General features: G+C 40.3%; 3 protein-coding genes across 3 annotated transcripts; all 3 read right to left on the bottom strand.

Annotated features, from left to right (window-relative positions):
- Positions 1-9,721: 9,721 nt before the first annotated feature.
- LOC113137332 (protein FAM177A1) lies at positions 9,722-11,181 on the bottom strand. Its single transcript, XM_026318910.1, has 5 exons — positions 10,871-11,181; positions 10,489-10,632; positions 10,348-10,402; positions 10,153-10,247; positions 9,722-9,954 (listed from the first exon to the last, which is right to left on the bottom strand). Exons 1-5 carry the CDS (start codon positions 10,889-10,891, stop codon positions 9,760-9,762), a joined length of 510 nt encoding a protein of 169 aa, XP_026174695.1. The 5' UTR covers positions 10,892-11,181; the 3' UTR covers positions 9,722-9,759.
- Positions 11,182-11,351: 170 nt separating this feature from the next.
- Positions 11,352-19,253, bottom strand: brox (BRO1 domain and CAAX motif containing). Its single transcript, XM_026319162.1, has 13 exons — positions 19,183-19,253; positions 18,577-18,678; positions 18,324-18,430; positions 17,806-17,902; positions 16,934-17,029; positions 16,738-16,810; positions 16,128-16,233; positions 15,619-15,708; positions 15,355-15,440; positions 15,055-15,136; positions 14,592-14,742; positions 13,269-13,428; positions 11,352-13,135 (listed from the first exon to the last, which is right to left on the bottom strand). Exons 2-13 carry the CDS (start codon positions 18,675-18,677, stop codon positions 13,052-13,054), a joined length of 1,233 nt encoding a protein of 410 aa, XP_026174947.1. The 5' UTR covers position 18,678; positions 19,183-19,253; the 3' UTR covers positions 11,352-13,051.
- A 762-nt stretch (positions 19,254-20,015) lies between these two features.
- On the bottom strand, positions 20,016-23,739 carry LOC113137493 (alpha-1,6-mannosyl-glycoprotein 2-beta-N-acetylglucosaminyltransferase). The gene is made up of 2 exons (XM_026319196.2): positions 23,552-23,739; positions 20,016-23,442 (listed from the first exon to the last, which is right to left on the bottom strand). The coding sequence occupies exon 2, from the start codon at positions 23,193-23,195 to the stop codon at positions 21,936-21,938; it is 1,260 nt and encodes a 419-aa protein (XP_026174981.1). The 5' UTR covers positions 23,196-23,442; positions 23,552-23,739; the 3' UTR covers positions 20,016-21,935.
- Positions 23,740-62,027: the final 38,288 nt, after the last annotated feature.

Here is a 62,027-nt window from a genome sequence, read left to right on the forward strand (position 1 = left end):
TTTAAACATCAGGTGCGCTATTTGGGCAGAATTGTGTCAGCAGAGGGCAGTAGAGTCGATCCCGCTGATTTTGAAGCAGTTAGAGCACTCAAAGACGTCAGACCACAAAATGTTGGCCAGCTTCGGAAAATGCTAGGTCTTCTTTCCTACTACAGGCAATATATAAAAGACTTTTCTAGAAAGGCTAGTTGTCTGTATGAACTTTTAAAAGCAGACAGAGAAGGCTCAGACACCAAGCCAAAGACAAAACTAAGAAAAATGAATCAAGCAGTGCCCTCAACGAAACCAATAGTGTGGACTGACCAGCACCAAAGTGCGCTGGAAGAGCTGATTGACTGCTTACTTCATCCACCAGTGTTAGGCTTTCCAGATTTCACACAGCCATTCATTGTGCACACCGACGCTTCTCATAAAGGACTGGGCGCAGTGTTGTACCAAAGACAAAATGGTAAGCTGAGAGTTATTGCTTATGGCTCCCGTTCATTAACAGCAGCTGAGAAAAACTACCACTTCCATGCAGGCAAGCTGGAGTTTCTAGCTTTAAAGTGGGCGGTCACAGACAAATTTAGAGACTATTTGTACTATGCCCCGACATTTACTGTGTATAGTGACAACAACCCGCTCACATACATTTTGTCAACTGCTAAACTAAATGCAACTACTTCACGATGGGTTGCAGAATTAGCTGACTTCCACTTTACTATTAAATACAAACCAGGAAAAGAAAATGGTGATGCGGATGCCTTATCGAGAATGCCACTTGATGTAGAGACATTAATCAAAGATTATTCTAAGGAGCTGGCACCAGACACCATTGCAGCCACCATACACGCCATTGAAGTCCAAAGGGAGTCTCCTGCAACGTGGACATTATCAAGTGCAGCAGCCATGTCAGTCACTGTAGAAGGTGAATCAGTTAACGCATCCATCAGGCCCATACCAAAAGAACAGTTAAGTGAAGCGCAAAAGACTGACCCAATAATAGGTCCTGTACTACAGTGGAAACAAGTGGGTTCAAGGCCACGGTTCAGAGAACTGAAAGCATTCAGCCCAAAAACGAAATGTCTATTTAGAGAATGGGAAAAGCTGGTGCTAGATAGCGATTGCATCCTGTATCGAGCCACTGCTGCCCGCAAACAGCTAGTCCTGCCAGAGCAATACAAAAAGATGGTGCTTGAAGAGCTGCACAACAATATGGGTCACCAAGGTGTCGACCGCACAGTGTCCCTAGTACGTGACCGTTTCTTTTGTCCATATATGCAGTCAGATATAGAACATTACGTGACTAAAGATTACGTGTCAAGATGGCGACCGACAAGATGGCGATCGACAAGATGGCGATCGACACAACCAGCCAGGCTCCTACAACGCCACCAACACCAAGAGCAACAACAACAACGCCAACACTACCTGACAATACCAACTCGGACAATGCCAATCTACTACTCCGTCTAGCAAACAATGAAATCACCAAATTAAAGCAGGAAATACACCGCCTCTCTCACGATCTCCAACAGAAAGACTCCATACTGACTAGCTTCAGGGACGTTGCCCTCGAGCAGTCGAGGAAGATCTCCACACTTACCTTCACTCTCCAGGACACTGCCCCATGGGACCCGTCAACCTGTCCTCGACCCTCCTCCTCTTCTACACCATGTCTTCGGTCCTCCTGGACCGAGGTTGCGGTTCGTGGGCGGAAAAGATATCACCACGGGTCTCCGCGTCCCTCTCTAGACCTCTCCAATCCATTTGCACCTCTGTCTTCTGCCACCCCGGACCTACATACGGCCTCATCCGCTAACCACGTACCGGATCGTTCCGCTCCGGTTTCCCAACAACCCCCGTCACCCGCCAATGTCGTTCAGCGCCGTCACCTGCTCTCGCTCCCCTCTGACGACACCCGCCGCCCCCGCCTTAGTCCAAGTGCTCCTCGCGGAGCCCGTTGCCACGGCGGAAAACAGTCTCCATCCCGCTCAGCTACTACATCAGTGCGCCGTAGGATCCTTCGCGAGGCCGTGCTCAGGCACACTCACGGGCTCCCTAGCTACGGACCAACTGAACTGCCGCCTCCATCTTCCACCTCAGCACCCGATGTCACCGCCCCGCCTCCCCGCCAGTCAGCAAGACGACACGACTCAAACGGCCAACTACTGGCGTCTTCTCCACGCCCCCTTTTCCCCCCAACCACGTTAATCATCGGACACTCAATTATAAGGAATGTACGCTTTTTCAACGCCACTACTCACTGTCTCCCTGGAGCTATGGCCTCTGACATCTTGGCCATGCTTCCTGGATTACTGCCAACACTTCCGTCTTCCATCTCTAGAGTGATTGTTCATATTGGAACTTGTGACACGTCACTCCACCGGTCTGAACTGACTAAAAAGGATTTTATCTCTCTCCTCCACCTCCTAAGCAACTGTGGTAAGACTATTTTCATGTCTGGTCCCATCCCCACGTTTGGAAGAGGCTCTGGCCGCTTCAGTAGAATCCTCAGTCTCAACACTTGGATCAAGTCTGTCTCCCTGTCCTACAATCTCCAATTCATCGACAACTTCAACCTCTTCTGGAACCGACCTGCCTTCTTTGCAGGAGATGGTCGGCATCCTAACCGCCTGGGCTCCCATATACTTTCCACCAACATTCAACATGCAGTTCACTGTACCCCACACACTAACACTGGACAATCTGTCCATTCTGTCCCACATGCCTGACTATCTGACTCCATACTACCAATCCCCTCCATCTGGTCATCCTCCCGACCTCAGCCTAGAAAATCAGGTATACGCCAGATCAACCACTCTGTACTAGCTAACATCCCCAGAAACATGGACTCGACACCTTTCCACAACACTCATTTTGGGCTTCTTAACGTTCGCTCCCACTCTCAAAAAGCATCCCTCATCTTTGACATTATTCTTAAACACAATCTCGACATCCTGTGCTTAACTGAAACCTGGCAGCAGCCCAACGACTTCACTGAACTTAATCAATCTATTCCTCCTGGCTTCACATATCTCACCCATCCACGCCTCTCGGGACGCGGTGGCGGCCTCGCCATACTGTACAACCTTAAATACAAAATATCCATCCACCCCACTATCACCTTCCAGTCCTTTGAAGCTCTCATAGCACGTATTCATGGTCACACACCAACCTTCTTGGCCACTATCTACCGCCCACCAAAACCTAACCCGACCTTCTTGGACGAACTGTCTGACCTCTTAGCTGACCTCATCTCTCTGTCAGCCAACATAATTCTTCTTGGTGATTTTAACATCCACTTCGACAATCCCAACAACACCGCTACAAAAGACCTAATTTCCTGTCTGGACAGCTTTGGGCTCCAACAATACATCACCTCCCCAACACATTCTCTAGGCCACACCCTCGACTTAGTCTGCTGCTCTGGCGTCACAGTTCAGTCATGTTCTACCCTCGACACCTTCTTCTCCGACCACAAACTAGTCTGCTTTAACTCCAAACTACCTCTCTTCAAAACCCACCTCTCCCGCACCATCACCTTCCGTAACTTAAAGAACATCGACCTCCCCTCCTTCACTGCTGCTCTCAACAACCTTTCATGTACTAATTACACACCGTCCCTCTCCAACATGTTATCCAATTTCAACTGTGAGCTACGAAATCTACTCAACACCTTCGCCCCACTCAAAACTAGATCTGTATCCTTTACGCACTCTGCTCCATGGTACACACCCGAACTCCGCCTCCTCAAAACCCAAGCCCGTCGCCTTGAACGTCTCTTCAAAAAAACCGGTTCATCCACCCACAAGGACTTATACCTAAACCACATACTGAAGTACAAGCAAACCATTACTCAAACAAAATCTGACTTCTATGCCTCACTTATTGTATCCGCCTCTGGCTCCACGCGTTCCCTCTTCTCCACTGTCAAAAATTTATTGGGCCCCCCCGATACTCCTCTCTTCCCTTCACTCTCCACCACCTTGTGCAATAACTTCCTGGATTTCTTCTCATCAAAAATCGAAAATATACACCAGCAATTTCCCCCCATCTGTGACACTGCGAACTGCCTCCACTGTACCCTTCCCTCTCTACCAGTATCCTCCCTGCTTTCGAGTTTTATCATTCCACCCACCACGGTTATCTCTTCCCTGATCCTCAAATCCAAACCCTCAACCTGCAAACTTGACCCCCTACCAACCAACCTCGTCAAGCTCTGTCTCCCCTCTCTCCTTCCTCATCTTACCCACATTATTCACACTTCCCTCAGTTCTGGCATCGTACCCCCATCACTCAAGACAGCCATCATCTCACCAATTCTAAAAAAACCTGGTCTCGATCCTGCCGACCTTAACAACTTCCGCCCTATCTCCAATCTCCCGTTCCTCTCCAAAATCCTGGAAAAAGTTGTTCACCACCAGGTCCATACCCACCTTTCCGCCAATAGCCTATACGAACACTTTCAATCTGGTTTCCGCCAACTTCACAGCACTGAAACTGCCCTGGTCAAAATCACCAACGACCTCCTAGTAGCCGCAGACTCTGGCCTTGTCTCCATCCTCATCCTCCTTGACCTAACTGCAGCTTTTGACACCATCTCACACAATATTCTCCTCCATCGCCTTGCTTCCATCGGCATAGCCGGCTCGGTCCTCTCATGGTTCACCTCCTACCTATCTGACCGCACCCAGTCCGTCCATCTCCAGAACTTCCACTCCCAGCCCTCTACTGTCAGTTGTGGCGTGCCTCAGGGCTCTGTCCTGGGGCCCCTCCTCTTTATTATTTATCTCCTTCCTCTCGGAAATATCCTTAGGCAACATAACATCAATTTCCACTGTTATGCAGACGACACCCAGCTCTACCTCTCTGCTGCTCCATCTTCTACCCTCCCCCCTCCCTCCCTCCTTACCTGCTTACATAATATCAAATCCTGGTTCACCCATAACTTTTTGAAACTCAACCCTGACAAAACTGAAATTCTCCTCGTGGGCACCAGATCCACCCTTTCTAAAACCAGCACCTTCTCCATTCAAATTGACAACAATACTGTCCCCCCCTCCCCCCAAGTTAAAAGCCTGGGTGTCATCCTAGACGGTACTCTCTCCTTCACTCAGCATATCAATACCACTACCCGGTCGGCCTACTCCCATCTCCGTAACATAAACCGCATCCGTTCCTCACTCACCACCGATAGCACGGCAATACTCATTAACGCCTTTGTCACCTCTCGTTTGGATTACTGTAACTCACTCCTCACTGGTCTACCTCTCAAATCACTTCGCAAACTTCAACTTGTCCAGAACTCTGCTGCCCGAATCATCACCAGAACTCCATCCTCACATCATATCACCCCTGTCCTTAAACAACTTCACTGGCTCCCTGTGTCCTTCCGTATAAACTATAAAATCCTCCTTCTCACCTACAAAGCCCTCCACTCTATTGCCCCACCATACATCACTGAACTACTTCATATCTATTCTCCGCCTCGTCCTCTCCGCTCCTCCAGTTCCACTCTCCTCTGCACCCCTACAGCGCGCCTGGCCACCATGGGCGCTAGATCCTTCAGCCACACTGCGCCCCGCCTTTGGAACATTCTCCCTCATCGCATCCGGTCGTCTCCGGACTTATCAACTTTTAAATCATCACTCAAAACATATCTGTTCCGTATAGCGTTTTCCACCTAACTCTCTTAACTTCTCAAAGCAGCCCGTGATGTCCTACCACCCTCTGCCTATTTCATATTGTCTCATACTGTTTCATATTTGTTGTTCTGTCATCTGGGTTTCTGTATTTCAATTTACTTTTACTGTACTTCGCCCACTTCCTAGATAATCCACGCTTTTGCCTTTACATTCTCTCCCGCCGTTTATGTATTCTTGTTACTGTTGTTTTAATGCACTCTATGTATATCATGCTGTATGCTTCCTTTTCTATCTGTAAGGTGACCTTGAGACTTTGAAAGGCGCCATGAAATAAAATGTATTATTTATTATTATTAAAGCATGCTGTTGTATTAAGCAGAAGAAGCCCTGTCATGAATCAAGAGCCCCTCTGACAAATATTGTGACCACTTGCCCTTCGAACAAGAACCCGAAATCAACAAGCCGGTGAAAAACAGAAGGAGAGAGAGACACCAACCTGCTCGTGAACTTCAAGAAATGGATAATGAGGACAGTAGTGATGATGATTGCTTTCATCATGCACTGCCTCACCCGTCTGCACCTCAGGCATCAGATCTGCCAGCGGAAACAAGGAACAAAGAGCCTCCAGCATTGAGACACCAGCCTCCAGCATCAGCTACTGCTGCTTCAGCACCTGAGCCCCCCGTTGGGGATCAATTGGATGTACCTGACGTGCCTGCTGAGAAGATGCCTGATGAGGAGATGGGTTCATCTGCGAGTAGCCTATCTGACACCTCACCGCCTGCCTCACCATCATTAGCCGCACCTGAGGAACCACCACCACAGCGACCACAACGAGAGAGACATCCACCGAGACGCATGACATACGACCAGCTGGGCATCCCTTCCTGTTACAGTGTCCACCCTGTACCTCAAATGTTCCCTGTGTATCCTGGAGTGGTCCCATGGTTGCCAGCTTTACAGCCATACTACACTCACTCTCCCTATATGTATGAACTCCAGCAAATGTAAGTTGACACTTCCCCATTGATGACTTAGGGACTGTACTTACAGCCTATCATCATGGGCCATGAAAGACTTTTCCTATGGATTCTAACCACAGATGATTAAAACTGTTAATGTGACGACTTACACCAGAAGACTGGTTATAGACTCTTTATCAGTCAACAGACATGCACTGTGGTAATGGTTTGCTTTCACACTTTGAATGTCAAAAGACGGCTACTGAGTGAAATGCAACTGTAGAGATGTATTAGATTAGATGTCGGGACGACATTCTTTCCAGTGGGGGGGAGTGTGGTAGGCTAAAATAGCATTATACGACTCCTTAATACTCCTTAACATGATTTAGTCAGTATGATTTCATGTAAAAGGGAAATGGGTTAAACAAATGGGAAAAATTTAATAAATATTAATTCATATTAGTTCATGCAAGCCTTTAAAACATTTGATATGCAGTTAAAAGTTGGTTAAAACATGTTGAATACTTTAAGAACTGTAAAACCTTTTGTTATCTTTGATATTGTATTAATATTTGTTTGTTTCATTCAAGGGAAAGATAATCTTGTGTGTTGGTAATCTTTCGCTAAGCCTGAGTCTGTATTCGGCTCTGGGATCGATTGGTCAGGGCTCGGCCCCCCTTCGAAAAAGAGCGCGTTGTTCCCGGATGAAAAGAATTTAAAAAAAGAGACTGCAAGAGAAAAATACGACATGGCTCTCGTGGTTCTTTCCCCCCTGTTTACAGGGGTGTAACACCAGCATCCCCGAGGCCACACAAATTTTGGTTTTGTTTGAATTTCAGAACTCAAGTCAAGTCAATGATATTTTTAGTCAGTGATCTGTTTTGAAACCACTTACCTCTCAGCCTGATATGAGACAGCAACTAACTCACTGAGACTCTACTCAACTTGCATGTCCTGAAGGACCCAGGACCACCCGGGGCTCCCAGAGAGCCAGAAACTTCCAGGGACTCCCTTCACACCAAATTCAATAATCTCTCTCTCTGTTTTAAGTCACTTATAAAATTCCTCTTACCTTACAGGAGTCCGTCTCTGGTCTCTCTTTTCAAAATTCAATCGCGTCACTCCGCTCCCCTCACAGCAGATCCTAGCCTCTCAATGCTCCAAACCATTCCCTTATGGTACCTGGGCGGAGGGCTTTCAGTCAGGAGTCATAGACTCCCCCGTGTATGGTTTTTAGGTCCAAACCTGGAAGTAAGAGGAGATGGGGGGCTCTGGAGAGTTTTGGGAGACAAGACCCAGGGTTTGGGAGGGAACTGGGGAGAGAGGTAGGCCTCCAGAGGGGATGCTGGGGCACTCCAGGGTCCTGGGAGACAAGACTGGGGTTGTGGGAGGGAGCAGGGGGAGAGAGGGAGGCCTCCTGGGGGAAGCTGGAGCAGGGGGAGAGAGGGAGGCTTCAAGGCGGAAGCTGGGGGCTCTGGAGAGTCCTGGGAGACAAGACTGAGTGTGTGGTGAGGGCGCCCCCCCCCAGTATCCCTCTGGAGGCCTCCCTATCTCCCCCTCTCCAGCTTCCCCCTGGAGGCCTCCCTCTCTACCTGCTCCCCTGTCCCCTCAAGGGGGGAGGCTGGGGGCTCTGGAGGGTCCTGGGAGACAAGACTGGGGGTGTGGGACGGAGCAGAGGAGAGAAGGAAGTTTCCTGGGGTTGTGGGAGGGAGCAGGGGAGAGAGGGAAACCTCCAGGGTGAAGATGGGAGCTCTGGAGGAACCTGGAGACAAGACTAGGGGTGTGGGAGGGAGCAGGGGGACAGAGGGAGACCTCCTGGGGAAGAGAGAGCAGGGGAGACAGGGAGGCCTCCAGGCGGAAGCTGGGGGCTCTGGAAAGTTCTGGGAGACAAGACCCAGGATGTGGAAGGGAACAGGGGTGAGAAGGAGGTCTCCTGGGGGAAGAGTGAGCAGGGGAGAAATGGAGGCCTCCAGGGGGAAGATGGGGGCTCCGGAGGGTCCTGGGAAACAAACCTGGGGTTTTGGGAGGGAGCTGGGGAGAGAGGGAAACCTCCAGAGGGGAGTCCCCAGCTTCCCCCTGGAGGCCTCCTATCTCCCCCTGCTCCAACTTCCCCCTGTACTCCTCCCTCTCCCTCCTGCTCCCTCCCACACCCCCAGTCTTGTCTCCCAGTACCCTGGAGTGCCTCAGCATCCCCTCTGGAGGCCTACCTCTCTCCCCTGCTCCCTCCCACAATCCCAGGTTTGTTTCCCAGGACCCTCCAGAGCCCCCAGCTTCCCCCAGAGGCCTACCTCTCTCCCCTGCTCCAACTTCCCCCTGTAGGCCTCCCTCTTTCCCGTGCTTCCTCCCATAGCCCCAGTCTTGTCTCCCAGAACCCTCCAGAGCCCCCAGCTTCCCTCTCGTGGCCTCACTCTCTCCCCTGCTCCCTCCCACACCCCCAGTCTAGTCTCCCAGGACCGTCCAGAGCTCCAAGCTTCCCCCAGATTTAGACTTAAAGGAAAGTCTCTAAGATGCTGCAACAGTGCTGTTACTTCCTCTGATTGATTTTTACAGCAGACGGGCAAATTCTTAGTTAAAGTTACTTTTATTCACATGACACTTTTTTTTTCTTTTAAAGATTATTTTGAGCATTTCTGCCTTTTTTGATAGGATGGTGAAGAGAGACAAGAAATCGGAAGATATGCAGGTTTGTTAATGACAGGCTGGTTCGGGAGTTGAGCCAGCATCCACTGTGTTCACAGACAGGCACGCTACCTACTGCTTGCCGGCCAAAGCTAATCCATTGTGCTTTGCACGCGTGGGTTCGAATCCCATCCTCGTTGATAGTATTTACTTCTTTCGATATTTAAGTACCCAGTTTTTTGCCGTCATGTTTGCTTATTGAAGCATATTTCGTCTAGTATTTATTGACAGACCACCTGTTTACATAAGCTAAGAAAATGGTATAAACAAGACTACAGCACTAAGCTTTACACTTTTAGCCACACTGAAATCTTGAGGTTGGTCAGTGTAATATGTTTTGTTAGATATTTCTATTGAAACATGACATTACTATATAAACAACACTACCACACAGGAATCTCTTTCACCATTCTGCATAAGGCTTGGGCATTAGATCATAACTCTCATTCCTGCTTTTCTTTTAAATGTATTTATTATTTATTATTTTAAATTTATTTCAGGTAATCAACATCTCCTTGATAGCCTCTGTTATGGAATCCTTTTTTTATGTGTACTTTTCCTTGTTTTTCATCAGCGCTCTCCTGCGGATCAGAAACACATCCTGTGACTCCTGTAGCTCCATAGTTATGTCCATTCTTTGTAGGAGAGGAGTGACTAGTCTCTGTCATGGCTGGGCTGCTGGTTTTCTGTGAGTAAGATAGTGGAAATACAGAAAGCAGAATACAAGAAACTGATGATTGAATTGTTCAGCAGTGTCTCTGTTTCTATCCCTGACAAATCATGTGTTTATTGAATAAGTAGTCTCTAGGAATTACATTACATTACACATTGTAGTTTGTTTATTTGACAGTATGCTTTTTTGTTGCTGTTGATAACTATGTTACCTTGTGATCACGATAATATTGATCTATGGCATACTGGTGTTTGGCTGCATTCAGTCCAACTGCACCAGCTAGTCTCTCTCCAAGAAAATCACAAGCTAATTTTAGGGAAGAAACAAGGAAACACAATGAGATTTCCTTACATGAGTAAAATTGGTTTGTTTAATGTGTATTAAACGTATTTGTCACGTTTCATACTCAGCAGTGAAATCCTTCCAACTACAATGGCCAAATTCTTGAATGACAACCTAGTCTGAGAAAGGAGAGGCAAAAAGACAGATATGACATGACTGCAATTTAACATCTAACATGCATTTTCTCCTTTTACCACTTTCTCACCCTCTCTGTAGGTTCTCTAAATGGGGGTCTGCTTGATAACTGCTCCTCTTCCTCCTCGCTATCTTCTTCCTCCAGAGTTTCACCGCTGGAGAAGTGGATGACCTTCTTATGTTTGGACCGGGCAGGACACCCAGACTCTGTTCCCTGGAAAATTTGTGACATTTATTAACTGGTATGTTTTATTTATTGCTTATTGTCTATGTCCAGCACATTTTATTTTATAGCCTTTTTTAATGACACCTACATGCTAATCCAAAGTGAAGAATTACTGCTAGCTAGTCACAACCAGCCGTTCAAAGTCAGCTGGAATCTTTCCCAGAATTACTGAACACATCCTGAGCTAACATCCATGTTTGTCTTGCTTCATTATTGCAACACTTACTTCCTGGTAGTTGGTGTTCATTCTTCAGATATAAGTCTTTCTTTAGCACCCCAGTGTAAAAATGTAGACGGTTTGTTTTATGTCACAGCCGTACCGTACGTCCATCCATGCTGAATCTGCTATGCGGAGAAAAAACAACTAAAGGATACAGGATCAGTCTTGAAACCTGAGACACTAAACACAGAAGTGCAACTCTTATCACAGGCAAGTTGTTAAAAGAGCTGCCACTAGAGTGCAATCGGTTTCAATCTTAAGCTAAAGGGGCTGGACTTGTCGTGGTATGCAGAATGTCAGGGCTTATTGTCACATTTAACATATGAACCTTAATCTCTCCAATATCCCCCCTTTTATTTGTGCTTTACGCTGCCTCCAGGTTAAAAAAAATCTTACACACTGTTAAATATCTTATATATACATGCTGTATAACTACTTGTTGCAAAACGTCTAAATATAACATTAAAAACCACATGCAAATTCTAGAGATGGAAGAAAAAGGAGTTTTATGATTGACTTCATACCATTTAAAATACATTTTACATGAAGGACACCATCAGAGGAAGAATAATGAGCTACAGGAGTGTACATCATAAACATTCTCAATTAAATTAACTGCTCCACATGTGAAAACATGTCCATTAAAACTAAACCAGATCACAAGGAAACAATAAAGTGCAAAGATGTTTAAATGTGCTGACAAGAACGTTTATCTTCTTTGTGGCTATCAGTCTGGCTCAAGTAAGCTAATATACATATAGGGACATGAATGAGTACATGTGAGCCTAATGTTACTTTATACATTTCTAAAAAGTGATATTGTTCGCCTCACACTAGTGGGTGGTAGAGTTTTGACCATATGAAGAACTACTGCGAAGCAGCTGGAACAGCTCTTCAGCAGTGTATAAAATTTTTTAGACATAGATGTTATGTGCTCATCTACCCTCAGTTTGATGACGGTTGGGCTCCAATCTTTGTAAGAAAGATGATAACGCTCAGTAGATGCAGAGTGCATTTTATCAGCTATTGACAACAGCACTTTTTCAACAACTAAAAGGTTACAGGAATAAGCACAATACAGCATGTGTTAGTAGTTACTCTGATGTATCCACTGAAACACAGTGACAATCAAAATCACTAAAAACATATGAATTATATAGAACTGTACACTGTTAAATTGTCAACTAAAATATCATTATATAACAGAAATAAGTTAAGATCTGGAATAATACCCCCAAACAGATACCATCATGTTGAACTATGATTCCGCCTCAGAGTAACCATGTTTTGTTTAAATGAACGGTTAGAGTAGAAAACGACTTTGTCATGTCATGTGCAAAAGAACTGTAGCACATACATCATGTGATCTAAAACGATTATAAACTGCTGGAGCTACAGCAAAGCAAAAATGCAACAACTATAACACATGCAGTCTTACTTATTTTGTCTGTCTACTGTTGATGGATAGCTCTATTAATTATCATAAACCTGTTGGTAAGGATATGATGAACGCTTGAACTGCATCCCAGTCAACTGAAAAAAAAAAAATTTGTTTACACGTTGATTGTGCAAATGCAATTTCCTACTTTTACTTTTACACATAGTTTTTGTAGTGGTAAATATTCAGGATTAGAAGCTGCTCCTCTATCTTTTGTTTAGGTCTATATTGGGAGGCATGTTTAGTGTTTGACAAACCAGTTTGGTCAATTGTTTCAGCCGTCTTTCATCACACCAGAGCTATCTAGTGCCACAAGGGGTAAAACCTATATGCCTGTGCAAGGGAACACAGCAAACAGGTTTACAATGCAGCAAAAGGCACCATTAATACATCTACATTACCCTTAAGGCCTTTTTATTCTCTCAACTGATATAGGTTAAGCTGAAAGAGCTTAATCTTTTAAAAGCATTTTATATTTATTTAATCTGTGGCAAGTGTTAAATGTGGACTGTTTTGAGGATTTGGCCGAATACTTTGATGTTCAACGGGCTCTGGATTATATGCAATTAACGGCTGCCATACCCAAATACAATACACGTTTCTTCATAAATGTAAAACACCACGGATTAATAATACAAAAAATACTTTTTTTTTTTTTCTATGGAGGTTTACATGGAAAGAAATATAGATTCCATCATTATAATTGATGGTTCTGAAGCGTGAGGCTGAAAATGGAGTCTGTGGAAAGTTTAGGAGATGACACAGCCTGTGTCCTTCTGAGGCTTCAAATCCGGCTCCTTCACTGGTTTCACCTCCTCCTCCTTGGGTTTGGCCTTAAGTTAACACAGTAGTGACACAGATATGAAACAGCAAACCTCAGAATCACATGTGAAATATTCATCATACTGTACATCAGTTTTCTTTTGAGCTTTGTTTTTGTCTTTCTGTATACTTGTCATCTGTTACCTTGTCATTTTTAGCTCCCTTGGTCAGGTCAAAGGTGGCGTAGACTTCAGCAGTGCACTGCTCACTGAGCGGCGGCAGCTCAAAGGGGACTGGTTCAGCCAGGCCATAGCTCGCTTTCAACTCTAGCTGGGGTGCCTCAGCTGGGACCTTATGGAAATATCTGAGGAAATATGTTCAGATCATTAAAAGGATATTTAAGACTTGATTATGTCAATTTCCGCCACTTATTGTTGTATCTTTTTGTTACAACTGGGAATGAGACTGCATTTATAGGCAGCTAATAAGGTTTGATTATGTACAAGTCTTACATTTAAGTCAAACTTTTTAGTTGCTTATTATATGTATTTGTTTTACAGTTCTAACACTGCCAGACTACACTTACAAAATGAATAATGCAAAATGTTCATGTAAAAGACAGATCATATAAAATATCCCAAACACCTGTGAGTAAAACTGAGTGGAATGAAGAATCTGATTTTATTACAACGGACATATTGTTTAGGATAACAATCTACAGCAAAACCTGCTGTGCTATTTCTGAGAGGTAAGCTATGCTGTTACTGTTACTACAACCAGTTGTTGTCAACACTGACTTTGTCAATAGTTATAGCAGGTTAGTTATCTACTAAAAGTCAGATGTGTAACTGAGACCTTGATCATCTGATCCTAATCAGACCAACATGACTTTCTGAGATATTGATATACCACAGGTGTCAAACTCCAGTCCTCGAGGGCCACTGTCCCGCCTGTTTTCCACTAATCCCTGCCCTACCCCCTGCTGATTACCTGGATCAGGTGTGTTCAGCTAGTTAGAAGCTTCAAGGGCAGCGACAGTCAGAAAACAAGTAGAGCAGTGGCCCTCGAGAACTGGAGTTAGACACCTGCGTACTACACTAAACTATATCATTGTCCCATAGTAAAAAGTTCCTATTCACAAAGAAAATTACTGAATGCACTTCTATCTGTTGAAACAGAAAAGTCACAAGTTAAAAACTGCTATCAGCTGTCCTCAGCCATTGTTGCCATTAATGCTACTAAATGAATGTGATGGAAGTTTCCTTCACATTTGGCGACAAAAGCCTTAGACTAAAATTAACTCCTAAATGGCCCAGTCCAAAGGACATACAGGGCGTGTCAGTCATACAACTATTCATACTCCTGTGTAGTGCTTAACATTTAATTTCACATTGACTAACACAGACCAGTCACCTGAGACATGAACAGTAGGTTTATTCATCAAACATAATATCATCCATAGCAACAGGGGCAGCCCAACACAAGTCTATGTGTATGCAATGTGTGTGTCTGCTGTGCCTAACTCACATAAAGCCATTTTCCCTCTGGCACTTCTCCAGTGTGTTTTTAATGAGGCTGCCCAGTTTGAGAAAGAACAGCTGCTCAGATGGTTTGGCTGTGGTGCCTGGGCCTTTGGTTTGACGGTATTCTTTACACAGTCCTTCAGCACGGGAGTAACCTGCACAGAGAAGTCCTGATGTTAATACAAAAGAAATCCTGTGTGCTAGAAGCAGGAGAAGCAAGCACAAACCATGACCCAAAAACATTGCAGTAACACAAAAGGAAACAAATATACAGGAAACACCTGCATCAGGACCATAATACTTCAACTCCAACTGAAACTTTAACCTTATCACTTAAACTGTTTGAACTGAACAATACATCTATTACAGAAAAAAACATGCTTTCATTGACACAATAACTGGTTTATTATCAGCATTATGTTTTTACCTGTATATGTACACACAAAGTTTTAACATACTGTACGTACACTTTTCTGCTTCCTGGAGAGATCTTATAGCCTCACCACACTTGTCACTTGCCAGCAGTGTCTGCCCATGATAGCAGTACGCCTGCAAGCACAATGAGTATTATTGTAAGAGTGTAGGCAAAAAAATGCTGGTAAATAAAGTTGGCATTTTCCTTTTCTGTCTTTGTACAGGAGGAAATGACTACATTAGAAACTCCTCTATATTATATAAATTAACAATATAACAAACACACTGATTTGTTTGTTCTTACAAGGTCTTCACAAGGTCTGTGAATGTCATTAGGATATAAATGAACTTACATAAGCCATGTAAAAGTGCTGTTTCAGCTGAAGATACTTCCTCCACTTGCTGCTGCACTCTGGCTCTAAGGTGTTCAGTGTGTGATCTAAAGATAGAAATACAGAGCTTTAAAAGCTCAATATAAAATGACTTTGTCTGCACTGTCTTGGTAACTGACCTAATATGCAGTTACAAAATGTAACAATTAGTAAAGATGACAAAAAAAAAAACCAAAAAAAAATGGGTACTGTAATATTTTAACTATTAAATGCAAAACCACTAACCGGCTTTTTGATAGAAGTTTGCTGTTTCAAATGCCAGAGCTGCGATGAGTGTAGCATTGTGCTTCAGTTCAATCGCTCTGGCAATTGTCACTGTAAACATTAAATGAGATGGTAAAGAACTAAAACACAAAATAATGAATAACATTAATAACATGATTATCATTATGTATTAGCACAAGTTTTTTCATCATCATGGTAGAGTGGAGATAAACTTTGATTAGATTTGACAGTATCACTACTATCATGTCACAGTGTCATGCTGAATTGCTCTTCACAGCAAAGCAACTCATACAAGTTAAATTATGAAGATAAAACATTTCTAAATGTCCACTAGGTCTGCAGAATTTCTGAGAAAAACTTCCACAGAAAGCCATTAATAAGAAACAAAAAAGTAAAATATAATAGAAATGTGCCACATAGAATATGGATGCCATATCTATGTTGGTTTGGCTAGATTTGAGTAGAAGTACATATGTGACTGCTCAAGTCACAAAATGTAACTGCAGTACCTTCCTGTGCTTCTGCTTGGCACTGGATGATGTATGCATCAATCACTCTGGGGTCCAGGTCTCGGCCCTTTTCAGCTGGGGTGATGAGGCGAGGAATGTGGACCTCCTGAAGGAAACACGACAAAGAATGTTGTTTTTTAAAATTGTGTTTAACTCTATATATAAATCTATAGCCTCCTTTGCTTTTGCTTGTGTTTGAGAAACAACATTAATCTGCCTGAGGTTTGTGTGCTGCTGAGGAAGTAAGGGAACAGGATGTGCTGTTGTTTCACACTGTTGGTGCCCCTTCTTATAGTGTTTTACATTTTACCGAAATAGGTTGTTGCAATTTGTCATGGGACTAATGTGGTCACAACAGCTGCTGTATATGAAACATAATCTGCACTAACTAAACTGAACTACCAATTAAAATTCGTTCAAAGGCCTAGTGATTCACACAAAAGAATTTTAATTGGTAGTTTAAGCAGCACTAAAATTAGTGACATAGTAGTGAATCTTTGAAATAATACATATGAGTAAAAAATATGTAAGATGGGGTGAACTGGCATCACAGCACCAAAGTATCCAAGTCTCCAGCTCTGTAAAAACTTCATCTGCAGAAAAACTTCACCTTGAGGTTTTTGAATATTCCAGCGGCAACCTTCAGGCTCCGGTGAACATCTTTGGCTTCTGGCTCTGTTATACTATTAAACAGGGAAACATAACAGTAATATTGTAATAACGTCATGTACAATTGTAATCAATGAATTCATATGTGACAGATGTAAAATAAATTAATTCAAAAATATTGACAAAAAATAGCATACTTCTCCTTCCCTGCTAGTCTTGAGGCAAACTTGGTGTACCAGAGGGCTACATTGAAGGCCATAGAAGCCAGTTCAAAGACTGCATCCTGCTGGGCACTATGGTGAGAGCAAGGAAAGAAAATGTGTCATATAGATTGATACACGCTTATTCACGTTATTATGTGCAACTGCACACTCTAACGTAATCTAATACAACGGTTCTGCCATACCTTCTACTCTTATAATGCCTATAGTCTTCTTTTTTTTGACAATATAATAGAGGTGTCAATTAAGTTACACATAGCACTTGACCACCATCTGCTTTAACATTATAAACTTTGGAAAGGTGAATTTTATTGGAGAACTGTTGTATCGGACTGCATTAGAGCCACAGAATGTGCCATCATGTCAATGCGAAGGTTAAACATTTGTTTACTGTGCCTGTAGCCTCTGAATTAATCTAGAGCAAAAACAACATTTACCATATATTTGCCATGTTAAAAATGCAATATGTTTAGTAAAAAGCACTACAACAAGACCTGGACTCAGTATAGTTATTGTTTCTATAACGGACATTTATACAAGAGACCCAGTTAAATGCTGATGAGATCAGATGTGCGTGTGTGACACAAAACTATGAAATAAAAATTATAACATTTCATTCATGTATTTCAGTATATTCTTATAATTATAAAAAGTGATCAATTTTTTCCATAATTGCTCATTATAGAATTCAGGCAGCAACTGTAAAGAGGAGTAATATGTAGTTTAGAACAACAGAACTTATTGTGCCGCTAAGTCAAATATAATAACTTAATTTACAATAATTAACTGTGTGTGATGGGTTCTTCCACCTACTGCGGAAATTAAATTCCTCATTCTTATCTTTCTACCTTGGTGTGTTTCCTTGTAAAGTATCAGTCCATTTGAAGTTCTGGATGAACCTCATCTTGTTCTCCTGTGTAGTTCCATCCAAGGATAAGATAAAGCCTATTGTAGCATAAACCAGTATTTAAAAAATAAAAGCAGCAGGTTAGGTGCAAAGCAAAATAAAAAAAAAAATCAATATAGTGTTATAAAGCAAACAAAAATTAATATAATTCTGCTTGGTTAAAATACACAAATTATATTTATCTTATGAATGTTAGTATGCATTTACTTTTCAGACTGGTTTTCCCAATTTGTTTCCTTTCAATTATCTATGACAATATAAAATATAGTATATTCTCTGTTAAAGTCTTGTTATGCAAATGTATTCAAATTCAGTTTGGCAAATAATTTAAATAACAGTTCTGCTGTATTAAACCATGCTTGACTAAACAATTTATATTGACTGACATGGACAGTGTTTGATTTAAACCTTAGCAAGGCAGAGGGAAGGAGCCATTCACTTGGAGGAGTATAAACAGACCTTGTAGGAGGGAGAAATATGCATCTGTGGCATTTTTCATGATCTCAGGGTTGCAGGTGACATCAGTGAACATCTCCAGCAGTCTTGCCCTGGTTGCCCTTAGGTCACTGTACGTATCAGAGCAACAGCAAGAGTCCAATAACAATTGTATTAGGTTTCAATAGGACATTCTTATTGGCATAATATTTCTGTAAATGATCATTGTCACAGTCCATTCAGATAACACAGTGGACTAAGTAGAGACAGGACATACTTGCATATCTTATTGGCAGCTGGGCTCCCTGCTACTCCATAAAAACTAAAGGACACAGGCGCCGTTGCCTTCAATGGGTTTCTGTGAAACCAATGTGCCATCCTGTGAAAGAAGACACGCCTTAAGAGATGAAAAACGGTATGACAGGCAGCTGATGAATAACATTTGTGGTGTTAAAGCCTTTTGAATAGACTGGAATCGATGGATAGCACATTTTAGTGAGGCTTTTATTAAGCAGGCAGCTTTAGGTTAGCTAACTAATGTGTCATTTCGGCTAACGTCATTTTACCTATATGGTCGCTACAACTCGTTAGCAGCCTTGTTAGCGAACTCTTTGCCGATTGCTAAAGTCGTTAGAAATTTAATACAAATCGTATGACGTTATTTTTAGCTACCATTAATGGTATTTTATAATAAATTTGTTTGTCAGCTCTTCCAGACAAAAGTCCATTAGCGTTACGCAGCTAAGCTAAGCAACAGCTAACGGCTAAAGGACTCGCTAACATCCACAGACGTAAACATGACTCAGTGACGTGACAAGACAGCGGACATATACAGCTAAATAGGTTGACTGAAGGAGTTTCAGCATATGGTTTTACTGTTTACCTGTCAATACGCCGCTGGAGGTTTCAGGTTTGGCAGTCCTTAAGACAAGTCTTGATACCAACAACTTCCGGAAATAAACGCGAAGCTGACGCTGACCAATGGAAGCGTCCAATTTGGTCACATGCCTCAGCTCGCTGTCCTTGTTTCCAGATGTTCAGTGGCCCTAAACGGGCTTCAACATGTGATGTGTCTCTAACAGCTGTCTGGGATGAGTTCTTGATAAGGTTGTATTAAAGAGGTCTCAATTTTTCCTGTCACTGTAATATGAGACAATGTCCTAATAGAGTTTATTAGTTCAGTTCATTGTTTTGACTTTATTAGAAGCTGTTGACTTATATATGAATTTCTTTGCGAGAACTATTAAAATAATGGACGAGTCGAAAGATGGTGGTATTAGTGTTCCCATTCAACAGCAAACTGAATTCCAGGTAAAAACTTACTGTATTTACATCAGTTACTGCAAAGACATACACATACATATATACAGACACACACACACACACACAGACACATTATAAATCTATTCATCTAACCAGCTCTCTTTGGGTGAAAGGCAGGGGTCCACCCTGGACAGGTCATCAGTCCATCACAGGGCCACATAGAGACAAACAACCTCACACACTCACACTCACTCCTATGGGCAATTTAGAGTCACCAATCAACCTGACATACATGTTTTTGGACTGTGGGAGGAAACCAGAGTACCTGGAGAAAACCCACACAAGCACAGGGAGAACATGCACACTCCCTACTGGCTTATTCATTCTCAGCATGTATTAAATCATCAACCCACATAGAAACACACAAATCAGAGAGCCATCTTTGAGTTTTAAGTCACATTCATATTTATTACCTAGGAATCTCCATAAGGCACACTTGGGTGCACCAATAAGGACAAGGCACTTAATCTGGGTCCACTGACACCAGGTACAAGCAAGAGGACACGATGCAATAACTGAATTATAATTAGGGCTGTGACATCACACACTCTAATGTTAATACACACATTTACATTACATTGCTATGCATGGCGTTTCCGTTAGACTGGCGTTATACACGTAACGTTTGTCTTTTGTTGTGAAACCAAATTTTTACCAGTGCCGGTTACAGTCGCACATGCTCAGTGAAACAATAACAGCACTTAATAACATAACAACACTTCATATTCTGTCACAAATTATTTTACGGCACCATTAAATGCTTCTGCCATGATCAATTTGATATTACGTTCTAGTGATCACCACCTGTCTTTGTCCCCACCACTTTTCAAAGCAAAGTTAGGCCACTGGGTGCGAATATAGCCATATAACCCCCACTACCACCGCAACATCGGCGGTTGTAGCGGTAGTAAAAAACTGCCGCCGTCAGAGCCCTATATATAATAATTCAATTATTGCCTCTAGTTGTATAATAGAGATTTCTTAACATCCACACTTCATACTGCAGTTAAAATACAGCACTTGCTAGTTCATTAACAATGTTACCAGTGCACCTTTAAAATATCTCTAAAACAGCTTTAGACACAAATGGGGAAAGGCACATTTGGCCAGCTTGGAGACAATAACAGCATCATTATGCCTGAATTAGTTTTTTCATTGTTTGACATTGTAAAATTAAAACTTTAGCTATAGTGGTATATTTTATAACTACTGGATGAATGCCAGAAAAGGACATTTTTCCTCTTCATGAAACCCAAATGCAGTTGTCTATTTCATTTAAACAAAATCTAATTTAACAAAGAAGGTGAATAAACAGAAATATAGAATGATCTGTGATGTTTACAGAGGTTTTGAAAAAAAAAGATTCCAAAAGGTCACTTTTTTTTTCCCCTATCAAAAAGCAAATATACACTGACAACCAAAAGAAAAAAAAAGAAAAGAAAATCAATATAAAGCTCTCGATGCAATCAAGGATCAATACAGTGTGGAGCAGGAGACAGAAAGTTAAGCAATATTCAACCTCTCGTCAAAGAAAGACTCTTGTTTATGAGAAAGAATTTACATTCAGTAACAGATCCCATTACATTTACAAAATCGCGTTTACATTAAGGTCAAGTTTAAAGATAATGATTGCTCAGTAAACTAGAGCATTGCAATTATACTGTAGATTGTCATACAAATTTTGATTAAATCTCATAATGCACATTACATGTGCCAATTTATTTTTGCACTTAAAATCATACCATAAAATACACATGAAACAACATTGCAACTGAATGTTTCATAAAAATCATTAAAAGTTATTAATTCATCATGCACACATTGAATGTCTTGAATAAGCAACATTCTGTGCAGTGTTCTCATTCAAGCACATATCTGCAAATAAAATTTCAAGTGACTGTGTATATGCACACTGATATAGCTTACTCTCATTTCCAATCATTGCAATAAATCTAACCCACTATTTCCTCTTGTAAGAAACCTAGATATAAGCAAACCTGGTGATACAAAATTTAACAGCATCACTGAGCTGACTATGCATTACACACAACAAACATTAAGAAAGTCTTTGGCAACTGTACTGCTTTGGCCATTGAAAAAATCCAAGACTTAAAAGTAAGTTGAACTAATGTGTAGATGCAATGTGCTTGATTTGATTTGGTCCTATTTCTTGGAAGACTATTTTCTATTTCCGGAAGAGAAAATTAACAAACTGAAAGTAAAAAGGCAATGCATCACAGCCTCGGAAACCCTGAAAAGTTGTGTATGATGGCACATCTGCAGACAACCAACAAACACCAGAAACGTTACAGTTCAAAGACGTTTGGCGTAGTTATGGCATAGAATATGGTCACGAACATCTCCCCATCCTCCATTTTTCACATGTGGCTGGTGCTGCACAGGCTCTGCAGAATTTAAGACAAGAGACTGAGGAAAGAGGGCATCTTTGGCCTTTTGAAGACCCTCCTCAACCCTCTGTGAGGCCCATTCTAACCTGCAATTCTCCTTTTGGTGAAGACCACAGTCTCCTGTGTGGAGAATCCTTGTGCCCTCTGCCGTGAGCACTTTGAGGGGCTTTGATATGCAAGTTCCCGACAGGTGCTGCAGAGTCCAGTCCCAGTTGTAGTCGTCATAGATGCAGAATTCGTTGTTGCATCCCATCAGCTTGTAGTACACCTCCCTTGAGATGGCCATTCCTATGTTGTGTTTAGTAGACATCCACCCAGTGGTCAACACCGTATTGGTCAGTTTGGTAAAATCACTTAGGCCATTGTGGTTACCCAAAGCCAGCATGTCACAGTCTGGGCAGCTGTTTTTCCTGAACTCTATCATTAATTTATACAAATGGAAAAAGTCAGGTAAGATATAATTGTCCTCCTCTAGAAAGATTACAAAACCACTGTAGCCTTGTATTGCGTGCACTCGCTCCCACACAAAGTGCAGTTTCCACCACCAGTGGTGTTTGGTTTGCGTGATGAAGGCTTCTCTGTAGTGCCCATAGGAATCAGGGTGCTCTGCATTGAGGCATCTTGTTTTGAGAGCGTTGTCCTTGGATATGTCTCGAGGGCAGTCATGTGGATCCTGCCCAGGAAACTCATTGGGATACAGCTGAGTGCTAAAAGGGAAATAAATCTGCAGTACCTTGCAGAAAGTTATCCCTTGCACAATAGCAATTATTTCCTCTGAAAAATAGTCATGACTAAAGATAAGCAGGAAACTGTGGACCTCAGCAGCTTTCTCCAGGGAACTGATGAGCAGCCGGAGGTATTCTGGTCTGTTGTGGACCTGCACAACCAGCACCAGTTGAGGCTCTCCTGGAAACTTATCCGCATTGTGAACAAACTGCTTGTAATTAGCAGTGTAAACTGACTGAGTCAATTCTGCCAGCGATCCAAAGTTAAACTTCACCGGTTCACCAGAACGCATGACACCACCTCCATGAACGACGTCATCAGGTCCCCTTATTTCACTTTCACTAATCATTAATATGCGTGTTGAAAACAAGAGAGTCAAAACTACGAAAAAAACACCCAGAAGTGCAAGCAGATTCCTTTTTAGCAGCCGAAACCTCATTTTTCTACAGCACAGACAGACTCTGGAGCAGAACAGCAGCAGCTTTCCTTCACCGTATGGCGCGCGTGCTCATTGTAAACCTGCCTGAATTTGGCTCCTCGTGCGCCGAAACCCCCCTTAGTAACGGTCCGACGTCGCGTGCCCCATTAAAGCAGAGGACATGGCTGTTTTCTCCTGGCTGTGCTGTCTCCACTGGAAAAACCAGGTCATCTGTCAAACAGTCGCTTCAGCGGCTTCTTTGTAGCACCTGTACGGGGGGAAACCAGAACAAAGCGAAGACACCGAATGTTACGTACAGAAAAAGCTACGTGTTAATTTGGCGTTAAAATGAAACCCGGTTGCCTCGGTTAGCTTACTTTGCCTTTTATCCAAACTAGGTGTAATGTGTCAACACGCTCACACCAGGAAGAAGCTGACGGTGCTATGATACATGTGGCCTAAAACTTATTGACTGCTGACGTGTACAATCCAGCCAACGAGGGAAGAGACGGAGTTCCTGCTCAACGAATCGTTGTCCTACATAAGGCTGTGTAACGTGAGAAGGAAATGTAAATCAGCCACCATTTGAATAGTGAACAGTCGGGAAATGGCATGTTAAAAGGTCCCGCTTCTGCTAAAACAACAACATCTGAACAAACTTCCCTCTTGTTTGTTTGACACATGTCACTAACGTTATGTTAGTACTTATATAGCTATACATATACTGCACTTTAGGTAGTTGACTTGGGTATTTTTGCTTCTGTCTTGCTGTATTATTCTCAGTATACTAGGTCTGCTATAGTACTTCACAGTATTTTAGAGGGTAAAATTGCAAATTATTTGACAGCTTTACTTATTTTACAGGTTTAGATGAGTACAAAAATAAGATTAATTAATTCTGTTAACTACACACTACCCTAATAAAGCTGAAGCAATTGGTCAGTAATCATGTAATTATGAACTTTTGAACTTTGTAGTATTAGTTGACCAAACATGTAATTTAAAATGGGTGATGATGATGTTTTCAGATTTTTTACAAACCAAATGATTGGTCAGTTAATGAAGAATATAATAAGTAAAGTAACCTAACATACACAGTTATTAGTCTTACACAAAACAGTTAAAAAACTCAACTACATTTTGAAACAATAAAATGCTGCTTAAATGTTACAAAATAATGAACAATTAAATGACAATTATGGCTATACAACTGAGTTACAGGAACCATTTTCTACAGTTCTTGTAATTATTTAGGTTATACTTGCATATTTTTACTTACGTAACATTGTCAAAGGAGCACTTTTACTTACAATCAACCTAGTCTATTACTACACGGTGGTATAGGAACTTTAACTTCCACCACTGACCCTGAGCTGCTCAGAGGGGAAAGTCTCCCCTGAGATTTAAGGTACCTGTTCAGGTTTGACCTGTTTGAATTAGAATCAGTTTTATTGTTAGAAGTCTCACCCAAACACATAACAAAAGGGTGTGGGGGTAATACCTGAACAAGGCTGGAAAACCTGATACCCTTTAAAGGACTGGAAGGAGAGATGCTGGGGCAGAAAGTTTAAATAGGACACTGTAGTGCTACAGAATCTGTAATATTTGTGAAGCTGTTTGTAATATAATTTAGTGATCTTGTGATGGTGAAACTATTAACGGGACGATTTAAAATTTCTGGAAAATCAGTTAACAAACTGTTTAGGAACAAAATATACCTAGACAGGATATTTTATTTATAACCAAGTGAACTAAATACCTGGCAAATTGAAGTACTTATTGCATTGATGTACAAGTGATCTAAAAGGACTATAGATATGGCAACATGGATCACATTCCAGTCTTTTGTGACCTCTGACACTAAAATGGTGATTTATATTTCATTTAAATCTTATAAATTTTGACATTAGAGTTAAGATAGTGAAGTTATTCCACTGTCTACTGTAAACCGGTGCATCTATGTTTTCTTTGTGTGTTATTTTGTTTCCTGCTTTACTGATTATTTAGAATCATTTCAGATGAACAGACACGGGCATACACTAGAGACATCCCATTCACCTGTTCTGCCTAACTAAGACTTCTGAGAACATCACTGTTAAAAGACAAAGTAATTTGAGTGGAAAGGTGAGAAACCCATCAGCTCTACTGTATATAATGGATAAGTTATGTTTTATTTGACTGGTGACCTGTCCAGGGTGTACCCCTGCCTTTCACCCAAAGAGAGCAGGGATAGGCTCCAGCAGATCCCTGTGACCCTGGTTAGGAATAAGCAGGTATAGATAATGGATGGATGGATGTTTTAGTTGTTTACATATTCTTTCCTTCTTTATTAATTCTCACATTTACCTTCTCCATTCTCAGTGGTGAAGGACCTTCTTAATGAAGGACCACTTATGTGGGTGTGTTGTTGCTGAGGCAGCTGAGCCACCTCTCCAGATAACACAAAAAGAATGAATGTGTGCGACCCAGTATGGTAAACTGTCACACTACCTGAACAATTTAGATTATGTGGACTGAGTCTCAACTGAGAGAGCATTTTTGTTACCAGGAAACACTGTAGGCAAAAACACTCATATGTATTACCAGGATCCTCTCAGAGAAATTTGACTGAATTTACATGTATCAGATCCTGAAGATATAGTGTAATCAGAATTCTAGTATAGGTGTGATAATTGAAAATGTATGACAGAAAACAGGATTTTAGAGCATTTAGAATGTTTTTGTATACCTTTATCAATTTGTAAACCTAATCTAAATTAACGGTTAGCCAAAATTCTAAGTGTTTATCTTTCACACAAACATAGTGACAGAAAGTTCTCTAGCCCCAAACATATAACATTACTATGAAGGATGACATACTACATATTTCTTCATCTGTAAATTACTTTGCAAACAAAATTCCTTCATTAATAAAAAGTTCGCATTACGATTGACACATGAAATGTTTCAAGTGTAATAGCAGCATTTTATGGGCCTTTATATAGTTTGTCATCATCATCCAAATGTAAACCAAGTTTGTGTCAAAGGGAACACAGGAACAGGATCTTTACACAGGAAGCAAAGCAAATGTCAACAAACGAAACAAATTCCTTTCTGTTATGTATATTGTAAAAGTACAAGGCAACCCATGAATAATAGCAATACAAATTGCAGGAGGCAGCAGGATTGACTTCCTGCTTGTAATATCCAGCAGCTGACAGGCAGAAGCTTCCTGGAGTTAAACAGTCTCAATGAAGGAAAATTAGAATATTACCAAAAAGCATGCTATGCATATGTAAAAGTTGTATAAGATGGATAACATCACTTTCACAATATGGCAGGACAAGCGGTCACCTTATGACATAAGGAACATGTAATGTTATTATGTATTATGTTTCAGGTACCATATTATGTATCAGGTGCATGTACTACATAAGGCTTATGTAGCACATGCACCTGATGCATAATCATGTACAGCTCTACAAAATGTACACAGTTCATTATCAGATTGTGGACTGAAAATTTGTAAATGCCCATGTAAAGTGCCTTGAGATGATTGTATTGTGATTTGGCACTATGTAAATAAACTGAATTGAAATAATCAAAGCTATATCAGTGTTAGTATTTGCCACATAAAATGATAAATCCCACTACAATATAGCATATTCCCATATGTTTGAGATAGAAATGTATCTACAGTATCTATAATAGGCAAAAGAAGTTGTACATATTTTTAGGGACCTAAACAAAGGTCACTCATATCTCTCTTAATGAGATGTGCATATACAAAGTTTAATAACAAAGTTGCCCAAAGATATGCAACATAAAAGCTAAGCTATAAATTCAATTTTTTTTTTGTACAGCACCAAATCACAATAAAATCATCTCAAGGCACTTCATAAAAAACAAAAACAAAACCCAACAAATCTCTTATGAGCAGCTCTTGTGACAGTGGAAAGGAAAAACTCCCTTTAATGGAAGAAACCTCGGAAATACACAGTAAACTGTGCCAATAGTCAGATTCCCATGAAAGCCTATCACAAGGTGCAACAGTGGGTTATCAGGCTGTGCCATCATAAATCTATAGTACTGGACCCTGTGACAGACAACACAATTCTCTAGCTCTGAGCTATAGCTCCATTAAGCTACTTTTAAATCCTACATTCAACTAAGCAAAGAGCAACTTGACCTTATATCTACATTGTAGATATATCACAGACTTTTCCATATCTCACCCCGACCTAATGAAATTTTAACGCATCTTTGAATCGCATCCCCACCAAGTTAAGGAGCAGCTATTCATGACCCAGTCTTATAATGGTTCTGTATCAGTCTTATGCATTGAATCTGCTTAGGCTACAGTGCTACATTCTACAGAGTTGAATAACAGACTGCTCAACTGTATAACTGGTTCTACTTGTCCTACCAGAGGTCATTCGTTAGCAGTGCTTCTAAGTATGAGAACCACTTCATGACTGGTCCTACCAAATAGAAGGACATTATATAGTTCATGGTATCGAATACAAACAGAACATAAAATACAGTTAGAACAATGGCACATGTTAGGGATGAAATACAATATAGATTACATGGGTGATCTAACATCTGTTTGTATTAGAAGAAAAATAATATAAACATAGATTTGTCATTAAAATATCACTTCAGTCAGTATGGTTGAAATTGAAAAAGTTATGATACTCATTTCCAAGGCAATATTAGAGAAATGATATACAACAGTCTATGAACCGCTGCAGGTCCACTTTGTGATATTTACTTAAAACCTACTGCAGTCTTAACATATCAGTCCAGAAAACTGAAGGTGTTCTTTAAATCTATGAATTCAACTTCTACAACTCTAAATCAGGATGTGTTTGTTTTCACTACATGTGTATTTCTCAGGCTTTAGTTATAGCCAGTCCCATTGCAGCTGGAGTTTCTCAACCCCCCTGTGTAGCATCAACCGAACTCTGAGCCTCATCCAGGAAAACTTCCCACACTTCTTTGCCTTCCATTAACTCACAAAGTCTTAATATAACATCTACATTCAAACTTTCAATCTTTATTTTTTTCACTAGAGGCACTGTTTGACACCTGCTGTTTGTGGAATATGACAATTTCTCCAATTGGGCTTCCTGCACAGATTCCTTTTAAATGAAATACTGTTTAAGAAAGCTTTACACAAATCCCATCGTGAAAATTATTAAAGTATAAAAACATTATCTTGGGTTTTGTCCTCTGTAGTTTTATGTTTCTCTTTTTCTGTGTTGTGATGTGATTACTACGTCTACTTTATTCGTAGGGGGAGTTCACACCACTGAAGTTCACTGTCTAACATTTATGAAAAAGATAAAAGATACAAATTGCAGCAGTCCTCATCATTTCTGTTAGCCCAAGCTCTCATTTGTTCCTTTCAGTAATTATCTTTGCACTTTTGTGACACTGTTTTAAAGCCAGATCATGAGATGTCTGTTCTTGTATGCATAACAAAGCATAACTGTAAGGTGCAGTATGGATGCAAAAGTGAGAAATATATTTACAGTAGCTAAGCTGCTTGTACTTTACTTGACAGTCTACATTTTCTGAGACTTCATTAAAATTAAAAAGGATATATTGCAGATTTCACTCCACTTCACTGTATGGTTATAGTCATTTCCAGTTTAAAATTGCCACAATCAATATCATAAGGAAACTGATAAGGGGAAATGTGGAGGTCAATATCTGGAAGAGAGGGAAATCAATCAGGAAAAAAAACACATTTCTGCTGTATAGCAAGGTGAAGCAAAATCCCCCACATGGTTGCAAAGGAGCTCTTGGAAGTACATGGAACATGAACATATGTTGATCCTGTAAAGCTGATATGTCAGGATAAACCATGTAAAGCACCTGCACATAAACACCAATAACTGGTAAAGTGAAGATGAGTCAGACACCCCAGATGAATGAGTGATCCTCTCAGTGTGGTTGTTTGTTGTAGCCACTGGGTGGTAGCAGTCAACCACATAAGACTTGACCACTGTTTCTCCATAGTTTTAACTGTGGTCACAAGTGATAGGACATCTTGTAGTGCACTGTCTTTAGAAATTTTTGCATACACGCAGCACAGTGGCTCATCAAAACTTTGCATTAGCAACTATCTCCCATTTCCAAAATGATATAGCGGTAAGTCCTGTCTGTACATGGATTTACTGTGAATCGGCTGTTCAAGTTTGTTGACACATTTGGACTTCAATGGCCGACCTGTTGCTTAAAAAAGAGTTAAGGTCCCTTTGTGCCTATAATACATGCTACACATGCCAGCTTTTAACAGTCTGAAAGTTGGATCCAGGCCTCATCTAACAAGGTCCAAACAAATCATTTGAGAGCTTTTCAAGAGCACTGTATAGTTTCTCCCCTTATCACAACACAGAGGCCCACTGCTATACATATATATTCATCCTCTTTATTTCCTGTGCAGAGGGGACCTTCCATCTGCTAAAAACATACACAGTGCCTTCATCCTCTGAACAAAATGGAAGCTGCATGACCATGAGCCATTTGTCATGCCTTAGACTTACACATTACTTAAGGAGACATTTGTATACATACAGATACAGAACAATGCAATTTATCAGAGATAAACTCTGATACTCTAAATAAACTATTTTAAACAAATAGTTGGGTCACACACTGTTAAATATATGTTGTCTTCCAGCCCAACCAAGATAGCTCTAACGACATTACTGTGGTATTTTCTGAGACTTTTGGACAATAAAAGATGTTTTACAGACCGAGTAGTATTTCTTGGATAAAAACACTCATTTTCCCATAAGGAGGTAGCTGAAAAGGTTCTCTCCAAACACTGTAGCCAGTGATGGAGGAGTTGTTTCAAACCACTAGCTAGATGCATAGTGCAGCTGTATATGTTCACCAGTACAAACGGCATTTCTCTGCAAGGAGGTCTCTACATCTGCATGAAAAAAAATGGGACCATAAAGGTCTCCTCTTGCTAAGAGAGTATCTGCTATCACAGTCTTCTTAAAGCCATGCACATTCCTAACTGTAAACAGCCCTATATGTCTTACTGTTCATTATCCACACTGATGAAGACATATCTCTGTACGTGAGGCAACAAACATTCAGTTAGTGGGCATTCCCAACAGCTATATATGTCCAAAAGAACAGGAAAGCAGTCTTATCAGGATGTACATTTCCTTCTTCTGCAGAAGAAATTTTAATACCCAAATCCCTCAGAAATAGACTCCAGACTGAAGACTGAAGAAACAACAGGATATGTGTGTGGAAAGCATTTTGGATTATGTAATCCTGTTGCTCTCTGTGTGCTTGTCAAATCAAAGCATATTGTATCATTCACCACATGTGGATTGTTTTCTCTTTTTCCTCTGGGACCATATCTGAACTCTTAACATAATTGCTGCTTATAATGTGATAACTGTGAATTATATAATGGGAAAATAACAACATCCTTTTTTGCTATAAGATTATGATGTACTGTATATACATGTTACATATTATGTAATAATGTATTCCATTTTGACTTATGGCGACTTTTGTAATAGCTAAACATATAATAAACTAACATAAGATGCATTTCATTTTTATTACAATGTAAACACTAACAAGGTTTTATAAATTAAAAAAAAAACATCATAATGTCCAGGTGGCCTGTCTGGATTCAAGCCCAGACCAACCTCCTAATGAACACAACTGATTGCTATTGATTTGCAGTAAAGCTGAAACTTTTGGTTATTCAATTCAAGTTCATTGTTTTAAGCTTGTCAAATATAGGAATCTGCAACTTACAACATTGCAAATGGTCCATCATCTTTGAGCTTTAGTTGAACAAAAAAAAAATTAAGGACTAGATTGACATGGAGGAATGGAGCTGTAATTTTAGGCTAGTCCTAGTTTTTTGGTAGGGAGAGATTTTACTCAATTATTTATTTATGTGTTTACATGTTTATTTGTTTATTTATAGCTAACCCCCCTTTGCCACACTACCAGTGGTCTGTCCTGCCCCCTCCCCAACATCAACCAGCACTCTGCTCTCCTGCCACGGTCTGGCATCAGCTCCAGGTTCCTCAAATCCTGTGCAGACCAGCTATATGGAATAGTTGTGCATTTTTGTAATTTGAGCCTGGGCATGTTGAAGGTACCACAACTGTAGAAAACATCCTGCGTGGTACCAGTACCACACCAGTACCAGCACTGGACAAAACAGAGTACAGCTGTATTTAATACTATACTTTATATGATGTGACAAAGCATTTTAATTTTGCGGGCTATTATTAGCACTGTAAGTTATGATGTTCTAATAGAGATGCAGGGCTTGTAGAAATTGTTTTCATGCATCCTATTTGTTGCATGTTACATTATATGCAAAAGACAGATTGATCCACATCTCAAGTTCTGCTCCAGCAGCAGCCACATGTTTTGCTGTTTTGTTAATTTTCCATTTGAATACAACAAAGCTGTTTTCTTAAATCTCCCTGTTCAATGGAAACACAACACAAAAACAGATTACAAAAACATCTTTGCCAAGATGCATTTGTACGACTGAGCACATCATCTTCTACCTTCAGCATTTAGGCATTCACAAATGCACAAAATATAAAATATAACTATGAATTCCAGGCCAGCAGGAAATCATTACTCATCCAGGAAAAGATTGTGAATTAACATGTGTCATGTGGTGTGTTTTGTGCATTTGCTATAATTCAGAGAATTACAAAACCCAGTATGAAGCAAAACATACTTGTGGTACTGATCAGGAAGTCTTTAATGAACATAAAAACTGACAGGAAGGCATGTGATTTGTATTGTTGCTGGAAGTCAAAGGAAAAAAAATTTATTTTATCATTAGACACTATCCCATACACTCTGAAAACCATATTTGTATTTGTTGGGTTGTTAAGAGTGTCGATCGAGGCCAGTGTCATTGTTTCAAGTAGAACTGACATATTTTCAGCATCCAACCAAGTGATTTAAAACTTTAAACTTCACTGTATCGTTCAAATGTAGTATCCAGACAGAAAAGCCTGCATGGCTGCCACGGTTTTTTCTTGTTTTTCTCTTTCACCACAAATGTTTTATTAAACATTCTACTTCAAAACTAAACCAAGTCCAATTTAACCCTGTTGTAAAAAATGTTGTGACCAAATTCCTAAACACTGAAAACAAGGCTCAGTTAAGATTTCCAGTAATCACTACTACAGGGCAGAGATGGAGATGCTGTTTTGCAGTTGATCATAAATCACCATTTGTTTCCACAAGCAGCGTAAACAGGGATAAAAAGTGCGAAATGGATGTTCCAGGACACACTCAGAGGCCACAGTGGAGAATTACCTCATAACAGCACACAGAGGAGTTTCCCTGCTTTACCCAGCAGGTACAGTAAATGTATTCACTGTAGCATTAAATAACACATTTCTGAAAACAATGAGGATGGCTTACTTCTAAGACCTGCCAGTAAAAACATTATGCAGACTGTGCAATGCCTTTGTGTTTGGACCAAAAACTGTAGACCCTGCAGTTGTTGTCAGGAGTTGTTGGAGACCAAACCACAATGTTAATGAGAGTGAATATTGTCCTAACATTCACAAGCTGGCCAGAACCAGGACTCCAAATGACTGCTAATGTTTTTCTGTGTCTGCTGCTTGTGCACATCTAATTGTTTGCATACACATTCACTGCATCAGTTTGAGAAGATGACAGCATGTCACTGCAGCCTTCACAGTGTTTTGCTCCCCAGTGGCCAAAGTGCAGCCATTAACTTCCTGTTCTAAATACAGGTAATTTCACCAAAATATGATGTCAATTTAGATAAAGTATCACTTTAAATGTAATGTAATAGTTAGTAATTTAATGAATTCTTCCTGGGTTTTAGAGCAGTAACTTCATGAAAACCAGCTCTCTGGCTACATAAGCCAAGCAACCAAGGGAATACAAATTAGCAGCAGCACTGCTCGAATGTGTTTTTGACCAATCCCATTGACTGAAACAGCCCATCGTGAAAATTATGAAAACATCCCTTTCGTGATGATAAAACAGATGACCTCATCCTGCTCAAACCCACAACAATCAGCTCAGCTCAGGGAGCTCTGGTTTGGTTTAGAGAAAAACTAATGACTAACATCATGTGCCTAAGACAGAAAATATGTATTGTTAAATTTCTAACTTTACCTGGACTAAACGAGAACAGTCAGCACTACCTTATATCTTTTAGCTTATGTTCAGGGATTGCATTATAACTGGCATTAGGTTTAGTTTACTGGTCTGACTCCATGGCAACATTGTACTTCCTGTTTACATCCCCAAGAGCATCATAGGAATTGTAGTTCTAAAATGTGGAGAACTGTTATATTGTTTGCTCTGAGGAGGGCAGGTACTCCGGTTTCCTCCCACAGTCCAAAAACATGTATGTCAGGTTGATTGGTGACTCTAAATTGCCCATAGGAGTGAGTGTGAGTGTGTGAGGTTGTGTGTCTCTATGTGGCCCTGTGATGGACTGGTGACCTGTCCAGGGTGGACCCCTGCCTTCCACCCAATGAGAGCTGGGATAGGCTCCAGCAGATCCCTGGGACCCTGGTTAGGAATAAACGGGTATAGGTAATGGATGAATGATTATTTCACACAATAGAAACACATTCATTAACATTCCTTAACAGCATGTCACTGCTGTTTACATGTAAAAGCACAAAACATAAGATATAAAACTGTAGATGAGGTTAAGGTGAAGATAAGGTTTGACTGACACTGATGAGAGTCCAACTGTTCAGAAAGTGGACCATTTTCATTTGCAAACCTGCCATCATATTTTCCATTTTCTCTACTTTTCCTTCAACTGGTTAATCATAGGTGTCTGTCTTGTTATACAGCCAATAGTAATAAATAATAATAGTTTTATCAAAGGTAAATACTAATTCACAAGGACCCCCTGAAGTGTTATATAACCCAAAGTTAAAAAATTTCACCGTAGCCTGTAACACTGAACTACAAAACTGTAAAGTTAATCACTAACAGCCAGCGCTGACAAAATGTGAAAAAAAAAATCCAGAAAACAAAGACCAAAACTTTTCCTGAGCAAAAAAAAAAAGAGTCATGCGACACATACAGTACAGAGTGATCCAGACACAGCTGAGCAAGCCACGCAGCATGTTGCTGAGCCAATTGTGCTGTGTGCCAGGGTCAAGTCACAGAGATGGTGAGAAGTAAGTAAAAGCAGATGAGAGAGCGCTGGTCATGCAAGAACGTCTTGGTTGAATACCTCAAATCGTCTTTCATGTCAGGAAATGGGGGTGATAGGGATGTTTTCCTTGTGTGTGTGTGTGTGTGTGTGTGTGTGTGTGTGTGTGTGTGGGTGGGTGGGGGAGCAAATGCAGCACACAGCGAGGGAGTTGGTGATGTGTTTAGGGGCCTTCTCTCTTATCAAATACAGATGCATGAGCTGATGTTAATTGCTTTTTAATTCACAAAATCCTGTCTCTCAGTGCATAGAATGGCCTTTCTGAGTTCAGATTTTTCTAAAATAATACAAAAGACCTCACACATCCTGTTCCAGAGATTTTTCTGGTCCCTAACTGACAAATTGTGAAACCAAACAACTGTGGATTTAGGGTAATTTCAAAATGTATGTGTGCCAAAAGCAAAATATTATTCCAATTGAGGATTCTTTCTATCTTTCTACAGCTGCCAAGAACAGTTCTGAGCCTGTGCAGGGGGGAGCAGCTTAGGAGGCAAAACTTTTTTTCTTTAAGTGTCTTTAAGCCTTCCTTCTAAATTCCTCTGCCCCTCAATAAAGGAAGGTGGGGGTATGAGCTTGTAAACCATGCCTTCTAAATTATCACATCATCTACGTAATGCAACCATCCCAGTATCTGCAGCTATGGTCATATTAAGTGTTTTCTGAGCTAATTCTCTTGAACAAAACAAGTACAAAGACAGGAACATGTAAAGATGTGCCCTCTCTTAATGAAAAAACATCTCTAATTCCCTGCTCCAGTTTTATTAGCCTTTGATTGCTTTTTGTCACATGTCCCATTATTTCATCTATATTATAAAACAAACATATAATATGGTTATGGTTAATGTCTCACAATCTGAAGCTGCAGTTGTAATTAGTCATATAGGAGTGTTTTCCAAGGAATTTCTCTTGATGTCAGTGCAGTCTATACACTAAACCAAGGTCTATAACGCTCAGCTATTGCAAGAGTTTGAGTTAGAGCATCATCCAAACAATGTGACTCTCCTTTTCCATTACAGCTGAGTTTAGTCATACTCAGTCAGACACAATACAGCATATGCCACTGAGCTTCCTTTTCCAAGCAAGTGTTCAAATTCTGCAACATGTTCTGCATCCACCCTGCCAATAAGGCTTAACAGAGTTTATCCCTGTTCAAAACAGTGCTGGGAAGAGTCAACCCAATCCTCTACTCAAGAAAGAAAGTGGGCTTTTACCAGTGGATAGAAATGTGGAAGCCTAAATTCTTCACAGTTCAATTCAATTCAATTCAATTTTATTTGTATAGCGCCAAATCACAATACAAATCATCTCAAGGCACTTTACAAAAACTAAAACTAAAAACCCAACAATTCCCTTATGAGCAAGCACTTGGCGACAGTGGAGAGGAAAAAACTCCCTTTAACAGAAGAAAAAAACCTCCAGCAGAACCGGGCTCAGTTTGGGCGGCCATCTGCCTCGACCGGTTGGGGTGAGTGGATAGAGCAGAGAGAAAAGAACAGCAACAATAAACAACAAATAGACACTGCAAGTTGGTGGGGCCAGTAACTGCACATCAGCGATAAACAGCTCCAGGACCAGGGACACCTGCAGAAGGTACAGAGAGAGAGAGAGAGAGAGGGAGGGAGAGAGCACAAACTAGGGGAGAGAGAGAGCACAAGGTTAGTAACATTCAATGGTGGAATATACATGAGGTGGGAGAGAAGGGGGGAGGGGGGGGTAGGGTAGGGGAGCTCAGTGCACCGATGGTCCTCGGGCAGTCTAGGTCTATAGCAGCATAACTAACTAAGGGATGGTTCAGGGTTGCCTGAAGCCAGCCCTAACTATATGCTTTGTCAAAGAGGAAGGTTTTAAGTCTAGCCTTAAAAGTACAGAGAGTGTCTGCCTCCTGAACCCAGGCTGAGAGCTGGTTCCACAGGAGAGGAGCTTGATAGCTAAAGGCTCTGCCTCCCATTCTGCTTTTGAGAACTCTGGGAACCACAAGTAGGCCTGCACTCTGAGAGCGAAGTGGTCTATTGGGATAATATGGTACTATGAGGTCTTTAAGGTATGAAGGAGCTTGATTATGAAGGGATTTGTATGTGAGAAGAAGGATTTTAAATTCTATTCTATATTTTACAGGGAGCCAATGAAGAGAAGCCAATATAGGAGAAATATGATCTCTCTTGCTAGTTCCTGTCAGGACTCTGGCTGCGGCATTCTGGATTAATTGGAGGCTTTTTATTAAGATATTAGGACATCCAGATAGTAATGAGTTACAGTAATCTAGCCTTGAGGAAACAAACGCATGGACTAGTTTTTCTGCATCATTTTGAGACAGGATGTTCCTAATTTTGGAAATGTTGCGCAGGTGAAAGAATGCAGTTCTAGAAATTTGTTTTATGTGTGAGTTAAAGGACATGTCCTGGTCAAAAATAACTCCAAGGTTTTTTACAGTAGTGCTGGAGGCCAGGGCTATGCCATCTAGAGTAGCTATAATTTTAGAAAAGTTATTTCTGAGATTTTTAGGCCCAAATATAATGACTTCTGTTTTCTCCGAGTTTAAAAGTAAAAAGTTACTGGTCATCCAAGCCTTTATGTCAGTTAGACAGGCTTGAAGTCTGGTTAACTGGTTTGTGTTAACAGGTTTAATAGATAGATATAACTGAGTGTCATCCGCATAGCAGTGGTAATTAATAGAGTGCTTCCTAATGATATATCCTAAAGGAAGCATGTACAGGGTGAACAGAATCGGTCCTAGCACAGAACCTTGTGGAACTCCATAACTAACTTTTGTTCGTGTGGAAGGTTCATCATGGACATGAACAAACTGGAATCTGTCCGATAAATAGGATTGGAACCACTTTAACGCTGTTCCTCTGATACCAATCACATGCTCCAGTCTCTGTAATAAGATGTTGTGGTCAATGGTGTCGAATGCTGCACTAAGGTCTAGGAGGACAAGTATCGAAACAAGTCCATTATCTGAGGCTAAGAGAAGATCGTTGGTAACTTTCAACAGTGCTGTTTCTGTACTATGATGTGCTCTAAATCCTGATTGGAAATCTTCAAATAGTTCATTCCTGTGTAAGTGGTCTGATAGCTGCTTAGCAACAGCTTTTTCTAGGATTTTAGAAATAAATGGCAGGTTGGATATTGGTCTATAATTAGCCAAGACACCTGGATCAAGACTAGGCTTTTTGAGTAAAGGTTTGATTACTGCAGTCTTAAAGGCCTGTGGTACGTAGCCTGATACTAGAGATAAATTTACCAAGTCCAATAAAGATGAGTTCATTAATGGCAGGGTGCCTTTAAGCAGTCTAGTCGGGATGGGGTCCAAGAGACACGTTGATGATTTCGATGAAGCAACTACTGATGTAAATTCAGAGAGATCTATAGGAGAGAAGCAGTCTAAACATAACTGAGGTCCTACAGATGATTCAAGAGCTACTGTAGTAAAAGATTCATTTATTGCAGGTATAGGAAGCATCTGCTGAATTTTATCTCTAATAGTTGTGATTTTATTTGTAAAGAAACTCATAAATTCATCACTGCTGAGAGCTAAGGGAACACTGGGCTCAACGGAGCTGTGACTTTTTGTCAGCCTGGCTACAGTGCTGAAAAGAAACCTGGGATTGTTCTTATTTTCCTCTATTAGTGATGAATAGTATGCAGTTCTGGCTTTACGGAGAGCTTTTTTATATGTTAGTAGACTGTTTTTCCAGGCTATAAAAGTTTCCTCTATATTTGTGGAACGCCACTTCCTTTCCAGCCTTTGTGATGCCTGCTTTAAGGTACGAACATGTAAATTATACCATGGGGCTAGTCTTCTCTGAATCACTAACTTCTTTTTCAGAGGGGCTACAGAATCAAGCGTTTCACGCAGTGAGGTTACAGCGCTGTCAACAACATGATCAATTTGGTAGGGAGTAGGATTAAGGCAGCTGCCCTCCATTATGTTTATACTTGGCATAGATGCAAATAAAGATGGAATCATTTTCTTAAATTTATTAACAGCGTTGTCGGATAAACATCTGCTGTAGTGGAATTTTCTTCCAGACGCTGCATGATCCATCATTTTAAATTCGAAAGTTATTAAAGAATGATCTGACAAAACAGGATTTGGGGGGAAAATAACAGCAATCTTTTTTGTCATTTACAGTATACAGTCTGTTGAAGAAATGAAGCTTCAGGGTTTTGTTTGGTGTTCAAGGGCAGGGTATTTGGATTCTGGTAGCAGAAGCTCCACATCATGTTTCAGGCCTCTAAGATCACACTGAAGAGATATGGCTCTGTTTCAAAAGGGCTTTTGCTGATTCCTACATGATAAGCTACATGTGTTGGATAGGCAGCTGTAACCTAGTGCTGTGAGTCACAGAGGGGAGGAAAGTTTGAAAACAGCGTGATTGATGAAAGTGAAGAAGAAATCAGGATGTGGTAGTGATGGTGATGTTGAAAGGGAGTGACCAACACTTCAGGAAACATGTGGGGAAAAATGAATTTGTTTGTCTTTAGTCACACTTACCATAGTGTCCAACCCATTTAGATTAGATTAGATGAAACTTTATTGATCCTCAGTCAAGGAAATTGAGGTGAAACAGCAGCAAGAACAAAATCGCAATAAAAATAGCAAAATAGAGTTCGGAAAGCAAAACAGCGCTTTTTAAAATATATATGGGAGAATAAATAGTGAGTGAGTCAGTAAAATGTCAGATGCTGTCAATCTGCAGTGCAGCTGTGGAGAGTGATGGCAGCAAGACATGCGGTAGCTCCTTCACACACCATGGGTGTAGCACCCTGCCACCAAAGGCACCACTATGAGCACCCAGAGTGTCCATACTCCTTTGCTGGTCTGTTTGCCTTCACCAGCTGAAGACCATCCAAAGTCTAAGGAGGTTCAGGAATGAGTTCCTTTATCCATGTTTCCATGAAGCATATTAGGCTGCATTCCCAGTAAACTCTGGTCCTTTGAAAATATAACAGCAGAACTTTGAGATCCAGCTTGATTGTTTTTGAGCTTTAGAGACAGAATGGTTTGCTTGGTGTAGTTGTGTGCACACATTTTCATTGAAATGAGAGTTTATTACATTTTAGGTATGTTCACTTGCTGATTTAGTTCAAAAAAATCTAACTGTACTGCTCTAACTTGTTTACCATTAGAATAATTAGGGCACTGTTATAATACCCAACAGACATGATGTCCAAAACTTTGTAAATGAGCTTCTGACATGAAACATCTCTTAAGTGCTCAATCTTACCAAATTGAAAAGTAAATATATTGTTTCATACTTAAATTATACTTTTAGCATATAAAGTGTGCTAAAAATGTTAGTGTATTTGTGTTTGTGTTGAAACTTAGTAAAAAGTATATTTTTTAGTAAAAGAGTTACTGACAATAAAAAAAGAATATTCATATTCATTCAGTTAGCATATTTCTTAAAAGTTCACTTTACTTTAGACATATTTGTAAATATAAAGTTATATTTTTCAAAGGTATATTAAATTACTAATGCAAGAAAAAGCATATTTAAAGTAAATTTTTACAAGGTATATTGAAATAATATTACTTCATTAGTTCACTTTACAATAAAACTTATCTGCAAGTATATAAAGTTATATTTTCCAAAATGGTTTGTTTTTTAAATTGTGTAATTCTTTTCAAAATATAATACTATGCTTACATTTAATTTTAGCTATATTTTAGTGTACTTATTTAAAGTAGTAAAATACTCTTTCACATTACATGTTTACATGTTTTGTATGTTTCATAGAATTCTTCTGAGAACTATGTATCACTAAAATACATTTTAGTCCCATAGACAATATGACAGGTTTTCATTTTTTAAAAATTAATAATTAATCTACCTTGGAAATACCCATGTATTGTTGCTGGTAGTAGTTATTGAGGGGTTGCATTTTACTATTTGGGGTTTTCTGGTGTTTTTCAGTTATTTTTTTAGTAGTTTTTCTGTTAATCCAATACTCGCAGGATGCCTTAATATTTTCTGACCATAAGCAGGACACCTGCCCTGTTCTCCACTAATTCTCCTGAGCCCACAGCTCTATTTCTCTCCTGTGCCTATTGTTTCTTATTCTTGGCTGTCCATGCTCGCTCTCATTTCTGACAGGCTCAAAATTATATGGTTGTGTTCTTACAGTTAAGAAGAGCTGTTATGTTACAAGCGTGCTATAACCAACCCTCTGGTTCATGGTCAACCTGCTCTACCTCCTGAACCACAGTCTGATAACACTGAGCATGGTATTACTTTGGGTTAAATGGTAACATGCTCCCAGTGGCAGTGTTAATATGGTGATGTTAGCAGTTACGATGCTTACCACCTCAGCAAATATTTGTGTGCTAATATTTTCTAATTAGCACTAAACACAACACAGCTGAGCTGATGGGAGTGTTGTTAGTTTTAGTTAGAAACCAAAGTACTGGACAAATAGAAATTGTCATGTTTGCATTGGATGTAAAATTAAGAGATAACAATTCTGAGATGGATACGATTGTCTGTACCAAATATCATAATAAACCATGAATTATTAGTCAATACCCTGAACCTCATGTTGTGAACCTCATGCTAGAGCTATGTGCTGACGTTACAGTCAGAAGATCACCAAGGTCTGTACTATTCATCTTCTGGGGAACATGGAAATCTGCCCAAATTTCTTGACAGTGCCTCAAAAAGTTGATGAACCGTAAACATTCTTCGTTCAACTCATCACAGCTGCTCTTAACATTGTGAATGGCCTCACCGACTATTTAACATTTACATTTTCAGAATCTCAGCCAACCAATAACCACAAACAGCTGTGTTTTGAGAAAGTGATGTCAATCCACCAGGAACAATACTGTTCTCTACACTCAATAGTTGGCCCTCTAACAAAGGTATAATCATTTGCACCACCTATAGCTGTTTTGCATCCAGTGCTCTGAATGCAAATTCATAAAAATAGATAAAATTACAACCCAAAAGGGAAATGATTCAAGATGCAAAATACAAAACCACACCAATGCGCTAATTCACTTGAGACACATCCTTAAAGCCTGTACTACTTTCACTTCAGGATAGGTTTTACTTTATTTAGTTTTATTTGGAGAGAGACGTGTTTTCTACACAGGGTAGTGTAACAACTAACAAAGCAGGCAGATCAGTATCCCCAGAGAGTCATAAAACTGTGAGCACAACAGAGAAGAGCAACACATTGGCAACTATTAAAAAACATTTCATAAACAAATGCCATGCTCCAGACAATGGCCAGTATCTTAAAACAGAACTCCCAGGAGCAAACACATGCAGTTCATCTTGTCTTGTTTAAAACATTTAAAAGAGGAGCCTTGAGTTCGAGCCTGTCATGAAAACAGCTGCTGACAGTATACATTTTCTAATAAAAATAGGTCCATGTGTTGGATGGATTTACTAGAGTCACACTGCAAACTTTAAAGACTAAGTTAGTAGTAGTAGCACCTATTTGGAATCGTTAAAACACCTTTCTTAGAACAACATACATGGGATTCTGACTGCAGCAGATTTTTTTGAGCAGCATTTTCCCACAGTATGTGCAGACAGTCAGAGACAGACAGGTAACAAATGAAAATGACTGGAAGATTACTGAGGAAATACCAGCTACTGCACAGCACAGCAGGGGGTGCGTGTGTGTGTGTGTGTGTTTGTGTGTGTATTGGTGCATATTTACTTGCTGTTCCTGCATGACTTTCGGTGTGGCTTTCCAGACTTTAGAAACCAGAGGAGTCTAAAAAATAAAATATTAAAATGTGAATCCTGCACAGTAACAACAGCTCTGTGCTTTAGAGCAGGTTGTCATCTGAGTAACATTCAGGCCACTGAGCTTAAAGGATTATGTGTTTCAATGGGTTTTGACCATGTGGTTAAAAGGTAATTTTATTTGGAAAACTTAGTGATGAGTCTAACAGTAAAAAAATGAAAAACCTCTGATAGTATAATTTCTCAGAAGAGTGGAGAATGCCGCAGCCAGAGTCCTGACAGGAACTAGCAGGAGAGATCATATTTCTCCTATATTGGCTTCTCTTCATTGGCTCCCTGTAAAATATAGAATAGAATTTAAAATCCTTCTTCTCACATACAAATCCCTTCATGATCAAGCTCCTTCATACCTTATAGACCTCATAGTACCATATTATCCCAATAGACCACTTCGCTCTCAGAGTGCAGGTCTACTTGTGGTTCCCAGAGTTCTCAAAAGCAGAATGGGAGGCAGAGCCTTTAGCTATCAAGCTCCTCTCCTGTGGAACCAGCTCCCAGCCTGGGTTCAGGAGGCAGACACTCTCTGTACTTTTAAGGCTAGACTTAAAACCTTCCTCTTTGACAAAGCATATAGTTAGGGCTGACTTCAGGCAACCCTGAACCATCCCTTAGTTAGTTATGCTGCTATAGGCCTAGACTGCCCGAGGACCATCGGTGCACTGAGCTCCCCTACCCTAACGCCTAATGTTGTGTATTTGTCATGAAAGTATCAGGAACAGCTGTGTAGAACAAAACAAAAGGTTTCCACAACAGTGAGTATTTACTAGCATTTCTACAATGAACAGTATAGAAATGTGCACTTAAGAGAGGAAAAGTTTAGCTTGTGATATTATTGTCCATGTATTACATGAAAGCTCACATTTTAGTGACTCTACTATATATAATTTGTATTTTGCTGCATATATATGAAAATTAAGAAAAACCTTCCACAGAGTGAGACACAGAATGAGAAGCACATGTGCCCCTAAATGGTGTTGAATTCCAGAAATAGTTACCCTGGCTCCCGGCTGAAAAACATAACAGTGTAACACAGCAAGTAAATATAAGTTTCCATGGGCTGGATGAGCCCCTGAAAATCACTGTGATCATGCATGCAGAGCCAACGTGAAGAAATGCTCACAGTGATTAAAGGCTTTGGTTGGGGCTTGATTATCACTCCATGAATAATTCTGGTGAATTCACCGGCCAAGGGTGGAGACAGAGATTAGCCATCATTAGTTTAAATAGTTTTTTATCTGATTTAATTAAATATAAAGTTTATTTATTCCCATTTATGGTTGCTTCATAAGATTTATCACTGTAGTGATTAAATACATCTGTCACAAGGTTGGTGTGGTGGGTGAAGGGATGAGCGTAGGACCCAAGTGCAGGACAGACAAAGTTCTTTATTTCGCCTGAACTCAGCAGGCACAGGCAACAAAATAGTCCTAAAACAAACCCTCTCTTCCCGTACATACATGAACAGAACATTAATGCTCCAACCAAGAACAAAGGAAACGAGGGGGTAGAAATAGACGAGGAATAAATCCTAATCTAACCCAGGTGAAACTACCACAACATAGGCATAAGCAGGAAACTAGCCAAAATAAAAGGCCAAACCGGAACTAAATCTCAATCCATGACAGTACCTCCCCTTAAGGACTGGCTCCCAGACGGTCCAAAAGTCTAAATAAAAGTCCAGGGTGGGAGGGTGCGGAGCAGGTTCAAAACTGGGGTCCTTCCCCAAGATACCCCACTTGGCAAAATAGGCCCCTTCGTGGCTTTAACAGGGAAGAGTCCAGGGTTTCTCCGAAGCTCGACCCTTAGGGCAACCATAAGTCCAGGGCCATTCAGGAGGACGGCCCCTTGGGCAGGCGTAGGTCTGGGACCATTCAGGAAGACGGCCCCTTAGACGAAAGAGGAATAGGTGCATCTCTGGCTCCGCACCACTAACCACGCTGGACTTTGGCTCCGCAATGCTGGACTGAGGGGCTGGAACCAGATGCTGGACCTCGGAAACCCATCGCTGAGACTTAGCGACAGGGACTCTGGCTAAGTAGTGCTGAGGGACTCTGGCTGGGCAGTCAGCTGGGCACTCTAGCTGTTGGTACTGGCACCTTAACATCTGGACACATTATATGGTATGAGGTAAATAAAAATTCACCGAAAACATCTTCAGTAAATTTTCTGCCTCTTCCTGAACCCAGATTTCAAAATATGTATGTATGTACCCTTTGTGTGAATGAGGCAGCACATTCAAGGCCGGAGTCTAACAGTGTGTTGGGGTTGGGGTGTTGTTATTTAACAAGTCTGGGATTTATATGGTCTTTAAAAATGTGCAAGGCAACTGAAGGTGAAAGCTGTCCAGGGTGGAGTTATACTCTGCCTGTTGCATAACTGTACATTACAGAAGGCTCTAGTACATTTACAATATGCTGTCTGTTGTTAGTGCTGCAGCTTGAAACGCCTGCTCCTCTGATTCATTTCCATTGCTCAGGCCTCTTGCCAGAAAATGATACTGAGCCATCACATGCTGATTTCCCACATGTTCTGAATCTGGTGAGGTTAATAATGAGTAACATTGTATCCAATAAGATTATGTTCACATTGGTGGTCAGGTCACCCAGAGAAACAGTGAACAGTATTCCTACTCTTGCTTTTTCCACTTTTTCTTTCTCTAATTTCTCCAGACTTCATGAGAGAGTGAGACCACATCTGCTGCTAATGTCACGCTAGTACTGAATGTTCAGCATCTAGAAAACCAATCACTGCAAATAAATGTGGGGCAAAGTTCAACAGAATGAAAAATGAAATACATTTTTACTCCATCGAGATCAGGTTCACATACAGGCAGGGGCCCAGCTGCTGGCCATGCTCTGGTTAAAGGCAAATTTGGGTTAAGTTGTTTACATGAACATTTGACTTTTTGCACTGGAATTTGCACTGCCTTCATTGAAACTTGTCCTCCACCACACTGTTCTCATCATGTCATGAGTTTCACTTGTGACCATTTACAAAAACATTTTCATTCTACAAGCTGTTTTAATAGAAGTGTGGTGTTTTAATGTTATTCTTCAGTGTTGTTGCATTCCATGCCACTAGAGGGCACCAGGCAATCGGTGGGTGGGTTGAGTTACTGGTGTGTGTTTGCACTGAACTAAGGAGAATCCGAAGAAGGCTAAGTCCCAACTCAAGCCTCTCCCTCCTCTGTAAGATCAGTTCGATAGATTCCATATTTTTCAGACTGCGTTGCTCAAACCTGTGTTAAAATCCTGGGCTATGACAATAGCAATGATCCAACCCACTTTAATGCTGCATCAGTAGATTATTTTGGTCACCTGGGGGCCAGTGAAAAATGTTGGCAAATAGCTGCCTATTCATACATAAAGAAGACATGAACATTTGTTTAGAGTTATGGTCCATAAAACCAAAACAATGAACTGAAAAAAGCTAAAAACAACACTGAGATGTGGGCAAGAGGATGTTGAAATGATTCTGTTGTGTTTGTCACTATGAGAAGAGACTATCAACATAAGCTTAAAGCCAACATACCAGGACAAGAGCAGAGCCTAACTCAACTATAATTAGGGAATAAGTTTGTTAATATTTAATTGTTTTTTGGAAAAAGACTCACTGTTGGTTGGATGTGAGACATGATGCTGATCTCCACTGTGAAAGAGTACTACTTCAAGTGAGCTCGATTCCTCCTTTGCCACTGAACCTAACCAAACGTTAAGGATCCTACATTACATCAACTGTTATCGGGCTCTTGTTTAAACTCACTACTGTAGATAACACACTTTACTATGCCACTTTGTGAAGCATTATGTTCAAAGTAAAGTTAGGTTTTCTTTAAATCCAAGAAATTAACAACTAAGAGCTTCCATGTATCTTTAAATTATGGCTGTCTCACGCTGCAAGATGTAGCCTCAAAAGTTTTTTAAATAATTTTTTCCATTGGTCATCTGACTGGGTTCTTTGTTTTAAGATGGACACAGTTCAGATTCATATTTACTCTGCTCCAGAGACCAAGCAGTGTCCTTTCCAAAGCCGTGGTGTTCTGGAAAGAATCAGCCAAACCCTGCTCTTTGGAAAATAGTTTTTTATGTGTGCGTGTGTAAATCAACACAGCACTTACTGCTGATTATTCCACTAAGCAACTTCAGTGTGATGACTCTGTCTGTGGTGTGCCTTGTTGCAAATGCATCATGGAGAGTTTGTGGTCTCCCAAAAGAACCAAGCAAAAAACTGTGTGACATGTGAGGGTTCAGTGGCCCCTGGTTGTAGGAAGAACTGCACCCTGCACTACCACGAGAGAACATCCATACATGAAACAGAATGATGCTGGCACTGCAGCAGGCTGCTGTCGTACTGAATTTATGACTTGGAATATTAGTGGTGTTTTTTATTAAAATGAATAATATCATTGTCACTGCAATTAAATAGCTTCCATAGAGACACAAACAACATTACTGCCAAAGGGGATGTGTGGACAAAGTCATGCTTTCCTCTCAAATCATCAGCCAATAAAATTCATGTCCAAGTACTGCATGTTGGCAAGACTGTAAGAATCAGGTACCTCAGTGAGGAAGGGACAATTTCCCTGGCCTTGGATATGTTGACTAACAAGCATTGAAAAATTATTGTCACTTTTTGTTTAACAAGAGCTGGCACACACATTCAGCTAAAGATTCAAGGCCACTTAGCAGCTGACAGGGTGGAACCTCGGTGGCTAAAAATACTCAACAGGTCACACTCTTAGTGTTTCAACAGGTTTATTTAACATGCCACATTATTACAAAGAACACCCAGAGTAATGATATATTATATAGCAAGATGGAAGTGCTTTTCACCGTGATACATGGAAAATAATGGTACACAGGAATTAACAGGAACGGTAATTGTTTCAGCTCTGAGTAGATGTTAAACTTTTGTCCTTCTAACAGTGAATATTATGCTTAGTTTTAAACATGTTACATTGCAGCTCTCTAAACCTCGAAGCATTCTTTGTGTAACTACAAAATATTGCTTGTTTATATTGCCAGAGACAGAGGCAACAAACCTAATCAGAAAAATGTGTCCAATGAACGTCTTGAAAGCAGATGTTCATTATTTAGTACTGAAGGAGTAGTTCTTCCAAATTTTTTCTGGGAATAGGGAATATAGGTTTTATTTGGTAATTTAAAAATCCTGAATCCATTGATTCTCACAGGCTTTTGTCCAGCGTCCTCAGCAAAAGGGAGAAAGGTCTGATGTGATGATGTAGTATTTCATAGAAAACACAACAGACCTTTTAATGTACTGTAATTACAAAATAACAATGTCGATGGTAATCAGCATAAGAAAACAGTAATAACTCCCACAGTCACTGGTGGTCATGCTAATATCTAAATGTAGATAAGCCTGGCTTTCTTTCTTATTTTTTATACACGCTTTTTGACATTGGATTCTCATCCTGGTTGCCAGTAGCCTCGATTCCCAGGAAATGTTTCCAAAAGGGAAGAAACTCCTCAAAATGATATTTTAGATTAACTTTTTTGATTCCAAGGTCAAGAGAATCCCTTGTGACAAAATGTGCTTTTTGTCTTCATTATATCTGAAGTGGAAAATTAATCATTTCTGTACAAAATAAGGAAAGTGCTTTGAGAAAGTCATTTGTCATTTTTCTGTGGTTTTTCTTCCTGTGAGTAAAACGGAAGGATAACCAAAAAAAAAATCAACTCGTGACGTCAAATAATCTCGTCTGACCACATTACCAATTAATCACTGTTGTTCTTTTTAGTACAGCACATCTAAAGCATGAATTACAGACACAACTTAATCACACTCATTTTGAGTCCTCACACGCCCTTGTCCATGCAGACTAAGCCAGCGTTCACTGACACACAGTGAGGCCAGACAGAAGCAGCGGGGTCACAGATGACGCCAAGGGCCTGTCAGTAATGCTTTCGCACAAGGGACTTTCTCCTCTGGCTGCTTTTACTTTTATGCTGTTAGCATCCAAGTCAAATACTACTCACCATCCATGGCATTGCTACAGAGCACAGGGAACATGGAAATTTGTGAAAACTCAAACTTGCCAATGTTTGATGATTACGAGTTCCATCAGGCTTAAACCCTGGAAATTCACTTTGATTCATGCAAACTGTATGAGCCATCTGGTTGTATCTGTATTTTGTGTTATTCTGAATTGGGATCACTAGATGTCAGTCTTTGTAATTGGGTGCAGTCACCATATAGGGAAGAACTTTGACACAGGGGTCAAGGATCGCAGGTGGTCAGTAGCCAACAGTTTTCCATCGCCTCATTATGTTGTGTATATATGATGAAGCTGTTGGGATTTATGAAAAGCTGTACATGGACGTTATGGATTCAATGGACTTGCTTACACAAAAACAATGGAAAGTGTGTGATAGAGAAATAAATATACTCATTTTACAGCAGACACATGACATTTTGGGATGTCATTTCATTTCTAAATTTAGTAATGTAGAGCATGTCAATCACTTGCTAACAACCCCTCAGCGGCTTTGAGTTTAGGCTTAGCTGCTACACAAACTGTTCAGACCTTCCAAAGAAAATATTGTTTTGGTCTCAGGACATTATACATGAACCTTAAAGTCACAGCCTACTCTTCATGCCACCCACATACCAGCAATATCTCTGCCAGTATTAGCGTATGTGTTGCATGTGTTTTTTTTTTTAAAAGCAGTGCATCTTGAGTGTGTCAGGGAAAGTCTGAGACAGGACTGTCCTACTGCAGATCCAGTTAGATTTCTCAGACTTTGTAGCAACACTGAAAGAGATACAGTGATATCATGGCAACAATTTCCATAGCAACCATGAGCTATACTGTATGACTATCAGATCATGACGTTAAAAGATTATCACAACCAGTATGAATCATCAAATGTCACGCAATTCACAGACATCCCAGTAATGCTCATTCAGATGTCATACTTTTCATATTTTTGATCTTTCAACACTATTTGTGACATTTAAACATGGGACTCACCAAGGACCTACAGTCTACTGCGTTTTGTTTAATTCTGAATTATTCTAGTGAGGATTTCAGTGAGTCAGTACAGTGACTTGTAGAAAGAATCCACATCAGTCACTACATTCATTTTACTATTAAATTCACTGTTCACAATTCACTATTTACAACTATTCTCCAACTAAAATCAATACATGTTAGTGACTAATTGTATTAATCAATTTATATATATATATATATATATATATATATATATATATATATATATATATATATCCACAGTCTTTGGCCTACAGATCCATTTTGATTCTTGTAAGACCAAAGTCTCCTAAAAGCCTCCTAAAAGGTTATTTTTACATTTAGATGTTGAAAGTGAAAACATCTCAGCACTTTGGCAGACTGATGACTTTGGCAAAGGGTCAGACATTTTTGAATTAATTAATTATATTTCTGTGCTTGTTAAGGAACAGGGCCTGTTCTTGGGCTGCTATGATTAGTGCCTCTGTGCTGTCTTTCAGTCCAGCCTTTTCCAGCCACTGGTAGGACTTTTCGATATCAGCCACCTCTTCTATCTGTCAGTGGTACATACCGTGCAGGGGTTTGTCCTGCCATGATGGCTCTTGGGTAAGAAGTACAGCAAGCTGTCCATAGCTATACAACATCAATAGGAGTCTAAGTACAAAGTATTCTGACTTTCAGTGACTGTGTAGAGCAGCAGAAAAACACAGCTCTGCCAAACCTTCTCTGGCTTCCATAAAGAGCAACAATAATCCAGCTAAACTAAACTTGAATATACAGACTATGCAGACTATGAATATAATAGATGTTGTTTTGGAACGTTAAATCTCATCATCAATCAGGTCTATAGTTCAATAGTTCATAAATGAATGGTAGCAACAACAACACTGCTGCTGTGTTGTGTCCCTGAAAGCTGTTACACAAGTTTTCCACTTTGTTATGCCCACTGAAAGTTACTGCCTCCACCCTTGAACCTGGCACAGTGTTTTTGTAGGAATACACCCATTTAATCAGCCTGTAACACAAACTGTGCCAGAAAAGAAAAAAACTAAATGTTTTCACATTGTTGTCTCACACTCTTAATATTATTAGTATAACTTGGCACTAAAGATATAATGATAATAATTTTCTATTATTATACATGCTATTCTCCACACATTACAAGATCAATTGCCAAAGCAATATAACTTATAACTGCAAACTACCAACAAGCTACATAAGAAGTATTGACAAAAAAGTGGCAATGATTTGTAGTAAATGACAAGTCTATAAATTCTTAATTTTCGCTATGTTTCACAGCCTTCACAAGACTTTCATAATACCATTAAAGTCTGTCCAGCTGGAAAGTGACTGTTTGATACATGAGGTTTGTAGAGAGCCCTTGCTGTGTGGGAAGACCAGGTCAAACTTGCAAATACAATGAGCGTAATCAAAGACTAATGGGAATTACTGACCAGTTCAAGCCCACCAAAACATACATTCTCAACATGAAACTTATGAGTTACTGTTCTACAGTATGCCCTTAGGGAGACTGTTGTGAGGCTAAAAAATTCAGAGGGGTCAGTTCCCATTCAGAAACATAAATTTAGTCTCTTACCATCCTTAGACACAGTATTGTACAGTATCCATTTATGAAATATGTACATAGACACACATAATACACAGTAAACGCTTGTGTATGTGTGTGTGTGTGCGTGTACAGAATGTGTGGGAATATATTCCCTGCTTGACAACAAGACCTGCTGCATGAAAATGATGTTTTGCAGTCATGAAAAATTCACAAATTTCAAGACCTTTAATCTGCAGAGTGACTCTTTGGGTCCTCAGGATATCCTTGCAGTATGTATGCACGTAGCCTACCACTGCACAAAACACTGAAGGGTTAAGGGTAACACAAATAGCCATTCTGTGTAGTAAGAGCCAGTTTATTTTAAAAGGATGTGGTGGGAAGCTGGTGGGTTAGTGCTAACCTCAACCAACATTTGGCTATAGGTGGTGTACGCCCTTGATAGAACACCATTCCATCACAGGGCCGACACACAGAAAGAGAAAACCTTTTTCACAACACAAATCTTGCATTTGTAGTCACTGCATTTAGGTACGTTAATCATATATCTTCACTGCAGAAATCCGAAAACGCAGAGACATCACCAGACCCCGTCACAGTAATCCACACATGCAGTTTACAATGCAGTGGACCATTATACAGGACATTTTGCATGTGTTCATTCATGTTTTCTCTTCTAAATAAATGGTCTGAATAATCTGGGTAAACAGGACAGTTGTTTAGATCTCATCTAGATATCTATTGACGTGTTGCCGAGGTAGACGCTGCCATAATGCACAAAAATACAATACACAGTTAGTGTGTAAGATTTTTGTCCTATATGTCGTGGGTCTGTAATTCTCTTGATTTGCAAATGTTCAGTCTCGTGTTTTTCCAGCAGCAAGAAGAAACAATCAGCTACTTAAATGTTATCAATGACATTTGATAACATTGTCCGGGTTGACCTAGAGTTCAAAAGGAGCATAAAGAGCCAAGAACTGAATGTGTGTGTGCGCACACACGTCTCTGCATGCACCAGTGCTTGTTGAACATGGAAAGACCTGTGTAAAATGAAAAATGAATGTGTGTGTGAGAGAGACGCTGGCACATACACACATTTTACAATGGTCCGGGGTGATTGTTCTTCTTTCTGGGATTGCAGGACGTTCAAAATATTTCTGTCAGTGTGCCAAGGTGGCCTCCTAGGGGTCAAGACTTATTTACCACTGAAGCAGAATGAACAGAATAGGGGTGTTCCTGTCCATCTCAACATGCTTCCATCTGTCACCGGGCAGCCATATTCCAGGTGGGACTGAGAACAGTGAGGAGGGAAGCTAAGCGGAAACTCTGGTGTTTTTGTAAGAGGCACAGCAGAGCCTGAATTTATGGCACTGAAAACACAATAAGACAGATTTTCCTCACAATCAATCTGTCATGACCAGCACTTTAGGGAAACAATAAAAAAACACAAAGCTACTGTCCTGATGTTTATTTGTATTTTTTAAAAACATTTTGTTGGCAAAGAACAAAGAATTAAAAAGTTATATCTGAATTCTTTTACAAAAAAATGAATAAGCCTTAGAATAATTTATGTAAAAAAAAACTTGTTTTTATTCTTATTAAAGACTGAAGGTTTTGCATAACAACCACATTAAAATTAAAGCTGGAACAAAACAAAACATACATGTAAGTGGCACTCTATGCCCCTATAAAACTGTGCCAGGTGCCAAGATAAAACCAAAACTAAAAAGCATTAGTAGCTAATGTTAGCAAACACTGGAAAGTAATCATGTTTTATTGTTTATCATTTCTCATGTCTTACTAGGATAAATATTGAATTGTTTTTTTCTTCTTTTAAAAGTTGCACAGATTGCTTTGATGCTAAAACTATAGGTGTGATAATAATTTAACGCAAATATGGCCATTACAAAGGTAATACTGTTTCCATTGAAAATGTTTATAAAGCCACCACATCAAAAATGCACCCTTACATTTTACTACAGGCAACTCAAACATATAGTTTTATCTTCAGTGCCATCTGTGATCACATAGCAGATTTTACAGTGTGCTTAATATTTCTTTATGCTGCACAGAAGAAATTAGTGTATTCAGTTACCTGATTTCTCTGCTCCTGGGATCTGTGCCAATAAATCTGCTGTTTTCCAAGACATAAATTATAAAAAAAAGAAAATAAACTGCAACATCTTGCTGTGACTTCCTGCTTGAATGAAAGGATGATGGGACTGGAGGGTGGAGCAGGGGTCTATGAGAACACATGCATTCATGTGGAAGGTCCTGGGCGCCTCTCGAAACCACTGGCTGCCTTATGTACATGGTCGGAGATTCCAGCAATTAACTGTGGCATGAAGAGAGTAGCTGCAAGATTCCATGCAACAATGAACAATAGGTGATGCTCTGAGTTGGCTTTGTGCAGCCATGAACATCCAGCATCATCTCCCTATGCTTCATCTGTTCTCCAACTAATATTAAAGGACCAACTATATGTTACTATATGTTTTGAAAAAATTAAATTCTAAGTAAATATGTGCTACTTCCAAGTTATTAGTTTGTTTAAAGCTGCGCTAGGAACCCAGATTAATCAGTGATGGCAGTTAGGGGTGCTGTGCGCTAACACACTGCAACAGCATTATACGTGTTTCTCTAATGTCCAATCCCTCCAGCACATAGAGGTTCCCTAACCTCTATGTACTCTTTTAGCTTATTTAGTTTAGTTTTGGTTTATTTTTTGTAGTTTGTGGCATACAAAACTAGCAGGCAGATGGTGGAGCATTTCTTTGCTGAAGAGACTGATATTTCCCACAGGTGTTGGTGGAGACCAAAACAGAGCTGAAAGGAGAGTCAGTATTAGGCTTACATTCATCAGGCCAAAAACATGACTCCAAATGAATTCTGATGCTGCTACCTCTCTGATTTATTTGTTAATAGGCCTCTGTTTGCTTGCATATTAGCTATAACATAGGTGAAAATAATTCCATGTTTGTTTTTGATGGCTTCAAGTGGTGTCAGAAGTTTAATGAAAAGTTCTAGGGTAAAAATTCATACTAATAGTTTTCAGTTTGTTTTGGTGATTCTGAATTAAGTAGACTAATTTCAATGAAGAATACTGCATTTATATTTATCAGATGGCCAGAGACATGACTCCAAATTGTGCTCTCTATCTACTGGAGGTGTAAAGAGGATGTATGCCATACCGATTTTATGAGATGATATATCTTCTTCTTCTCCTTTCGGCTGCTCCCTTCAGGGGTCGCCACAGCAAATCATCTGCCTCCATTTAACCCTATCCTCTGTATCCTCCTCACCCACACCAACTATCCTCATGTCCTCCTTCACTACATCCAAGAACCTCCTCTTTGGTCTTCCTCTAGGCCTCCTTCCTGGCAGCTCTAACCTCAGCATCCTTTTACCAATGTATTCACTGTCCCTCCTCTGAACATGTCCAAACCATCTCAATCTGGCTTCCCTGGCTTTTTCTCCAAAACATCTAACATGAGCTGTCCCTCTGATGTCCTCATTCCTGATCCTATCCATCCTCGTCACTCCCAGAGAGAACCTCAACATCTTCAGCTCTGCTACCTCCAGCTCTGCCTCCTGTCTTTTTCTCAGTGCCACTGTCTCTAAACCAGACAACATTTTGAGATGATACATATATATATATATATATATATATATATATATATAATTCAATTCCCTTCTCACCCCAATGGGTGGTGTGTGTGTATCTTCCTCAATCTCGGGTCCTCTACCAGAGGCCTGGGAGTTTGAGGGTTCTTCGCAGTATCTTAGCTGTTCCTAGCACTGCACTCTTCTGGACTGAGATCTCTGATGTTGTTCCTGGGATCTGTTGGAGCCACTCTCCCAGTTTGGGGGTCACAGCCCCGAGGGTGCCGATTACCACGGGGACCACTGTTGCCTTCACCTTCCACATCTTTTCTAGCTCTTCTTTAAGCCCTTGGTATTTCTCCAGCTTCTCATGTTCCTTCTTTCTGATGTTGCTGTCACTTGGGATTGCTACATCTACCACTACGGCTTTGGACTATGGATCTTGGCTGTTCATATATATATATATATATATATATATTTATATATATATTTATTTATTAATATATCAATATGTTTACATCTTGATGCACTTCCAAAAACTGGTTAAAAATAATTATGTAATGCAGCTCTAAGTTTAAAAAAACTAAAACTACTTGGTTGAAAAATATTGATGGCAAAACAGGCCAAAAGTTTTAAAAGCAACGGTTTATCTGCTTTTAGTTGCATATTATTTAATTTATTATACACCCTTTAAAGTGGATTACAACATTTTCAGCTTGATTTATACAGGAAAACAGAGCCAGATATATCTGTGCAATAATTCTGGCATTTAGCTCAAGATCTCTTTCATAGCCTCTGGTTGAGCTTGTGTTCGAAAGCCAACAATTTTATGCTGATACATTGATGTGATTTGATTCATTTTTCTAATCATGGGAGTGCACTAACAACCTTGCTTTGACTGCTAGTATGATCAAGCTGTTCCCTGACAAACATCAATTTGGTTTCAGTTTATTATTTTGATTCCTTTCAGTTTCATTGTGGTTCATGTACCAAACAGAGTGAATCAGGATAAAAACAAATGTTCAAGACGATAGAATTCAGAAATATTTTGCTTATTTAACCTGAAGGACTTACCACCAAGTAGTCCCAAAGGGGCATTTCCTATCATTGAGGGAGTGGATCTACTCTTCCCTCTTATGTGCCTCAACACAGGACATGATTTACACTGCGAACATTCATCTGTGTGTCTCAGATGGTGAAACACAATATCCTCACAGTGAGTTCCTGAAAGGTTGGCAAAGGTCAGAGAGGGAAATTAAGATGTATCCTTGCCAGAATTTCAAAACCATGACCAGCTGAGACGTTGTTCAGATTATATTAGGTCTCGGTTGCCTGATTTCAAAACACTTTTCTTAAAGGTACAATGTGTAATATTTAGAGTGGTCTATTAGCAGAAATGAAATATAGTTTTCATAAATATGTTATTAGTGTGTGCATAATACCAACTGTTGTATTTTTTTGTCTTAGAATGAGCCTTTTAAATCTACACAGGGAGCGGGTCTCCTTTCAAAGAGGCTGCCATGTTGCACTGCCATGTTTTTACATTAGCCCAGAATGGAAAAACCAAATACTGGCTTTAGACACGAAATTGTGCTTTGTTTTCTTCTCAGTCTACTCTCTTTCTCTATCCCTGTCCCTTCTATCCCCCATGCCTGACTTATCTTGGCATCATCAAAATAAAAAAGATTTATTTAACAAGAGGAGGTGGTTCACCTCTTCGAAAAGCAACACTGTTGGCTTGACAAGGCCTCCAGATCCTTAATACTGTATGCCAAGCAGCTGGACAGGACAGGTTTAAAATCTATATAACATTATATATACAGTATATAACATTTTAAAACATTTAAAAGAAAAAAATAAAGGTGGCAGCCACCATACCCTCCCTCTTGATTTAAAACACAATTTAGTGTATGCTAAGAAGGTGGCAGTCTGCAATCGCACGACTAGATGCTGATAAAACTTTCACATTTTACACACTGCACCTTTAACCTCTTAGTCACCCCGCCCCCTTTTTTTGCAAATGGCCGACAACACGTAGATAAATAAAACTAGCTGTTGTTCTTACATTTTAAGAGTAATATTGACGGCCTTGGTGCCGATTGAAGCAAAAGCGTCCCAGTTTTCTATCGGCGCGCTGTAGAATGTGAAACATGACTCCCCTCCCCCTCTAGCGTCGAGCGCTGCCTGCCCAGTGTTGTCATGGCTACATTTACAGTAGGAGTGGGGGCTGCGTTAAAGCCCACTGTTGCGTCATCTGGCACGACATGCGATATGTTGATTTTTAGGCCTCATCATTGGCTACAAGATGCGTCTGTCACCATTTACGAACAATTTGACTGGCCAATTCTCCTGTCAATCGAAGTTAGACTATGCCCCCTGACTGGGATTTTCTCTGAGGATGTGAATTCTATTGGTTTTACCGTTAGTTACGCTGTGAAACGTAACAACACGTTTGATTGAGGCCTCATGTGATTCACAGAAGCTTGCTATGTCAAACGTTATTGAATAAACGGACAAAACAGCCGTAAAACGAAGCGGTTTACGGCTTATTATGAGGAGGACGATGGATTTATGGATTTACTGTACAATATTACGTCTTTTTGGACTAAAACATGGGTGCACTTTGTTCTATGGATTCTAACGAACAGAACGATATGCGGCACTCCATGTTTGACTACACATATGAAGTTACACGAGAGAAAGGTAAAGAGCGGCGTTTTGTACTGTATGTTTACTGTTGTTAAATATTAAGAAACTGTAGTCGCTGTGATTATTCGATCCTAAATTGCTTTATGCCATTTTAATCGTGAGACTTTAAGGTTTTATTAGACATAAAATGTATTATACTATATCCACATTTTTCGACGATCTTTTTGTGACAAAATAGAAACATACAACTTTTAGAGCGGATCCGCTCCGTGGGTGTTAATAAAGCAGTCCTCCCATATGTTCAGGTGGGATGGTATCTGGTTGTTTTCACATAGCCTTTATGACATTTTTAAAACAGTATGTTTTTCAATACAAGCATATAAGTGCTAGCACAGTTTTCTATGTCACAAGAGTATTAATCATAAACTGCTCAATGTGACAGCAGCAGGAGAAAAAAGTCTTCCTCAATGCCAGTGAAATAATTTCCTGTGATGTCAATGGTGATGCTAAAGGAGATTTCCAGTTTAATATAGCAAAAGAAGTTTTCTCATATTTCTCTTGGTGATAATAACATTGCAGACTACACACCAGGTTACGAGCTGAAATATGGGAATGTAGTTATGCCAAAAAGAGGCTTAAGAAATACAAGTAACAGACAATCTGTTTTAAACCAACAACAGAGTAACAGCTTCAACTTGTGTTGAAGGTATTATAAATGTTTTTAATGGTTCTATTCTCCCAGCTCAGTCTTCGTTTTCCCTTCTTCTTTGTTTGCTCATTGCTGTATTTCTTCTTCTTCTTCTTCTTCTCAAACTACCATGCTTTGCTGTTGACCAGTAAAACTGCCAGTACAACTTCCACCACATACAAGGGATGTCCAGAGTCTTCGTTTATTAGTGGTCATAAGGCGCTTTTGGATCAAACACCTCTAGGGAATCAGATCTAGGAACTACCACACTGGAATGGACCCTAGAACCTCAGACGTTATGGGCCTTTTTTCTGTTCACATTCAGACCACCATTAATGCTGACAGATGGTTGGTATAGCTCTGTTACTTCTGCATAACAGTAAACATCAACATTGGCAAAAACTGTCATGTTTCCATCAAGATCTCTCTGAATTTTCTCTGTCATGTGATGTGGGTATTCCAGACTTGACAAAAGTCCATATGTGAGTTGTTTTTTTTTTTTTCATGTTGAAAACTGTTACAATACTAAAATTAACTTTTAAAAATTCCTTTGCTACATTGGCTTAAGTTATTGTACATAAATGTACATTACTCTGGGTTTCTATTGTTCTGCAATAGTACCTTCTATGTTGTACAAGCTATAAAAACCTAAGAACTATTATAGTTCCTGCAGCGTGGACACAACAAAAGTGGAACTTCCAGCAACAGTCCTAGGAACTATGAAAAAATTCCTGCAATCCAAAAAGTACGTATACATGATAACATACCTGCCAGACATTGAATACTGAAGGGGTTTACCGAGCACAGGCCCAGAGGCCCAAGGGTCAGGGGATCCTGGAGGAGAACTGTGAAAAGACTGATAACCTCTCCACTGGAAACCACTACAAACAGACATTTACTATGCTGCTAGTGAACAAAGTGCTGTGTGAGGCGAGTGTGTTGCATGATTAGCAGCATGTGCTCTTAAAAGTTTCTGTGACTCTTTTTTATTTCCAAATCCTTAATACACGTCACTTACTATATATAGGAGGGAAGATCGTGCTTCAACTCTCCCTTGTTAGTGACTTGTAGTTAGAAAGGGGATGTCATTTCATCAAATGGATTCAAATCCAGAACCATTAGGTTTTACAATCTTTAAGGAGCGTATCCATTTTCAGCAGCAGTTTAGGGAAAGCTCTAAATAAAAATGAGAGTGGAAGCTAATCTGTATTTTTATCCATGTAGTGTCTGGCAATGACACAGTCTACATTTCCCTTTGTGATAGCACCTTCATGCTCAGCTCTTCTGGGTTGTAATGTTCAGTTTGCCTTACACATGCAAAGCCTTGAGGGCATGTTAGCAAACCAATGGCAGATGTGGACAGAAATTGTTTGTGTTCAAACGTCTTATGAGATAGATTTGTTTGATGTGTAGTAAAATACTTCAGTATTGAAAGTAGTAAAATACTTCAGTATTGAAAGTATGTGAGGTGTCTATGCAATGTCCACAGTTACCTCTAATTTCTTGCAACCCAAAGGTTTTTAATGGATTATGTATATTTTGGCCAATATTTTTGCCCCATTAAGCACACTCTTACCATATCATTTCACTATGAGGGTGTGTTTATATAACAACTCACCATTCCCTGGAGGTGATGTGTGGAATGGGAAAGGTTATCTGGGTGGTCATACACCCTGTGTCTGTCCAAGTGTGTTTGTCCAAGCATGACACAGCAGCAGATCACAGCCCGTTCCCCAGGGTTTGGGTGCCACCAGATGAAGGATAAAAGTGTCATGCCTCTGTGTGTGTGTGTGTATGTGTGTGTGTGTGTGTGAGAGAGACTCTGTGTGTGTGTGTGTGTGTGTGTGTGTGTGTGTGTGTGTGTGTGTGTGTGTGTGTGTGTGTGTGTGTGCGTGCGTGCGTGCGTGCGTGCATCGGCGCGTGTGCGCATAGATAAACATGTGATGTTTATGTGACAGAAAATTGTTGATTGCTAAAAGATTCTGTGTGTCACTGACTGCCTCCATTTGCTTCTGCACCAGAATATGTAGATAGGGTTATGAGCAGATGGATAAATGACTGGAAAGTTGAAAAATCAATCAAATGACCATGGGGTGGCCACAAAGACGACAACAACTACAAACCAACCACTGAGAGGCAAATAACTACATACAGATTTAAACCAAGTAGTCATGCAAACCAACTACAGAGATTCAAACCCAATGAAAGTGATGCAAACACAAGTAGACAATAAACAATCAGAAACAGACAAAAGTCAAGCAAAGAGGCAGAAAATAACATCAAAAAGAGACAAATTGATTGCAAAGCAAAACAGCTGGTGTGGCAAATAAAGAGAGAAGTCCCCTGCTGTTTGGGGACACGAAATGATTACAGAGAAGCAAAACTACTGTATAAAAATGCAAACAGGCCAAGGACAAAATGAGTCTACATGTCTTACCCCTAAGTAAGGAGGTTGTGGGGCCCTGCCGTGTGTGTGTGTGTGTGTGTGTGTGTGTGTGCGTGTGTGTGCGTGTGTGTGTGTGTATAACCTCAGTGCACCTTTCTTTCATCCTCATTCAGGACACGGAAACATCTCGCTTTTCCTCTTCGGCTGGTGATAGCACCCTCACACTGCCTGACTGTATCTTAGCGTCATTGGAAGCTGCCATTGAGACCTTACTTTAGGCTGAAGGTTAGGAAAACACTGATCTAACCACGTCAGCAATGTGTTAGGTAGGGAGGGTCAGGTAGATTCACCCTGACAGGAATGTTAGCTTTAGAAACATTTCGTCAGGCCAAAAATCTGTTCTGGAGGCAGAAACAGCCTCAGCGTTTGAGCTGAATGTCAGCGAGCCAAAGTGGAATGTTTTTCTTGTTAAAGTTGCATTACGCGTTTCAACAGAAAAGGAAAAACTGTCATCAGCACTGACAAACATACCCGAATTTCTGAATGTGTGATTCCATATTACGTTCCTGTGTATTTTGTACAGTAAATGCTGATAACTAAAGGCCTTCACAGGTCAATTAAAGTGAACAAGTAACAAGCTTAAGCGGAGATGTGCAATGTTACGAGGATCAAATTAAAAACAAGACCCTGCTGTGGCTGTTGTTAGTGGCACTGACACTAAAGCTTGTAATTCATCACTGTCACTGTGATAGTGATGCCTGGAAAGAACAGGCCATTAATTTACAAGAAACAAAACAGGCTTCTTGCACGTTTTGAACAGTCCCTTCGTAACATAAGTGTGGGCAGTGAAGATAGAAACCAGGGAAAATATTGACTGAATAGCCCGTGCTTATCTCCAAGCAGACTTCATGTTAAGATTACCCACAATTGTGTAGTTGTATTGGAGTGAATCCACGTCGCCCACTGCTAGGTGTCCCGGCAAAGGTCAGAAACGTAAAAGCAAACATTCACTACTGAAATAAAAACACTGCACTGATTATTTTATTTGTCCAGTGTGAACAAAGGATTCCATTCGTTGTAATTCTTGGTCACATCCCCTCCACCCAACTCTAGGTCACCACACTCCTTGCTTGAGGAGGGGAAAAGAAGGCACTAAAATAGAGTCGAGTCTAATGACTTTATGAATTATGGGTGGTGTCCCCCTGGTTCGTAATGCCTGGAATTTGAGTGATGGGTCAGTTCATTTCATTATAGCTAAAACTGATTTACATAATGACTCTATACTAGACTGATACAAATGCTTCATCTCCTGTTTCATGTACTGAGTCATGCTGCGTTACACTGGGAAGGAATCCTTGGATGTGATCACATTCCTTCACATCTACTCAATCCAGACCCCACCTGGAGACTAAGCAGCTCAAAGAATGACGATCTACATATGTACATAAATAGCAGCTTTATGTAATGTAAAGTAGTTCTGGTCATGTTTTGTGTCCAGTAGTTAAAGGAAGTGTGTTCAGCCCTCTTGTTCCTACTTCCTCCTTAAAGTCCAGTCATGTAACCCCCCTGAGGAAAGTGGACGGCACCGCTCTTCCTCTGCAAGTCCTGGTACTCTGAGAGATGATGGTGAATCGTGTAATAATGATGACTGATTTACTGGGCTGAACCTAAACAACTGTAGGAGGTATGCCCACATTCTTAGTGTGTGAGTCAGAGTCTCCCCTGGAAGGTATCTAATCATGTTTCTATTATTAAGAGCATTTTACACTTACAGTTAGAAACTTATAATGTTGACGTGGCTACGATGCTAGAAAACTGCTGTCTATTTGTAGACCCAGCAGAGCAACATCAGCTGTCACATGGAGTGGTGGTTGAAGAGAGCAGTGAGAGTGTACCACGACAGTAAAGATGATGAGCTGAAAGATGCTAAAATGCTGTGTGCGGCTGAAGGAGCTACAGAGTTCACAGAATCATTACCACTG

The sequence above is a fragment of the Mastacembelus armatus genome, chromosome 24 (genome assembly GCF_900324485.2).
Source record: "Mastacembelus armatus chromosome 24, fMasArm1.2, whole genome shotgun sequence".
Taxonomy (NCBI): Eukaryota; Metazoa; Chordata; class Actinopteri; order Synbranchiformes; family Mastacembelidae; genus Mastacembelus; species Mastacembelus armatus.

Bases quoted from the DNA above. Each gene is read 5' to 3' on its own strand.
- LOC113137332 (XM_026318910.1), bottom strand. From the start codon at position 10,891: ATGAACACCAACTACCAGGAA. The intron at 10,633-10,870 runs GTAAGTGTTGCA...CAAATTTTCCAG, and splicing joins TGAACACCAACTACCAGGAA to GGAACAGAGTCTGGGTGTCC. The intron at 10,403-10,488 runs GTGAGAAAGTGG...CTCCTTTCTCAG, and splicing joins TTAGAGAACCTACAGAGAGG to ACTAGGTTGTCATTCAAGAA.
- brox (XM_026319162.1), bottom strand. From the start codon at position 18,677: ATGGCACATTGGTTTCACAGAAACCCATTGAAGGCAACGGCGCCTGTG. The intron at 16,234-16,737 runs GTGAAGTTTTTC...TGTTTCCTTCAG, and splicing joins GAATATTCAAAAACCTCAAG to GAGGTCCACATTCCTCGCCT. The intron at 14,743-15,054 runs GTACGTACAGTA...TTCTCTGTGCAG, and splicing joins TCTCCAGGAAGCAGAAAAGT to GTTACTCCCGTGCTGAAGGA.
- LOC113137493 (XM_026319196.2), bottom strand. From the start codon at position 23,195: ATGAGGTTTCGGCTGCTAAAAAGGAATCTGCTTGCACTTCTGGGTGTT.